Source organism: Hyaena hyaena, unplaced genomic scaffold (genome assembly GCF_003009895.1).
Source record: "Hyaena hyaena isolate Hyena2069 unplaced genomic scaffold, ASM300989v1 scaffold_101, whole genome shotgun sequence".
Classification (NCBI taxonomy): Eukaryota; Metazoa; Chordata; class Mammalia; order Carnivora; family Hyaenidae; genus Hyaena; species Hyaena hyaena.
This window is the reverse complement of record NW_024080733.1, coordinates 79141-151229: the sequence shown is the minus strand read 5'-3', so window position 1 is coordinate 151229 and position 72089 is coordinate 79141.

Below are 72089 nucleotides of genomic sequence, written 5' to 3'. Positions count from 1 at the left end.
GAGGCATCTGGAATTCCTGTATCACCATAAACAAATTGTTGGACATCACTGATTCTCCAGGGCATCCGTCTCTAGAGCCTGGTTCTCTGTGGAGAGAAGCTTGAGTGACAAGGATATGTGATCTTGAGCCCACCCCATGTGGTTCCCCCCTCCTCCCTCTCTTCCAGCAAGAACACCCCATGCAAACTCAGTTACCCCTCTGCCTGGCATGGGGGTAGATAACTTCACAGATGACTCATTTTATCTTGTCTTAATGGAAACAGAATCCCTTTTAATTCAGAGTCAGAGGGAGAAGTGTGTGTTGTGTGTTGTCTATACATAGCACCCCTATTCGTTGAAGACATTATCACCTCACGTTTCATGTTTATCCATGCCAAGTACAGCACCATTTGTTATTTCCATGCTCGAGGTGATAGCCGTCTATATACTTGAGCTTGACAGCCTCTTGAATTCACCCTTTTAATTCCTTGGACTCCCTGCCAGTTGTCAGGATCAGGATTATGTCACATACCTGGATTTCTAGTGGGAACTGTCCTGTAGCAAAAATCTCTCGACTCCCCAATTTAATTTGCTTCACACAACCCACTGACCCCACTATTCTCTTACTCTCATTTGATTTTCTTATTTATCCCAATCTTTCATTCCACTGGATTTCATTTCTGGCTCTGCTTGTGAGTTTAAAAGTGACCAGGGGATAAAGCGAGAGATCTGTAAAGCAGGTCAAAGAGGAATAGATTTAGGAAAGAGAAGGTAGAGAGGAACGTGATGGACATCTTCACCATCTGGAGCAGCACTGAGCAGAGAAGAGGTTGATCTGTTCCATGAAGTCCCCTCCTACTGGACCCTAACCATAGTTGAGAGATGTATTTGTCTAAGCTCTCATAAAGCAGAGCCCAATCAAAACCCATTTAAAGTATCACTGTCACTTTTGTGAGAACAAGTTTGTTGGCTCCCTTGCTATTTGCTTGTTCATACTGATCACTGATGAAACCTTAGCACCTAGAATACTACCTGCCTATAGGTAGGGAGTAAATAAATACTTGTGAATGGAGGGATAGAGAAATGGATGAATGAAGATGGCTTCTTTTTTTTTTTTTAATGTTTTATTTATTTCTAGGAGAGAGAGACAGCGTGAGCAGGGAAGGGTCAGAGAGAGAGGGAGTCACAGACTCTGAAATAGGCTCCAGGCTCCGAGCTGGCAGCCAGCACAGAGCCCGACGCGGGGTTCGAACCCACGAACCGCGAGATCATGACCTAAGCGAAAGTCGGACGCTTAACCGACTAAGCCACCCAGGCGCCCCAAAGATGGCTTCTTAAAGAGGAAAGCAAGCTAATGCACTTGGAATTGTGCACACCCACCCCTGATAGTGAAACAGTTCAAGATAACAACCCTTCTGATATATCATTAATGTCATGGCAACTCTGCTCCCACAAGAGTGTGCTGCCCACGTGATATGTGTTGAAGCAGAACATAAATTAGAAGGGTTGATCCCATGGACAGAACTAGGAAAATGTAGGGAGATGAGTTGAAATTTGACAGGAAGGAGAGTCTTGTAGCCCGAAAGGATCATTTTGTTTATATAAATAGAGAATCGTGTACGTTAATCTTTCTAATAATTAGATAGCGGGTCTCTAGGGTTTAGAGACCTCCCCCAACCATTTTTATTTCCAGAAAGTTGTCTGTCAAGCTTGCGCAGGTGGTTGAGGAGTGATTCAGCCAATTACCACCACATGTACCCCAGTAGGGTAGATACCAGGCTATTGCAGATTTCCCTTAAAATCACGCCTTCCCCAGGAATTTTGAGTAAAATCTCTGTCTTATATCTAATCTAAATAAAACTTGTGTGATGAAAAGTTGAGAAATGGCAGAGCCCAAGTAACTATTTTGATGTCAGAGGAAGGTGAGGTATGGCACCAATCCCTCCCTTGACTAGAACGATTTGGGGAGAGGGCCCCAGGCTATCCCTGGGGATAGCCCAGGTTTTCAGAAAGTAGCTTTGAAAGTTTTTGGAGACTGGAAGTGGCCAAGGACAAAATCTACCAAAGATGGGGAAAAGAGCAAATTCTCATTCACTAATTCTAATCTAACAGAAAGACATCTGATAAGTAGAAAGAGATTTTCAGTTCATTTAATCCATACTCTTTTTATCTTATTTTATTTTAACTATTTCATTTCATTTCATTTTTTATTTTATTTTGTGTATGTATTTATTTATTTGAGAACAAGAGAGAGCAAGCGAGCTACGGAGAAGGGCAGAGGGAGAGAATCCCAGGGAGCCTCATGTGGGGCTTGATCCCATGACCCTGGGATCATGATCTGAGCCAAAATCAAGAGTCCTATGCCCAACCAACTGAGCCACTCAGGTCCTTTCATACTCTGTAGTTTTAAATGAGCATATTCAAGCATCAGTAGCTTAAATTCATATCTCAGATTTACCTGACAATTATGTGGCACCTGGGTCATTTGATATGTTTGTTCAACCTTTTCACACATTTTTGTATATAAGGCTATCAAAATCATTTCTAGTTATCTACTAAGGGTTTGACTTAATTAATCTGACTTGGATAAATGTCATCAAATAGTCAAAGTAGTGATAATATCTTTCCAGTTTATTGAGATGTAACCGACATACAACCGTGTATTACTTTTAGGTGCACAGCCTAATGATTTGATACACATATGTATTTTGAAGTGATCACCTCCTAAGTTTCAATAACATCTGTCACCACACATTACAATTTTTTTCTTGTCATGAAACCTTTTAAGATCTACTATCTTAGCAACATTTAAACGTGCAGTAAGTACAGTATTGTTAAGTTACCATGCTGGGTGTTATATTCTCAGAACTCATTTATCTTATAATTGGAAGTCTGTACTTTTTGACCACCTTCACCCATTTCATCCATCTCCTACTCTCTGCCTCTGGCAAACATAGAAATATGTTTTATAAATTTACATATTATATAAATATATTTTATCTAATTAAAATATTATAAGTATATATAAATAATATCTATCTATATCACTTTTGTTATTTATTCTATCATCAGTGGACACTAAGGTTGCTTCTGTGTCTTGGCTATTGTACATAATAACTACAATAAACATGGATGCCTTTATCTTTTGGAGATAGTGATTTTAATTCCTTTGGGTAAAAACTCGGAAGTGGAATTACTGGATCATGTGGTAATTCTGTTTTTAAGTTTTTGAGGAATCTCCATACTGTTTCCCACAATGGCTGCACCAATTTCCATTCCCACAACAGTGCATTAGGGGTTCCTTTTGGCACATGCTCACCAACACTTGTTATTTCTTGTCTTTTTGTTGACATTCATTCTTCCTGGTAAGGTAGCGATATTCTTGATTAAAGTCTTAGACATAGGGACACCTGGGTGGCTCAGTCAGTTAAATGTCCGACTTAAGCTCAGATCATGATCTCATGGTTTGTGAGCTGCTTTAGGCTCTGTACTGACAGCTCAGAGCTTGGAGCCTCCTTGAGATTCTGTGTCTCCCTCTCTCTCTGCTCCTCCCCGACTCATGCTCTATATCTGTTTCTCAGAAATGAATAAATGTTAAAAAAAAATTAAAGTTTTACATATAAACACTTAGAACACCTAAACTACTCTTTATTTTGCTATTTTTTAAATTTTTCTTTTCTTTTCTTTTATTATTTTATTTTATTTTAGAGAGACAATGGGGAGAGAGAGAAAGAGAAAGAGTGAGAGGTAGGACAGAGGAAAAGAGAGAATTTTAAGCAGTGTAGATGGAGCCTGACAAGGGGACTGATCCCACGATCCTGAGATCATAACCTGAACCAAAATCAAGAGGTGGAGGCTGAAGCTATGGAGCCACCAGGTGCCCCACCCCAAATTACTCTTTTTGAAATTCATGATCCCCATAACTTTCAGATCCTCTGTATGTAAGAAGAAGACACACTCTTTAAATACAAAAACAAGAAAAGTTTAAGTATTAATGACAGTTCTTATATGGCAACACTTAACCCTGGAGGAATGTGGAGTAACTAATACATATTATAGGTTTACCATTGTCATGGCCCATGACTATTTTCTGAGGTCGTCAGTGTAATGCCCATTCCTTGGCACTGACTGAACCTCCCTAAGAGTGCAGAACATTATGCTTGAAGATGTGGGTGTTTTATGTCGCTTGATTCCCATGCCAACTCTATAAGGTAGCTGTTATGCCTATATTCCAGATGAGGTGCCCAAGACCCAGAGTATATGAATGACCTTCCCAACATCACACACAGATGGGTGCAAGGGTTAGAAGTCTATTTGATGCTACTCAATGTCCTCTATTGGGACATTACTATGGGATGTGTACTCTTCACCTGTGAATCATGAGACCCCTCCACCCCTAGATGCCTACCTAGGAGCCTCTAATGGGTCTGAACAATGCAACTTGGGAGATTTCCCATGTGTTTCTCTTAACCGCAGACCAGGAAATACCAGTTCCATTCAGAAAGGGCTTTGCAGGTCTTCACATTCAGCCTTGCTTGCCATCGTCTGTTTCTTTTCCTGCCCAGAAAGAAGCTAAGGTGCTGTGGACCAAGTGTTTTACTTTAAAAGTGCAAAGGGAGAGTCATGAAAAAGGAAAATGAAAAAGAGTGAGAACTCTGGTATTCTAAGATGAGATGCTGCCTATAGTGGGGGCAACTTGACACTCATCTTGCTCCTTTTTTTTTTTTAACGTACTATTCCTAGTTTATTATAAAGGATACAACTCAGGAATAGCCAGATGAAGAGATGCACAAGGCAAGAGAAGAGGGGGAGTTGCATGGAGCTTCCATACCCTCCTCAGCCTCACCACCTCTATGTGTTCACCCAACCCAGAAACTTTCTGAACCCCATTCTTCAGGGGTTTTATGGAGATTCCATTACATAGCCATGCTTGATTAAATCATTAGCCGTGATTCGATGGCCAATGGTTTGGGCCATTGAAGAGGGTCTGTACTCAGTCTCCAGAGGCTGGGGTGGTGTAGGAAGTTCCAGCCCTCTAGCCATGTCTTCCTGGCCACCAGCCCCCATCCTGACCTGTCTGGGCCATCCATCAGCTCATTGACACACACGGGAGGTTCCAGGGTCTTCCAAAGCATTTGGGTGAGGAATCAGAGACACACCTGGGTCACATTCCCTCTGTTTTGGTCTCTATCCCACTTCCTAACACTTTTGTTGCTCTGCACTTCTGTCTTCCTATCCAATGGCGTGTGATCCCTGCCTCTTCTCCCCTCATTGTCTCCCTGTCTCATTCACCTGGTCTCTCAGTTACCTTTCCTTCCAGATCCACTACCGCCACTGCCTCCTACCCCAGCAGATGTGTTGTGAGGAGGACTGGAATCAGCTCAGCCTCTGCCCATCCGCACAGTCTTTAACATTCCGCCCTCCTGCTTCAAACTCATCTTTGCATGTTAAGTATGGCTTGAACTTTTCCCCTTCTTTCAAAATTGTTGTTTCTTCCAAATGCTCATAAGCACTTCTAACCATTTTCAGTGTGTTTTCATTTGCCAGCTGTTTCTTCCTGGCTCTCATTGAAGGCTCCAGCCATCTGCTTGCCAAGTAGAAAAAGGCAACATAAAAATATGCCTTTCCTCCAGAAGGATGCATGCTTTGACCTCTACTTCTAACCTTGCCCTCAAATCTGGTCACCATGAGATGTAGAGCTTGTTTTTACATAGCCTCTTCAAAATGGCAGAACATAATAGCAATGGGTTCCCCAAGGGGGAATAATACAAACAGATTACAAAGAAGCCATCCTCTATCGCAGTGACCAGGAAAAGCAGGGGGAAAAAAAAGCCTAAACAGTTATTAGCTGCATGGCAAGAACCAAGAGTGAGAAGCTTTCCTCTCAACTCTGAGATTTGGCACTAATTCCCTCTGTCTCCTGGGTTCTCATTTGGGATATGGGGAAAGATGAGAACAGATGACTTCTAAGCTCTCAGAAGGCTCCAAAGGAACATACACACATCTCAAAAGGCTAGATTTAAATCTGAAATTCTCTGGGACTTAATCTTTCTTATTTTCACTTCTTCATCTGGAAGAGAGAGACTGCAATGCCTATGTCAAGTATGATATGAAATTCAGAGAGAAAATATTTATGTAATATCTGGCTGATAGTAGGAGAGATTCTGTTAGGTTCCTGGGCTCTGGAAAGAAAAGTTTCTCAACTCAGAAAGAATGTTCAGAGAAGATTTTTAATGTTATGAAATATTCAAGTGTACTTAACACAGAGTCTTCAGTTTTCATGGAATATAGGATCTCTTTCGGGTATTGAGCATCTCTTCCACTGACATTCAGAGATGTACTGTGTAGTGCATGTCTGGACTGAGGCTCAGACAGTGGTTGTACCGCACATTGCATCCTGGAGATGATAACAAACCACCATCTTCTGCTCTAGTTTGACCCCAGGGCAATTAGGAACTCTATTCTCCAGAAGATCTAGATCTGCCTTTCCCTGGCTGTGCCTTTCCTATAGGAGGATACCTTCAGGAATGCCAAGGAGACACCTCATCCTTCTAAATCAGACTTTGAGAACCTGAGCCAATGGAGTTTTCCTTTGTAATGGGCCAAGCCCTCTTCTAAGGCTGGTGCAGTGGGCAAATTATGGTGGACAGGAGCAGTCTCATCCAGGAGGTGTGGGGGTGCAGATGGAACCTTTTCATGAAGGCTATAATGTCCACAAATGTGAATCCACCACCCTGCATGGAACAGGAAAGGGCCAAGGTGAAAAAGAAGGACTTGGGTAAGGAACCTTGATTGGTCTCACTCCAAAACTCACAGATGTTGGGGAGGAGAGTCATGGTCCAAGCCACTGTCATCCCTAGAGGTACCATTTTCCAGCCAAAACCCATTTTCCCAGTTTCTCTCCAGCCTACTTTCTCCAGAGAAGCCAGAAGGATCTCTGGGTTCAAAGCAAATCAAACCACTCGCTGCCTTAAAATCCTCCAATAATTCCTCTGCAGTGAGAAGAGAAAGCACATTCTTTGTCACATGGATGGGCCCTATGAGCAAATCCTATGTATTTGTCACCTCAGTTCTGCTGGCTTTTGTCCTGTCCCTCTGATTCATCTCCCACCCACGATGGCAGAAAGCGGGGTCCTTCTCCAGTCTGCACCTGCAGGTTCACCCCTTCAGCCCCATCTCACTGTGGGGGGTTGGACACCAGTCGTCTTCTCAGATAAACCTCCTGCTCTCCTCCAAAATCTTCATCTGTTGCCTCTCCGGACCATTATCCCTGTTTTGAAAAAATTACTATATATATATATATATATATATATATATATATATATATAGTATCTCTTTTTATGTTTACGTGGTCATCTCTGTTTCCCTCATCCGAGCTGAACAGTGATTTTCGTGTCTCTAACACCACCTTGTCCCCATTGTCGTAGCCATGCCTGGTGCACAGAAGGTGTCACCTGAATGGCTGGTGGAATAATTCTGAAGGACCGTGGACTTGAGAGGGATGTAACTCAGGGAAGAGTTTCACTTCAGCAGGGCCTGGGCATTAGAGGGAGTGGATTAATGGTTCTGCCTCCTACTTGAGGCTATTCTTGCCTTCTTCACCAACTTGCACCTACTAACAGATCATTTCCATGCTATCTGGTGAGAAGAAGCCTGGGGTATAAAGGCAAAAAATCATGTCACTAGGTTTTGGGAAAGGCAGTCATGCCCAGCTTGTCAACCCTTGCACAGTCACATAAGAGTGGCCTTGGGCCAGGAATATTTCCTTGTAAAGAAGTAAAGCCTGTTCTGGGCATGTCACTTTGTCTGGGAATACCTTTTCCTGTTGTGGCTTGAGTTGTAAGCTTCGTTTGGTTCTGCTTACGCCTTGCATCATGTGACACCTGGCCAACATGCCACTATCTCTAGTAGTGAGGGAACAGGGTCCTTCTACTGCAGCACAAAGCAGGGATATGCAGGCACACTTTCTGTGTCACTGCAGCATGGCTCTGGGGGCCATGGGACCTGACGCAACGCAAGGGACCAGGTCATGTGCACTCTCGGTCTTTCTCCCGTCGCGTCATTTGAGCCGGCATGCACGAGGTCTGTCCTAAGCCACCTCCAATCCTGCACTGGTTTCTTCCTTGGGCGCCACTTTTCTGCCTTTTGCCCTTGGCCCCACTCTGCTGTGTTCTATTCCATGGCGCAGCCTGGCCACCCCGTGAAAAGGAAAACACTAGCAACTTCAGAAGCAGGACAAGTGGGATCTGATCTGAAAGTGCAGGTCAAGAGGGACAGCACACAGCCATGTGGAGGGAAACTGCAGAAAGGAACCCCACAGGCAGTACAGAGTTGCCTCTCGGGAAGCTTCTGGTGGCATGGGCAGAGAGGGGAGAGATGTGAAAACAGGTCCAAAGAACAAAGGACCATGGGTATTGCACTGTTTTCTGGGATACAAAGCTTTTCCCCCGCTCTCCCTTCCTCCACCTCCTCCTCTTCATTTTCTCCTTCTGCTGCTTCTCCTTTAATTCAAGACTGTTTTTTAAGAACACTTTTAGAGTATGAGACAATTAAGAGGAAGGTACAGAGATTTCCCATATATCCACTGTCTCCACACATGGAGGTCAATATCATTAACCAGAATGGTGCATTTTTACCAAGTATGAAGCTACAGTGACACATCACAATTATCCAAAATACAGTTTCTCTTATGGCTCATGATTGGTGTTACACATTCTATAAGTTTAGACAAAAGTGTAATGACACCTCTCCATCATTTAACATCATAGAGAGTAGTTTCTTGGCCGTAGAAATCCTGTCATCTGCCTAAGCATCTCCTTCCCTGCTCACCCCGACTCCTGGAAGACACTAATCCTTTTATATTTTTTAAATTTCTATTTTATTTTACTTCTTTTAGAGAGAGAGAGCAAGCCAGGGAAAGGGGCAGAGGAAGAGGGAGAGAATTTTAAGCAGGCCCCATGCTCAGCACAGAATGCAATGCATGGCCCTGGGTTCATGATCCGATCTTGAGCCGAAATAAAGAGTCAGGCACTCAAAAGACAGAGCCACAGAGATCCCTGATCTTTTTATTGACTCGAATTTGCCTTAGCTTGAGTGTCATATAACTGGAATCATACAGCATGTAGCTTTTCCACATTGACTTAGTAATATCCATGTAAGTTTCCTCCATGTCTTTTCATAGCATAATAGCTTACTTCTTTTTAGCACTGAATAATTTTATAGGATGGATGTACTACTGTTTATTTACCCACTCACTTACTAAAGGACATCTTGAGGGCTTCTGAGTTTGGGCAATTATGAATAAAACTGTTATCCACATCAAAGTGCAGATTTTTGTGTGGATGTAAGTTTTCAACTCTTTTGTGTAAATACCAAGGAGCTTGATCATTAGATCGTATAGTAAGAGTATGTTTTGTTTTGTTTTGTAAGAAACCCCAACACTGTCTTCCAAGATGGCTGCACCATCTTGAATTCCCACCAGCAATGGATGAGAGTTCCTGTTGCTCCACATCCTCGTCAGTCTTTGGTGTTAATGTTCCCATTTTGGCCATTTTAATAGATATGCAGTGGTGTCTCATTGTTGTTTTAATCTGAACTTCCCTGATGACATATGATGTGGAGCATCTTTTCATGTGCTTATTTGGCATCTGTGTGTCTTCTTTGGTGAGGTGTCTCTGAAAGAGTTTGGGCCACTTTTTAATGAGGTTGTTCATTTTGTTATTGTTGAGTTTTAAGAGTTCTTTATATATTTTGGCTAATAGTTTGTTATCAGTTTTGTCTTTTGCCATTTTCTCCCAGTCTATTCCTTGTCTTCTCATTCTCTTGGCACTGTGTTTTGCAGAGCAGAAGTTTTAATAAAACCCAGCTTATCAATTATTTCTTTCATACTTTGTATCTTTGGTGTTGTATCTGAAGAGGCACCACCACACCCAAGGTCATCTAGATTTTCTCCTGTGGTATCTTCTAGGAGCTTTATGGTTCTTCACTTTACATTTAGATCTATCATTCACTCAGAGTCAGTTTTTTGAAAGGTCTGTGTCTAAATGTATTGATTTGCATGTGGCTGTCCAATTGTTCCAGACCATTTGTTGAAAAACTTTCTTCACGCTATTGAACTACTTTTGCTCTTTTATCAAAGATCAGTTGAGTTTATTGTGTGAGTCAGTTTCTGGGCTCTCTGTTCTGTTCCATTGACTTATTTGTCTATTATTTCACCAATGCCGTATTGTCTTGATTATTGTGGTTTTCTAGTGGGACTTGAAGCTGAGTGTTGTCAGTTCTCCAGCTTTGTTCTTCTCCTTCAATATTGGGTTGGCTATGCTGGCTTTCTTTCTTTGAACTTAAGATTATTTATTTGAAAAATAAATATAAAACTTTCCATGCATATTGGTATAAACTCCTTTAAAGGTTCACATCAAATTTTTTGCAGTGTGATTATCCTTGGGGAGCTGAACTAGGCTGGGTGATTTTTCATTTGACACTTTTATAGTCTTTGCTTTTATTGTATTTTAAATAGCTTCGTTGGAAGTATAATTTACTTACAAAACAAAAAGACTGGATTCACCGAGTTCCCCCTGAAATCATTCATAAATAAAATGTAGGTCCTAGGTAATAGTCCCAAAGCCCACTTAAATCACCGTATAAATTTTTAGCAATATCTGGAAGTGGGATCCTGGGGGAAATTTGTCCTTAATGGTAGTCAGAAGTGGGCGGTGATATTTAGAGCATTCATATAAATAGGTCACCTTTATAAGCCCATGAAAATAAATCCTGAATATAATGACCAACTCTGTAAATATTTGTGCCTGATTAAAACTGGGTCTGCTTTGGATGAAGTTAACCAGTGGCCAGTTGTGGTTAATGATGGGTTCCATCATTCTATTGCATGGAGGGAAGATCTGGTATCCCTAATAAATACAAACTGTTTCATTTCTCCACTCTTGTAGAAATTTCTCAAAGTCTACTCTGACACTGAGGTGTTCCCTAAAGGCTGGGTGGAGTTATGGGGTTCTCCAGGGCTTGTAAGGAGGGGATTAGCCAACTGTCAGAATGAAAATGACACCTCATGGACCACGATTCCTCAGGGAACTGGTTGGTCATCCACACTGGTGGTCTCTCGGGCTGCTAAATGAGTAGATTAAGTTTCTGTATGTTTCACGTACACTGACCCAAAATCTATTGTTCTTTCTCACCATGTTGCTAGAGCATGCACACTCCAGCTAGATTGTCCGAGTCACTTCATCTCTCTTTCCCATCTGTAGAAACCAATGTTGCCATATCTGAATTTCAAAACATGAACGCTGACACTCTAACCTCTTTTCCAGAGGATTATATGGAAGTGTATAATGGAACATCGAGATGAAGCAAGAGTAGGAAAATTAGGTAGGTTTCCCTCTAGTGCAGACTTGGCAGGAGTTGCCAATGTAGCCCTAAAATGAGCAACTGTCCTTCTTCAGGGGACACAGAAAAGGAAGATCCTCCAATCTTATCTTGATGAAGAGAATGTTTGGATTGGCTTTCTAGATATCTGGGGCATGTCTACCTCCCAGTGCTAGGGTACCAGCATTAGGATAGATGGTCAAGGGGCATAGGGTAGTATTGGCTCAAACACGCAAAACAAGTCATGTCCTCCTTAAAGAACACCTATGTGTCTGTTTCAAGGGCCAATGATAAGCTCCATATGACAAAGAAGCCTGGGACACAGTGAGATTCAGTGAACACTGGTTTCCTTTCCCCTTAGTTGTTGTCGTCTTTGAACTATAAAAAGGAAACTGAATTCATGCTTGTAAAAATACAAATACAAAGACATTTCCACCTAGACTTTCTCCATGCCTATTATGGACTGATTTATTTATTTCATTGCAATGGAACTACTTTTATTCTAGCTTAGCTATGAACTACAAGAGTTGGAATAATTGCTTTGTCATCAGTAATTCATTTTCATTCCTGGGTACTTAAAGTTTGAGCTAAAGTAGAACAGTTACACACACTGAAACCATGCTTTATAAGGAGATTAATTCCACATATTCTAAAATTCACCAGGCGAAATAATGCACTACTTAATTCCTACGGCTCTTGAATGCCATTTCAGAGGAAAAGAGGAAAATAAATCAGAGAACATTACCCTTGATTTCAAAGACATCTAAAAGACTCTGAGCTGGCTGCCTCAGACACTGTAGAGAGAGACAAAGGTGACAGAAAGATAGGTTCCTGTCATAGACTCCTTAGACCTGAAGTTGCCCATATTTCTCTTCCAGAGACACACCTGCTTCCTGACTAAGGAAACGCTCCCACTTGAATGAGTCACCTCCAAAAGTTAGTCTGGGACGGGCAGTGTAGCTTTATTTCCAGCTAGAAAAGATTGTTTATTTTAATCGCTTCAAATAATTATTCCCCATCACTCTTGACTTCTCTTCCTCTTATCAAACCAAATCTCCGGGGCGCCTGGGTGGCTTAGTCGGTTAAGCGTCGGACTTTCGCTTGGGTCATGATCTCGTGGTTCGTGGGTTCGAGCCCCGCGTCGGGCTCTGTGCTGACTGCCAGCTCAGAGCCTGGACCCTGTTTCAGTCTGTGACTCCCTCTCTCTCTGACCCTCCCCTGCTCACGCTGTCTCTCTCTCTCCTAGAAATAAATGAAACATTAAAAAAAAAAAACAAATCTCCATAGGTGGATATTTAGACATGAATCTTTGCAGAAACTCTGTACTGACAATAAGTTCTATAATAACACCCTTTATGCTGGTAGCATTAATAATCTGACAGTAAAAGACAGGATCAAATTAATACCTGTAATGAGTCAGTTTACTGTGGGTGATTAATACAGGGATTGAAAATCAAATATTCAAAACATGACATTTGAAATAACATCATCTTATTCTTTGAGAAAAATTAGCTGTCATAACTTAATATGTTTATTATTAGGATAATCAGTTAATTATCGAGGTGAATGTAAGACCTCATACATTCACCTGCTGCATATATATATATTGCAATGTGCATTGGAAATCAGCATTGAGACGACCAGAAAGCTTAGGGCTTTAGGAACTTGGCACTCCTGTAAGGTGAGAGTGGTCTGAACTCTACAAGGATTTCCCAGGGTACCTCTCCTCTGTTTTAGAATTTTTAATTTGAATCTTCCATGATTCAGCTCCAGGTCTCTTGTGGGGAAGGCTAGGGGTTGAAGGCTGTCTCCTGAATTTTACTACTGACGCCATTTAGAATGACAGGTGCATGGTGACTAGGAACAGACTAACTTTTGGTTGGTTTTATGGTTGTTGCCGGATTCTCTACAGTCAATGCCCCCATCTACAGTCGCCCCCATCCCCCCACCCACCCCACCAGGGATTCCACACTGTGTGCAAATCCCAACTTCCAAAGTGAGCCCAGGTTTTAGGAGGAAAGCAGGACAAGGCACTTTCTGCCCCATTTAGAAGCATAATCTGATTTTCCAGTTTCACCCAGCTTTTCTGCTTCCTGAACAAGGAGGAAAGCTGTCCTATATTTGAAGCAACCAAGGATAGATTTAAGCAGAGCAATGTCTCATTTGTCTGCTGAATGAATTTTTTTCAATATCGCTTCCCGGCTTACAAATTTAAATGCACAAACAATGTGCTCTTCTAACCATTAAAAAAAAGTTCTTGTGAGTAGTACTGTATTCCTCATGCAACATAACTGTTTTCATTTCAAGATTTTGTTAAGATGCATTGACGCTCATCTGGGTACTATGGAAGTCAATCACAGAAGATGAACTTAAATGAGATAATGTATTTTTTAAAGCACTACGTAAACTTTGAAATATTATATCATGTAAAGTGCTATAAAGTGAACATCTAAGCATCGAATTTTATCCACAACGATAGCAAATCTTGGTAATTTGAGGGAAATTTGTTCTATTTTGTGAATGGGGAAATCCTGTGGATATTTAGACATGAATGGAGAAGGTGTTACAGTCTTCTCTTTTGTTTTCTCTTTTTCTTTTAATCTTACTTTTAATGTATTAACTGATACATTAATATATTTTTCTGACAAACATGGTATACACTCTTACTGTGTCCCTGGTATGGTAGCTCCAGGAAAATGCTAACATTTGGTCGGATTGCCTTTGGGGACATCTGAGCAGACATTAATGGGGATATTTTGTTTTAGGAAGCTGGAAATCACTGCTTTCCCCATTCCGTACAATGTCTCTACTCAAGAAGAATTTCTTCACGCTACACCTTGCAACCCATAACCCCCAGAGCTTTTGAACTCAGTGCTTCCACACCCATTATCCATATTTCCATCATTAGTGCATATCAATATTATGACATTCTCCAGTTACATTGATTTTTACTGACAGTGTGAAGATTAATTTACAACACAATTTTTGTTTTATTGCAGAACAAATGTGGAAGTTATCTTTGAACAATTGAAGCTAACCACATGTTCCACTTCAGGTAGCGTATTTACATAAAAAAAATAAAATGATGTTCTAACACTCTTCTTGTTAGTGAGATCAAGTGGGCAGTCACACAGATTTAGCCAAGGTAAAAACTGGGGAAACCAGAGATTGCAGCTCAAGCAAAATTATACCAGATAAAATCAAATCAGCGTCAAAGACAGTGCAGAGTAGAACAGAAAGTTCAGTAAATGCAGTCACGGAAGATGGAGTTTGGCTGAAAATCAACCCATGTTTTAAATCTGATGGGCCAGAATATACAATGTCTTGGAAGAGCTACAAGAAAAGCTAAGGAGGTGAGATGAGAGTTCTCAGAATCATACCAAGACAACGGGAAAGATCATTAAAGACACAGTGACAAGGAGAAGTCAAAAGCATAGAATCCCCACACTTAAGAATAAAGATGCTAGGGGCGCCTGGGTGGCTTAGTCGGTTAAGCGTCCGACTTTCGCTTGGGTCATGATCTCGCGGTTCGTGGGTTCGAGCCCGGCGTCGGGCTCTGTGCTGACTGCCAGCTCAGAGCCTGGAGCCTGTTTCAGTCTGTGACTCCCTCTCTCTCTGACCCTCCCCTGCTCATGCCGTCTCTCTCTCTCTCTCCTAGAAATAAATAAAACATTAAAAAAAAAAGAATAAAGATGCTAAATGATGCTATGTTTGAATAATGAAAATATTTATAATATACTATTTTGCATGTTTGTCAAGTTAAGTGAATCACTGAGTAAATTTTAAGCAGCTTCTTTACTTTTCAGTTCCCTGTACTTAACAAATGATAAAACAGATTATAAACATTACAACCAAAGCAAAATAGGCAAGATTCAATAACGATGCATAAAAACATGAGTTAAGTAGAAAGACAGAAGTATGGTGTATTATAGTAGGGATGCATTATCTGGATAACCTTTTCAAAGCAGCCTCATCTCATTGAATGCAGATCCATTTCTTTAGTTCGGGCATCCACATCTTTCTCCAGCGGGTCAGAAACCATCCCAAGTGTACTATAGGTCCAGCTGGCCTTGGCACTCTTTACTCTGCTGAGGGAAATGCAGCCAGTGCAGGCCTAAGATCAGGGATACAGAGCTTGGAGAGCTCTGTGTTCTTACAGACACTAAAAGATTGATTGGCAAGACTGTGGATAACTAACTCGTCTTAAACCCAAGCAAGTGGCTTGCATTGTTATTGTTGAGAACCTGATTTTATTTATATATGATGCTCTGGTTATCCAGTTAGGCATGGAGCCCTGGCCCTTCCCTGTGTTAAAAGATGCAGGCAGTCACAGGTCTACATTGAACAGTTTTGATACCTCTTTATTATTATTGTTATTATGTTTCCCATAGTTCTGAGAGTGATCATGACTACAAATGGCATCAGTGGCACTAGCCTAACTACTTCTTTTGTTGGCTCTTCCAAAGCGCTGACACCATTGTTGGTGTTGTATTCTCAGAATTGTAATGAGCCAACAGCCAGTGTTATGGTTCATAACTTGTTCACGAAGATGCCAAAATAAAACAAAACAAAACAAAACAAAGCAAAACAAAACACAAAAAGAAAAAAAAAAAAACAATTGAACAAAAACATGTGTGGCTATTAGACCTAAGAGTCTGCAGTTTAACAAGGAGGTCCTTAGTAATAAAAATAATATTTACAATGTAATATTTACAGCCTTGGATGCTCATATGGGTGGAGAATTTGACTTAAGAATGGGCAGCCATTTAGTGTTGAATTCTAAAGTAAGCACATGATGTACATCAGTGAGGATGTTCATTTCTATAATGCTACAAACATGGTAGCTATCATTTCTCCTTCTAGCACCCAGTCTTGAAAATGATTCCCTTTATGAAGGGATTAAATCCTATATCTCTATACCTGTGTCCTGTTGAAAAAGCAGAAAGCTAGCCTGGTCAGTGGCCCTGAAATCTATTGAGAAGCCCTTTGTGAGGCTAAGCTAGAAAAGTCACAGATGTCTGATATCAGTGAAGTTACCCATATAGCCAAAAATCAGTTTAAAAATATCTGTGAGGGGCGCCTGGGTGGCTTAGTCGGCTAGGCCTCCGACTTTCGCTTGGGTCATGATCTCGCGGTTTGTGGGTTCGAGCCCCGCGTCGGGCTCTGTGCTGACTGCCAGCTCGGAGCCTGGAGCCTGTTTCAGTCTGTGACTCCCTCTCTCTCTGGCCCTCCCCTGCTCACGCTGTCTCTCTCTCTCTCCTAGAAATAAATAAAACATTAAAAAAAAAAAAAAAAAAAAATATCTGTGAGACTTTGATGACAAAGATAAAGACCATCAGTTATCATCAACTTTAGTTGTCATCATCCTATGTAGCAAAAAATCTGAAAATATTCATGGTCTTGTTGCTTTTGGATGACATTCGTCTTTCCCTTAGAATCCCCTATGGAATCATGGCTACACTGATGTGGAGCAATGTCTTTCTTCTCTCAAGCTTAGATAGACCCTCCCTACCCACTCTGACCATCAGTCTGGGGTGCTCATTCAACTTGTAAGAATAGGTTAGCCAGGGCCAAAGTGATTGTCAAGTTTGACTCATTAGTTTACATACTGCACTCAGAGTAAAGTGACTTCCACTGATCGATGCCTCACATTCAAAAAAATGTCCAAGTAGTCAGACATACTAGCATAGGGAGTAAGACTCCAATTACCAATGATAAAAGCCAATTAAGCAATGAAAATATTGAAACTGTCGTCCAGGAACCTGATGGACACACATCTGAGGAGGAGCAGAGGGTCAAGATACCTTCCAAGATCAAGCTTGACTGTAAGCATCCAACCAGAAGGCCATAGTAGGAAGACGTCTAAAGTAATGGACATATGGCCTCTGTCCTCTAAGGGTCAACCACTGAGTGGGGAACACAGACTAAAGAAGAAAGACTTATAAATAAAATAAGATGTGGTTGACTTTATTCTATCCTAAAAGAAGGATACAGATTAGAATCAAAGGCAGAGGAAGGTAGTTTAGAATGACAGAGTCAGGAGTTGAGCTGGCTTGGAAAGAAGCAGGAAACTGAGGTTTCTCAGTGAGATATAGAATTAGGATGAAGGCACGGAAGAGGGAAGGTAAGTGTAATTAGAATTAGAATCTTCTGGGGTGCCTGGGTGGCTCAGTCGGCTAAGCGTCTGACTTCGGCTCAGGTCATGATTTCACGGTTAGGGGGTTTGAGCCCCGCATTGGGCTCTGTGCTGACAGCTACCTCAGAGCCTGTAGCCTGCTTCCGATTCTGTCTCCGTCTCTCTCTGACCCTCCCCTGCTCACACTGCCTCTCTCTCTCTCTCTCTCTCTCTCTCTCTCAGAAATAAATAAAACATTAAAAATTTTTAAAAAAGAATTAGAATCTTCTTATCTTCCTTTTATTTCCTGATTCTTTGACTAAGCTCTCAAGTAGTATTAGATGTTTATATTTTTCATAAATTTTAACTAGACTAGAGTTTTATTATATTTTTTTACTAGGGTTTTATTCTATGCCATTTTGGATATTGGTGTTAAATATATATGCCTACAGTAATTATTTCTTGAAAAAATTGAATTTAGTGTAGAAAATTAAATATTTGACAAGTTCAACACAAAAAGACTAAGAAATAATGAATCTTTCTCAGGGATGTATATGTCCTTGCCCTGAACACATTAATAGTTTTGACCTCTATCAGTTTAGGAACTTCTAGTATGATAATAATCTCCTTTGTAAATATATGATTAAAGTTACAAGTATTGTAATGTTGTATGATGCATTGTACATAAAGTCCCAATGGCTCAAAGGGTTTTATTTTAACATTAGCTTTTTAGGAGAGAGATTAAATGAAAATCCTCTTATTTCTCTATCTGAGAAAGGTTAAACCCACTTACCAAACTGCACATCCATTCACTTAGAAGATTGCTGTTAAGAACAAAGGAAGGGGAATTCAGCTGGGCTATTAGCGGTGGGTAAACAATGCTTTCAATATGACTCTAATCCCCTTCATATGCTAGTGATGTTTCTAGATGAAGCGTAAAGATCACAACCTTTTCACTGTTCTGTAATCCTCAGTCTATTCCACAATCCACTGACAGTGATCTGTTGAAATGCATTTCCAGCATTTGGCCAGTCATGTCATGAATAAACTGACGAGCCCTGACACTGACTATCTGGATTTTAAAGAGTGAAGAATTTATTCAACTCTGCGCATTGACGCCATCTTGGAGAGGTCAGAGCAACATGGCAAAAGCTTCCAGGCTCTTTGGTTTTTGGCAGAATCATTCCCTTGCAGCAGCATGCACTGAGGTCCTTGTTTTCTTGCTAGTTGTCAGCCGAGGTTGGTGCTTTACTCCTAGAGGACACACGTGGGTCCTTGCCATACAGGCCCCCCTCTCACAACATGTATGTGAGCTTCCTTTCAAGGTCAGTAGGAGAGCATCTTTCTGACGTTCTACATTGCTTCACAAGCTCACCTGATTAGACTAGGCCCAACCAGAACAATCTCCCTTCTGGAGAACTCAAAGTCAATTGATCCACATCCCAAACACAGGAATGATACTCCATCATTTGCTCTGTCCATAAGAACAGGTGATTGAATTGATATGTATACCACGAGGTGGGAATCTTGAAGATCATCTTGGAACACTGGCTACCACAGACTGATTATTCTAAATGTCTCTCTACAGTTCTACATTTCTTAGATTCTGGGAAGAGCTTCACAGTGCAAAAGATTGGGCAGTCTTATAGTCAGGTGGCTCTGTGCTTTTTTCTTCTATGCCTGGAAGTCTGGGACTGACCTTTGCCCAAGATACGGATAACCAAGGCTGACTGGTGAATTTTAATGTGCTGTTAAAGTTTGAAACCTCCCTGGAGGCACCTAAGTTTAGTGTCTCTACATTTTTCAGAAATGTATTGATTGGGGGTTTTACATCCATGTATACCAGGCTATCCAGCCTGGCTTTGCTGGAAGACCAGTGGGATATAGATGAGACCTCAACTAGAAACTTTTGCTTGGGGTTTTCTGAAAGCAAGTTCCTCATGCATATCTGGATGGCTCAGAATCTGAAGGGAAAGCTTGTAGTGCCAACAAGGATATCTGGACTCAAGAATTCCTAGAATTTTAAGTGTTGATGCTAGGAAAGTCCCAAGAAAATTAGAGGCACTGGTTACCTTGAGGGGCATCCTACACCTCTGTGAAGTAAGGGGAGTAAGGGGGACCCATATAACTCTTGGAGGCACACCTTGCCTGCTCCAGTGATTTTTCTCTCTATCTTTACTTAAATGTTACATGAGTTCTTCGTTTGAAGCCTGTGAGGACTTTCAATGATCCTAATTTATGTAATGGATGCAGAGTTAGAAGTTTTTAAATATAAATGCTCTAAGGAGTAGGCAATGGTAAGTAAGAATTGTGTTTTTGGAGATTTCATCCCATGCCCTTGTGAAGCCTGGTGAGCAAGAATATTCCTCCTCCTCATTCCAGCACACTGTTAATCTCACCGTTAAGGATGACATAGGGCTATGGCCAAAAAATGAAGTGTGAGAGGCACAAATGTCACTTGCCATGTATTACTTCCCCCAAATACTTAACTCTGAACATTGATCACGTGCCATGCACTTATCTCAAAAAACTGAGGCACTTGGGTGGCTCAGGTGGTTAAGCAACTGACTTTGGCTCAGGTCATGATCTCATGGTTCATGGGCTTGAGCCCTGCATTAAGCTGTGTGCTGACAATCAGAGCCTGGAGCCTGCTTCAGATTTTGTGTCTCCTTCTCTCTCCCCCCCTCCTCTGCTCAAGCTCTGTCTCTTTCAAAAATAAATAAACATTAAAAAAAATTTTAATTCTCATGACTTGAAGTAAGGAAACTATTCAAGAAAAGAATCCTTTTTGACCCTCCACCACCCAGGCCAGCTTTTCAACTGAACTCCTTACTTATGGTTTTATGAATATAATAATATCATATTGGTATTGTCATCACACAGTGTTCTTACATTTCTTCATGGTTTATCAACATTTTTCAAATATACTTTATAGTTTGATTTTCACAATAACCCTCTGAGGTAGATGGGGGGAGCCACCTCCTTTTTGTGGTGAGGAAATAGAGTTACAGATGCAATAAATGCATCTTCCCATTGAGGGACAAGATGGACTAGACCCCTGATCCAGACTCTGTTTGGTGGCCTTCTTAGAAAACCACTCAGGCTATGCATAAAAGTATGGCTCTGATATTAAGTCAAAGATCTTACCATGTGCTTCCAATTCATTGTCTAAGTGGAGCATGATTCATACTCCAACTTAGGCTGGGAGAAGAGGAAGGAAGTCAATATATAAGGGTTGCTTCACAGCATGTGTCAGGTCCAGTTCTTGTAAGTTGTGCAGAGAATCTTACTTTAATGTTGGAGATTTTATAGGACGATAGGAATATCCACATGTTATAGGCACGTTTACTAGGGTTAGGGGAGTAAGCACATTTTTCAGTTTGTACAGCATATAAAGCTACTTCTCTTTGTTCTCAAAGACATGCTCTTGATGGAGGTAGTTTTCTAAAACCATAATATTGGGCAGTTTGAAAGGACTTTAAGATCTGGCCGATTAAAATTCCAACTATATTCAGAATCTAGTTGACACACTTGTTGGGAATTAATTTTTTTCTTATGCTACTTCTCTTTAGTGGGGGAACTTTATTTGTTCAAATTTTGCCCTTTCATATTGTCTCCCTTTAACCCATAGATTGACTGAAATTCTGCAAATTCCCCATATGTCAATTCTAAATGTGAGTGAATATAATCATTTTCAAAACTTGGAAAATGCCTTCCATGTTCCTTCAAGTCTTGTCTTCGACAAGCTATCCAGTCTTTGACTTCCATTAAGAGTCCGTTTCTACACGATTCTCCATTGGGGTTCCTCTGGATCCAATCCTTTGTGTCAGTGTATCTCCTCCTATGTGATACACACCTGTGTGCAGTCTTCCTGACGCAACCTGGGAGAGGATGAGACAATCTCCTGTGTGAACTTTCTATTTTTGTACTTTGGGAACCCATTGAATTGGAGTCTCTCAAGTACATAGGAAGTCTTTACCCTATTGTGGTGTTGTTTTGAAATCAAAGTCGCCAATATTAGTTCATAGTTTTAGATAGATGGATAGATAAATAGATGTAGATATAATTATATACACTTACGTATATTCAGACAGATATAGGTATAGTGATGGACAGACATACATACACAGATGCTAGTTAGCTAGGTGGATAGATAACTTTGAAAGAAGCTGGGACATTTTTCACACCAATTTTCCATCTTGAGTTTTCCCTTAGTCCCAAGTCCATGAAAGAAGACCCACCTAGAAAGGAGATACTCTAAGCTTCACCTACCGATACAAAAGGGGAAAAGTAACTCAATAGGCTTTCTGCTGACTAATTAAGAAAAGAACTCAGAAATCATAAAGGTAATCAGAAAAAAATGGCTTCACAAAATTTATGTGTTTTACAATTTTTTTGTTAAATTCTGTTTTACTATAAACATATAACCCAAACTGAAGGTCACAGTAAAAAAGCAATTTGGATTTATAGCAAAACTATTGTGAATGAATTGTTCATACTATTTCACAGTTATCTTTGTGTGGTCAATCAGATAAAATATCTTTCCAATATTAACACCAAAGGAAATTATAGTTATTTTAGATTTGCCTGTATTTTAACTTACGGTCATCAGGAATTGATACACAAAATTATCTTTCTTCCATATTGATTGCTGGAAAGATTAGAAGCAAAACATGGTGTTCAAATGTATTAAATTTGTAAATGAAGATAGCAGGTCTTTTAGTCTTATTCATGGCTCTTTCCAATATCTTCATCCTTGTCTTTCTATTCTCATTTGACTCTCTCTTCAGTGAAGCTGAGTTTATGAGCCACATTGTAGTAATGGCTTTTGGTCCTCCAGCCATTTCTCCCTTTCGGGTTTGAGTACCCATGTTGGATCTTCCATTTCTTAACTCTTAACTGATTGAGAGACTTCACCCTTCTTCAGTCTCTGGAACTAGTCATCCCCAAGAACTCGGGATTTCACTGCGTCTGAGACCCTACACTTGTCTGGCTTGCTCTTCTGCTGTTTCCTCTATGCTGTCGGGGACTATATCCTTACTAACTACCCTGAGCACATGTTCCTAGCTCAAGCTGTGTTTCTGGAGACCCTAAAATAAGGCATAACTTAAAACATTACATATAAATTTATTATATAAGTTTATAATATATATTATATATAATATATGTATGTGAGTTTTTATGTTTTTAAAATATATAATATTAATGCATTATAGATTTTATATATTATAAAATATAAATAGTCCTTAAAGCAGATTGTAATTTTTAGTTTGATCTTCAATAATTGGAAATCCTCACAAGAATTAGCAGAAAGGGAGAAGAAAATCAGACTAGAAAGAGTATAAAAAGGATGGATGGAAGGTCATTTTTCTGAGTGTACTTTCTTGAGTCGTTGACTTTGGAAGCCCTGTTAATGTTTCATATTTTACACACACACACACACACACACACACACACACACACACACACACCACAGTCAACAAGGATGGGGAAAAGACTCCGAAACAAAAACAAATGTACTTAAACCATATTTAAAATGAATAACATTGCCACACTGTGGGGAGAAGCAAGATCTATTTCAAGTAACATTTGCACCTGGTATATTGGACTCTACATCCTCAAGCTTAAACAAACAAAAGAATAGGAATCACTTTTGACTACCTTTTTCTTTTTTTTTTTTTTCTTGCAGCGATAGGGGTTAGTTATTCTGAAGTGACTTTTGCATATTCTAGGACTGGGCAAATGTGTGAATTAGTTGTGGATAATGGGAGCCACGTTTCTCACTTTCAGAAATGGTAGCTATAAATGTCAGATGAATCCCTTCATGTGTTATTGAAGTTAATGGCACTATGATAGGAACTCATAGTTTTACATAGATGGATGGGTCAATAGATATAGATATAATTTTATATAAGGCTAAATATATCTAGACAGACAGAGACATAGTTATACATAGATATAGTTATACAGATGATAATTGTATTGAATATCTACATAACTACATCTACTTTTAATTAAATATAGATGAAGATATATATGTATTAGACATAACTATATTTATATAAACTATCTGTGTGTCTAAACATATTATCTACCTACCTATCTATCTATCTACCTATCATCATCTGTCTATCATCTTATTTCTATTCTCTGAGAACTAGAAGGATGATACCATAGTAGCAATTAGTAAACTTAGTGCCCATAACCTAACAAAATTTTTTTGAGAAATGGCTGGTGCCAGGGCTGGGGCAGGGAAAATACAAGATGGATATGCAACATTTCTCGGTGCCAGAAACTAATGGAAATGCTGAGGGAATAAAGAATCATGGCAACACACTTACACACACATGAGCTAGATTTATAGGTCTCCAACTGGATAACTGGATAATTTGGGGACAATTTGCACATGAAAATAAATTATATTAACTGGTTATTACCTATTATATAAAATAAGAATCTGAGTCCATACTTACATAAGTAAATGGTAAGGGTGGAGTGGGAGAGGCTTTCCTTACAGTGGAATTCCTACTAACATTTAAGAATGGTAGAATTAGGGAACTGGGTGGTGGCCATCCTAGTAATAACTGTTTTAGGCAAGACACAAGAGCAGGGGTGAAACTAATGGGGAAATTTTGATTTTTAACAGGGTATTTACATATTCACAAAGTAACTGCTTATAGATATTTATATATTAAAAACAAAAATAGTAGTTTTACAGTAGAGAAATATGGCTGATACAAGTTTGATCAAAGGGTTGACATCATCGATATGAGACAGATTAACCTCTGCCTTCTGATTTGAGGGCATTGGAAGATCACAGCACCACTTCTGGGGTATTTTTCACAAAAATGAATCAAGTGCATTCAATGGGGAAGAAATCTCCTCCAAATTCAAATTAAGGGCCATTTTAGAAAAGAATTTATCTATATCCATTAAAAGCTCAAGGCCACAAAAGATCAAGTAAAATTAAAGAAATATTCTAGAATAAAGAAATTGACAATATGAAACTCCAGTACCTCATAACCTGGAGTTTTCTTTCCTATAAAGAAAATTATTGGGACAATTATGAAAATTGAAATGATGTATATAAATTAACTAATAGTTTTATATCAATGTAAATTTCCTCATTTTTATAATTGTACTATGAAGATGTAAGAAAACATCCTTGTTGTGAGAAAATACACACTGAAGTATTTGTAGATTAAGGAACACCCTCTCTGTAATTAATTCTCACAGGGAATGTTTATGTATAATATGCATATTCATCTTTATCCTGGAAGAAATCAGGCTAAAACAAATATGGGAAAATATTACCATTTGAAGAACCCATGTGAAGAGCATACTGGAATTGTTTTTACTAGTTTTCTAACTTTTAAGTATAAAGTTAGGTAAAATGAGAAAAATTTGCATAGTAATCCATTCAATGTCACTTATACTGCAGTTTTCCAATTTGTTGTTTGATTTTTAATACTATTTTTTGCTATTCTTTTATTCAGTGAAATTTTTCTTTGTACATTTGGCTCAGCTGTTATGCTTTTAGAGTAATTTCCAAATCGCTTAGAAATTCTTCTCCTACCCAAGATGAGTAATTTCCTTTTATTTCATTTTTTGTAAAGATCAGTCTTTAAATTTTTTTTAAAAATGTTTATTCATTTTTGGGAGACAGAGAGAGAGAGAGAGAGCACGAGTACGGGAGGGGCAGAGACACACACATACGGAATCTAAAACAAGCTCCAGGCTCTGAGCTGTCAGCACAGAGCCCGATGTAGGGCTGGAACTCACAGACTCTGAGATCATGACTTGAGCTGAAGTTGGACACTCAACCAACTGAGCCACCCAAGCACCCTGTAAAGACCATTCTTCATTTAAATCAGACATCTCAGTTGTAAGATACACAATTATTTTATGCACCATTAAAAATAGTAAAACTACAATACAGCATTCATTGTAAAATGCATCACTATTCAGAGATACGAACCATAAAAGACTATTAATGCTGGAGAACAAACTGAGGGTTGCTGGAAGGGAGGTGGGGGATATGGGCTAAATTGGTGAGGAGGGCACTTATCATGATGAGCACTGGGTGTTGTATGTAAAGGATGAGTCACTGAATTCTACTTCTGAAACTGATAGTGCCAATTTTAGTTAACAAACTAAAATTAAAAAAAAAATAAAACAGAGAAACAGAAACAAAACAAAACAAAAACCTGAAACACTAAAATGTTGAAATATATACATACTAAAATTGATGAAATACAGTAGTTCCTTAATTTTTTGTTAACACTCAACTATGCAATCTATCTAAAATTACGTTGGCATAGAGTATTACAAATTAGTCTAAGGCTTTTTTGTCGTCTAATCATATATTTTTCTAGCACTTTCTATTGCCTTTCCTTTTGCTGAATCCACCCATGTCTCTCCTTAGAGAAATGTAAACTATTATTCTTGATAGCTAAGATTCAAATATTTATTTTTTGTGTTTGTATTATGATTTATGCTTCAATATATATTTTAACTTTACATTTTTGCGATCTGTTTTGTTTTTGTTTTGATTTGTTGTAATTGTTGTAGTAAGGTTATATGCTTCTAATTTGAACTGTTCTTTTTATATTTATATGTATATATGTATATAATATATTATTTAATTTGTTTTATTTTATTTAAGTAGGATTCATGCCCAGCATGGAGCCCATGGGGCCTGGGGCTTGAACTCATGACCTTGAGATTAATACCTGAGCTGAGATTTAAGAGTCAGATGCTTAACTGACTGAGCCACCCTGGTGCTCCTCTCTCTATATTTAAAAAAAAAAATTAATGTTTATTTATTTTTGAGAAAGAGACAGACAGTCAGACTGAACCCAAGTGGGGAGGGACAGAGAAGGAGACACAGAATCTGAAGCAGGCTCCAAGCTCTGAGCTGTCAGCACAGAGCCTGATGCAGGGCTCAAACTCACAGAGTGTGAGACCATGACTTGAGCCAAAGTTGGAGGCTTAACCACTGAGCCACCCAGGTGCCCCCCCCTCTATTTTTTTAACAAATGCAAAAAGGTCACGTTTGATGCGGACTTCTGATGAATGTATGCCCATCACGCATGGAGCCCAGGACGAGTTTACTTTGCTGTTCCATTCGTAACTTGGTACCATGTTCCTCTTAGAGCAAGGATTTGTTGTAGTGGTCAGAGATACACGTGGTCTCCGGTCAACTTGGATCCAATGACTAGCGTCATTGGATGGAATCTTGTGCCACTCAGGCAAATCTTTAGTACTGCATTCTCCAGACTTCAAAGCAGTTTCCCCTAGAGTCATGACTCTCCCATAGGCACGGTTGAACCAAGAGAAGCCTGGTGTATCAAAATGGCACCTCTCCATCATAGTCAGATCATGTCAAGGAGGGAATGGGGAAGTTAAGTCCTGGGGGTTCAGGTTAGTCTTCAGAGAAGCCCCTTGTTTTGTTTTTAATTTTTTAAAAAGTTTTTATTTGTTTTGAGAGGATGAATAGAGTAGGGGCAGAGAGAGAGAATCCCAAGGAGGCTGCACTTACCAGCGCAAAGCCTGATTCTGGGCTCAAACTTATCATGAACCATGAGATCATGACCTGAGCTGAAACCAAGAGTCGGATGCTCAACTGCCTGAGCCACCCAGGTGCCTTGCTCCTCATTTTTGAAGGAAGATTCCTCCCTAGTGGGGTTCTACAAATATCTAAAATGTCAGGAAATAATACCATCATTAATAACGGGAACAGAAAATGACATTGACACTAAATACTGCTAATAATAAAGATTGAGTCATTGTCACATCTCATGAGAAGGGTCCATGGCAGGATCACATATCAATTTCAATGTTCTTAATGAGTCAGGAGACAAGGTCATCTGGTGATGAATAAAAGGCAAGTGCTGGGTCTGAGGAGTGTAATGAAGTTTTGAAAAGGCTGTAAAAAGACAAAGTGAATTTTATCAGGATTGGGTAAATGAACTGCAGAATAACATTAAGGTCGCAATATTCAATTAAGAACGCAGTCAACATTCAATTAATGTTCAATTAAGTGCATATAGTGACACAAACCATATCCTTAACACTGCCTTGATTGGTACTCTTCAGCCCTGGTTTAGTCCAAGACAGACTTCTGTTTCCCTAGATATTTGAAATCCATTCTATAATAGGTAACTACTTCCTTGATCCATTAAAAATGAAAGGAAATTAACTTTGTCCATACAAAAACCATTTTAACCATAGTTACACAGCTCTTATTTTAAAAATATCTGGGGCACCTGGATGGCTCAGTGGGTTAAGCATCCGACTTCAGCTCAAGGCATAATCTCTCCGGTCATGAGTTCAAGTCCTACATTGGGCTTTCCACTGTCATCGTTCAGCCTACTTCAACTCTCTGCCCCCCGCCCTTCTCTGCTGGTGCTCTTTCTTTCTAAAAAATAAACATTTAAAAAATATGATATATTGGCATGGTTCAGTCAGTTAAGCGTCTGACTCTTGATTTTGGCTCAGGTCAGGATCTCACAGTTTGTGGTTTGAGCCCTGCCTCAGGCTCTGCTGACAGCACAGATCCTGCTTGGGATTTTCTCTTTCTCTAAAAAATAAACATTAAAAAAATAAAAGTCCCATAGATTGAGGCAAAATACTCATTTTTATTTCGTCTGTCGCTTCTGGATCTCGTCTCTCAGACCTTGTCATTTTTTTTTTTGACAGGTTTGAGTCCTTATACATCAGCCACTTCTGATAAGAAGCTTTTGTTTACTTGGGGCACAACTCCATCATTTCTGAGGGGTGGGCAGACACAGCGGTGGTTGAACGAAGGCTCTTCTTGTTGATGCTTCCTCCTTGGAAGAGTGTGGGGTTTATTCCCATAACGATCTGTACATGCTTATCATTCAGTTTCTCATCTCGCCTAGTTTGTTTAATGTTTATGGTAACCTTACTTAATATCAAATATTGAAACTAAGTTTTAAAAGAAGAATTTTAATTGCCAAGTAGTATCCTACTGTTCCCAATCTTCTTCACCTATTCATCAGTCAAGGGACATTTGGGCTCTTTCCACAATTGGACTATTATTGATAGTCTTGCTATAAACATTGGGGTTCATGTGCCCCTTCGAGCCAGCATTTGGTATCCTTTATAAATGCCTCGTAGTGCAATTAACCAATGTTACCCTCTTTGTTAACGAACTTGAATTTAAATAAACAAATACAAGGAAAAAAAAAAAATAATGTTAACACAGAGAGGGGAAAAGTGATTTTTGTAATAAATTTTCACAGTAAAGGAGAAAGTTGGCTCTAGGTATGTTGGGTGCCTACAGCTTTTTCTTCAATTCTCATGTGTATATTTTAAAATGAACTGAATCATAAAAAGAACTGATGTCCCAAGAGCAAATAAAAAAAATAATTTTCATCGGCCAGCACTTGAAAAAGTTTTCTTATATTTTATATACTTGCAATAGTGAACCAAGCCCGGAAAAGAGTAAGAATGTAACATATAGAGGAAGCACCATGCATAAACAACAGGGTATAAATCAGCCCCAACGCTCAAGGTCTGTATAGAAATTGTTTACAGTAATCCTGCTATAAACCCAACAGAAAAGAAGAAGTTTAAATTTATAGTACGTTTAAGTTAATGTTGTTATACAGGGTCATTTAACAAAGAGTTATAGCTTCAAGGTATAGTGTTAGTCTATACGATTTACTTATAATTTACTTGCAAGAAATATAAAGCCTCCGGTGTGTTTGTAAGATCAACGGGTTATATAGCACTAGGACACACAGTTCAGGAAGTTGTAAAAGAAACCTATTTGCTACCTGAAGACGAGATTTAGAACACAGGCTGCAGTTATAGACATTTTTACCTTTCGAATTTGCCTGAACATACCAGAAATAATTGAACCAAGAAGAGCACATTGAAGTATTTCCCTGCAAATAAAAACCAGAAAGCAGGGTGCATTGAACCTAAATAATAAAAGCTTTTCCTCTTTGTCTACGTATAATATTTTAAAGCAGACTTTACCTATTTCAGTCAATTCACTGCCTGAGAAGATGTGGGAATGTTACCCTGTTTTCCTCGCTGACTAAAATCAACATTCAATTTCTTTAATTCAACCTTCTGTGTCTGTCATGAGTGGATTGCAGATTAAACCTTCAATGATCATTCTGGCTTTTTCCCTCGCTATTTGATTTGCCTCCACCTACCCAGTCTAGAGGCTAACTCAACTCATGTTCTTAGCACCGTATGAGTCTTTCCTTGTCTGCATTCACCTAAGTCAGGTAATGCCCCTAAAAACAATGGTATTATTTTTAAAGCTACAGTAAAACCTTGGTTTATGAGCATAATTCATTCTGGAAACATCGTTGTCATCCAAAACACTCGTATATCAAAGCAAATTTCTAGAATCATTGGCTCAGTTCTGATCATGTGACATTCCGCGTCCTGTACAACACCTATGGCAAGACATCACTCATTTATCAAGTTAAAAGTTATTAGAAATGTTTGCCTGTCTTGTGGAACACTGGCAGAGCAAGTTACTCCCAATCCAAGGTTTTATTGTATTTAGACTGAAGAGAAAACCAAACATGTCAAGCATTTCAGAAGTTTTAAGATAATGTTTTGATATATGTATGACGTAGTTTTAGACCTAAATTTAAACACATATGGATCTCTCTCTCTCTGTCTCTCTACACACACACACACACACACACACACACATCTATATGTCCATTACTAGCTTTGTCAATTTCATATGTAAAACACTAGGCAGTCATTAAAGTCATTAAAAATATTTTCTTTCCGGCGTAAGTTCACTTAAATAATACAAGTATTTATCTCTGGTTACAGTTTTCAAAGTTACTTTATTTCAGAGGGATCAAATTCCCTGCTCTTTATATTGTAATATAAAAGCTACCATTTATAATGTTAAAATATGCAATTCTTTTTTAAAATTTTTAATGTTTTATTTATTTTTGAGAGAGAGAGAGAGAGAGAGGGAGAAAGAGAGAGAGAGAGAGAGAGAGTGTGAGCAGGGGAGGGTCAGAGAGAGGGAAACACAGAATCGGAAACAGGCTCCAGGCTCTGAGCTGTCAGCACAAAGCCAGACTAGGGGCCCGAACCCACGAACCATGAGATCATGACCTGAGCCAAAATCAGATGTTTAACCCACTGAGCCACCCAGGCACCCCTGTAGTTCTTCATTATGTATTCACAACATCAAAAATATACACATATAAATGGGTTACAATATAAATACTTAGGATCAAGTATTTATCAAAATTTTGTTAATTTCCATTATCTTTTTTTCTGGTTGTGTTATTTTATTGATCCAGAGAGTTTTTACTATTCTGGATATTCTCATTTCCCTTGAGGAGCACATTCTATGTGATTTAAGCCAGCCGGACCCACCTCTAGTCACGAGAGAAGGATCATGGATCAAGCCTACAGAATCCTCGCTGTGTGGATTTCTCTGGTCCAAGCATGTGACCCAAGTAAGAGGAATCAGAGGTTTTCAGAGAACATCCCCAGAGCCTCCCTTTCTGTGTGCTGACTGTACGTCTGGGACCCCAGCAGTCCACATTCTTGCCAGGGGGACTGAAGTGGTTACTCAGGGGCTAGACATGGAAAGGGAATGATGAGTTTTAGGTACTGTCTTGAGCTCTTACATTTGCTACAGCTAAAACCAGCTCTGGCCTCCATCCCAATAAATCACTGTGTTATCTTTCACTTAAGTGCCTCTGCATTGAATTTTCGTAATTTCAGGGGCGCCTGGGTGGCTCAGTCCGTTAAGCGTCTGGCCTTTGCTCAGGTCACGATCTTGCACTTTGTGAGCTTGAGCCCCACATCAGGCTCAGTGCTGACAGCTCAGAGCCTGGAGCCTGCTCCAGATTCTGTCTCCCTCTCTCCCTGCCCCTCTCCCACTCTCTCATGCTCTCTCTCTTTCTCAAAAATAAACAAACATTAAGAAAAAAGAATTTTCATAATTTCAAGTCTTCCAGTCCTACCTTGTTTCATGTGTGTCTCAGGCACATTTAGGCCCAGCCTGAGATTAAGGCTTTGATCCAGCCACAGTAATTATATAATAGTAAATGAGGATAAATATGCTCTTATTTCTGTCATGTTATTAGACAGTTTGTTCTTTAAGTTCATATATAGTTTGCTCCCTCATGTCCAATTTTGTTCAAGTTTCCTGTGTGTTGATTTTTAATCTCCTCTTAATAAAAACACGTATTTGAAAGCTCCATCCATCTCTCAAGTTACTGAAATATGTCATTTGTTTTGTTCTGTTAGAAAGGATGCATGCGTCTTACACTTCCTTTGTCCTTGCTTGCCTAAGTTTCTTTGTCCCCACACATAAATGGTGGCTTGTCTGAGGATAGGATATTTGCCTCACAATATAAAACCCTTTGAAGCCATGGGTATTAGGATTTGTGGGAGTCTGAAAGCAAACATTTTTCTTTTGCAGAAATCTTCAGGGCACTCATAATTTGTTTCTTAATTACCTAATAGTCCTACACCTGTTAAAGACATTGAATTTGTCATAAATAAGTCTCTAAGAAGAATGTCCAAACCTATCTGATTTCACCAGTGAATTAAATTAGGCAGAAATAGCAGCAAACATTGCCCTAGCCCTTCCAGAGACTATGAGATAAAGGTTCATTCCCTTCACACTTTCCTTTTAGAGCCCACCGTAAATATCATTGATATTAAAAACTCACAACCACTATATCTGACTCTGGCCATCATTAAGTATCTAGTAACAGACTAGCCATTCTGCCTTCAAAAATTATGAGCCTGGAAAGATGCTATGGAAGGACTCTCTTCAGATAGTGGGTAATGTGGTTCCAGCAAGCACGGCATCAAGGTGGCTTTCTGCCTGGAATCAATTTCCAGACTGAAGCATGGGAAGGAGGGGCCTCACCAGAGACAACAATCCTGCAGAGGTGAGGAGGGAGAGCACAGGGCTCCGGAGGCTGGGGCAATGCACCTGTGCTCAGCAGAGCAATGGCGAAAGGGCTGTGCAGAGATACCTAGAGATGTCTGACGTCTTAGGCCTTATACTCAGCAGCACATAAAAAGAAATGTTTAGGAGGATCTGGAAGGTGGACAGAAATGGGAGACTTCAGAAAAACAGAGGGGTGGGGATGAGCACTGCCAAACCCTGATATTCAACTGAGTAACCCCAAGATAGAAATATATAAATAGATGATAGGTAGGTAGATAGATGATAGATAGATAGATAGATAGATAGATAGATAGATAGATGATAGATAGATAGATGATAGATAGACAGATAGATAGATGATAGATACATACATACATACTAACATAGATACATAGATAGATAAATCTCCCTGCCAAAGCCTAAAAGCAAGTTTTAGGACATTCTGTGGAAATGAGCTGACTTCCATGAAAAAAATCAAGAGCTTTTAAAGGCAGAAAACAAAAATGTAGGTTCTGACAAGCATCATACCCGAAACCTGGGTGCCAATACATTATATAACCAGGAAAATAAGACCAAAAACAGGCTCAGAGGGGCGCCTGGGTGGCTTAGTCGGTTAAGCGTCCAACTTTCGCTTGGGTCATGATCTCGCGGTTCATGGGTTCGAGCCCCGCGTCGGGCTCTGTGCTGACTGTCAGCTCAGAGCCTGGAGCCTGTTTCAGTCTGTGACTCCCTCTCTCTCTGACCCTCTCCTGCTCACGCTGTCTCTCTCTCTCTCTCTCTCCTAGAAATAAATAAAACATTAAAAAAAAAACAACCAGGCTCAGAAATGAAGGCAATATTGAAATTGGCAGACAATTATTTCTAAAGAGATATCCTATTCATACCTGTTGAAGTAAATCCAAAGACAGCCTTAATGAGTCAGGACAGCATGGTATCAGCCCAAAAATAGAAAGTATAAGAATGAAATTGAAATTCTAGAACTGAAAAACAGAATATGTGGGGAAAAATCAGTCAGTAGGCATAACAGCATATTGGAAACTGCAGATAAAAAGATTTGAGAACCTAAGACAGGAAAAAAGAGAAAACAATGAATAAAATCTTGACCAGCTGATGGCAATACCATTATTGAACATCTGTGCAATTTGAGACCCAAAAGAGGAAACAGAGAGCCTTCGGTGGAAAAACATTAGAATAAGTAATTTCCAAGTTAGTGAAAAAAATATCACACAGGTCCACCAGGCTTAATAAATTTCAGTGTTGATAAAAGCCAGGAAAATCATGCTAGGGCATTTCACAGTCATTAAAAAAAAGATAGTTATACACAAAGAGCAGGAATTTAAATATCCACTAATGCTAATTGAAACAATGCAAGTCACAAAAATTGGAGAAACGTTATTAAAGAGAAGGAAGAAAAAAAGAATCCCAGGGTGCCTGGGTGGCTCAGTAGGTTGAGTGTCCGACTTCAGCTCAGGTCATGATCTCACGGTTCATGAGTTCAAGCCCCGGGTCAGGCTCTGTGATGACAGCTCAGAGCCTGGAGCCTGCTTCGGATTCTGTCTCCCTTTCTCTCTGCCCCTCCACGTCTCATACTCTGTCTGTCTCTCTCTCTCAAAAATAAATAAACATTACAAAATCTTTACATAAAAAAATCCAATGTAACCAGAATTTCTCTATATACAGAAAATATCTCTTTCAAAAATCATAATGAAATAAAGATATTTTTGGATATATCCAATTTGAGATGATGCTTAACTAGCACATTTTTACTATGGAAAACTCTAAATGCAGTTCTTTAGGTTGGAGAAAAACAGATAAAAATGTTGATCTAAGCAAAGGAATGGAGAACACTGGATATTGTAAACATCCCAGTACAAAATGTGTCTAAGTTCCATATTTCTTAAATTCTCTGCAGGAAAATTAACTGCTTGAAGACAAATGAATAACTGATTATGGAGTTTTTAATATATGTGGATGTAATATGTATACTGACATTATTAGCACACAACCCAGTAGTGGGTAAGCAGGTAGTGTGAAGAGTCATCATAATAATTCATGAAAAACTATCATAGATTATGAATAACTAGTGTTTAGGCAATAATATATTTAATTAAAAAATTTTTAAAGTTATTTATTTTTGAGAGAGATAGAGACAGTGCAATTGGGGGAGGGGCAAAGAGAGAGGGAGACAGAGAATCTCAAGCAGACTCCGCCCTGTCAGCAAGGAGCCTGACGTGTGGATCGAACTCATGAAACTGTGAGATCATGCCCTGAGCTGAAATCCAGAGCCAAACGCTTAACTGCCCACCCCCCGAGCAATAATATATTTTTAAAAGAGAGTGATACCTACAAATTCCATCGATGTTGAAAGAGAATGTTTTAAATATCCAATTCACCTGAAGAAGCCAGGAAGGAATCCAACAAACAAAAACAAACTAGACAACTTGAAGGCAAGATGGCCCATCTATGCCCGATTATACCTATAATTACATTATATGTGATAAACGAAACTTCCCTCAGCTTAAAATAGAGATAACGTCCAGACTCGATAAAAACTACCAAAGACACAGTTCTGTCATAAAGACAAAGGTGGTTTAAAATTTAAGACAAGAAGGGGCCCCTCGGGCTCAGTTCGTTAAGCGTCTGACTCTTGATTTCCATTCAGGTTAGTTGAGTTCGAGTCCTTTGTCAGGCTTTGCACTGACTCCCCAGAGCCTGTTTAGGATTCCTTCTCCCTCTCTCTCTCTACCCCCTTCCCTGCTCATTCTCTCAAAATAAATTACGTTAAAATACTATTAAAAATCTTTTTTTTAAATAATAAATAAGATAAAGTTCAAGTTGGGAAAATAAATGCTACATACACTAATCATAAGAAAACTATATAATATCAGAATATTTGGAGACAAGAAATCTTAATGCGGCATGTTTTTGCTTTACTGTTCTCAATGCAGGCTATACTAACAGCATGACTTAATGTCCCCGTTTGCTGGTGTCATTATCTTGTTTCAGAGCCTCTTTCTGTTGATTGTAGTATATTACCCTCCTTCTTCGCATGTCTGACATATTTTTCTTTGAAACCAGAACTTGTAATAAATTGAGACATAGAAGACATTAAAAAGGCCAAGTAACTTCTAGAGATGAAACAGAAACAATCCACCAAGAAATATAAACTGGATGAGAGTAACTGCAGTGTATTAGGGACTGAGAAGGAAAGGTCAGGGAATTTCAGACATACCAAACAAAACTCTTTAAAAAAATAAGGCACAGAGAGAAACACAACCGGAAAAAATGGCCAGGGCATCACTTGCCTGGGGAAAAATAGTAAGCAATTTAAAATATGTCAAATTGAAGTCCAAGAAAGAGGCCAAGGGCTATACAAATATATGATAAAGTAATAGCTATAAGTTTACAAATAAATGAAACTAGCAGCCTCTGAATCTCAATGAATCGTGAACAGAGTTAACATAAGGAGGACACCGTGAAGAAGATATATAATAATTACATAACTGCAAATCAATGATAAGGAGAAAACTGATAAGAACATCCGGAGAAAAAATAAACATATCATCTACATAAAATCACAGTTGAGAAATGTGATAAATTTCCCATCAATGACTAGGAAATCACGAAGATTGTGAGGAGCCATCTTTAAAGTCTTGGAAAAATTCTATTCTAAATGGAATTCCATTGCCAGCAAACATGTCTACAACAACAAAGGAAAAATGATTAACTTAGGTGGAAAAAAGTTGAGAAAACATATTGCTCAGTTACCAGAAGTAGAAGAAATGTCAGAAGAGAAAGATGGGCACTGGATGGATATTTGCATCTACGAAAATGAATGAAGAATGTTGGAAATGGTAAACAAGTGTGACCATGAAAATATCTAACTCTTTTAAAGATAACTGATTCTTTAAAGCCAATGAGACAGTGTTTTGACTGGTTTGTCACATACGTGGAAGTATGTGTAGATCTATTTATAGGACAACGATAGGTCACGATCCTCTCACATGATCCTAACATTATTTGATATTTGATTCTTACAAGTTAGTGACGTATACTGCAGACCATAGGATGCTCTCACACACACAATATGCACACAGCGTACCCCCACACACAGCTCCCCTCCTCCATGTGTCATACACCACATATACATACAACCCACCACACCCAGAATAAATACCCCATACACACACCACACACCTACATACACACACATATACCTCAAACACCACACCCATTACATATGCACTACACACCTACATATACACATATGCTATATACACTACACACATTACACACACCCTGCACACATGCTCACACTACACACATACTATACACGACACACCTACATATACACATATGCCTTATACACTACACACACCACACACATATGCTCATACTACACATGCACACCACACACCTACATATACGCATATGCCTTCTACATCACACACACTAAATATACACCACCCATACATACACACATATGCCATACACTGTACACACTGCACACACACACACATGCTCACACTATACACATACTATATACACACATCACACACCTACGTATACACAAGTGCCATATACAGTACACATACCTCACACACACTAACACATAATATAGATACACACACTACACAAAATAAGTAGGTACAGGGGTGCCTGCATGGCTCAGCTGGTTAAGCGTCCAACTTTTGATTTTGGCTCAGGTCATGATCTCACAGTTCACGAGTTCAAGCCCCACATCTGGCTCTAAGCAGACAGTGCAGAGCCTACTTGGGATTCTCTCTCTCTCCCTCTTTCTCTCTGCCCCCTCCCACTTGTGCTGTCTCTCTCTCTCCAAATAAATAAATAAAGGTTAAAAAAAACCTAAATGGGTACAATTTATAAGTCAAAGTTGAGATAAAATGAAATCATTTAATACATCTCAACCCAAAGGAAGGTGAAAAAAAGGTGACGTAGGAATAAACAGCTGGTGAGACACAAAAAAACAGGTAACATGATGGAAGATTTAAACTTAGTTATATTTACACAAATGCTTACACAAATATTAAAATTTGAAGAATGCAAAAGAGATACATTATGCAGAAGTTGATCAAAATAAAGCACACGTGGCTGCATTAATAGTGGATGAGGTAGACATCAAAACAAGGGATATTTCCTGAGATAAAGAATGACACTATAGAAGCACAAAAGTGTTAATTTGCCAAAAAATGATGATATGAATTATGCATATACTTAACAAAAGACTGTAAAAATGCATGAATCAAAATGAATAGAACTGATAGGGAATATAGACATATTTACAATTATAACTGTTTTCTTCAAATTTCCTCACATTAATAGAACTAAAAAGAGAAAAGAACTTTTGGATACCAAAGATTTGAATGACCCTGTCCTGATTAATATTTAGATAATGAGCTGTACAGGAATAATAGAATAAATGTCTTTTATTCTTTATAAAATTGTTTTTAGCATTTGTTCATTTTTTGAGAGAGAGACAGATAGACAGACCAGGGTTGGGGCAGAGGGAAAGAGAGAGACAGAAACCAAAACAAGCACCAGGCTCTGAGCTGTCAGCACAGACCCCGATGTGGGGCTCGAATTCACAAACTGTGAGATCATGACCTGAGCTGAAGTTGAATGCTTAACTGACTGAGCCACCCAGGAGCCCCTAGAATAAATATCTTCTCAAGTGCATATGGAATATATATGATGGCAGAAGACATTCTAGCCATAAAACAGCTGCCAATAAATATAAGACGACTGAAATAATATAATGTATGATCTTGAACCCCAAGGAAAATAAGCACAGAATGAAGAGAATCAGAGAGGGTTCTGGAAAACCCTCCATGTACTAGGAATTTGAATAGCACACCTCTGAATAACGTATGGGTGAAATAAGAAATCACAGAGGATTGTTTAACATTGTTAAATTTAAAAAGTAAGATAAAACTTATTAAAATCTATGAGATGCACTTAAAGTATGGCTTAGGGCAAAAATAATAGCATTAAATTTTGATATCGGAAAAAGGAAAGGTGTCCACTCCATTACTTAAGGATGTACATAAGGAAACAAGAAAATGGAAAGAAAATTAAACACACACACACACACTTGGAAAGATCAACATAATTTATATAGATTAATCGGGGGCGGGGAATGAGAATACAAATAAACGGAGTAAGAGAGGAGATAGGATTTTCGGTCTTGCTAAACCACACGGGTGATAAAATGCAAGTTCAAGTTGTCCTACAAGAGGTAACTCATACATCGGCCATCAGCATCACACAAGGACTATCTATAATGAGTTTCTAAAAGCTAAGAAGTAAGGTCAAAGAACCAAACGGAATGGTGAACTACACACCTGAACCACTGTTTTCCTAATTAGGATGACCAGTGGTTATAATGACTGGAAAATATGCCCAACTAGATTACCAATCAGAGAAGGAAAATGAAAACGGTCATCGGGCATCACTGTACTGTCCCCTCGGGACAGTCATTTTTAAAACATTTGTCAAAATGCAGGTGCATAGGAACTCTCATTCCCTGCCCGCATGAATATACATGGGTAATGTAGGTAATGCCACTTTGAAACAAGTTTAATATCATCCATTTGATCTGAAAGTGATGACCTTGAATTTCTTCTCTTAGGTACGTACCAAGAGCAAGACACACTCTTGTTCCCAGGAAAACGTGCAGGAAAATTCAGAGCAGCATTATAGTGCCACACAAAGTGGAAATAACACAAATTATCATATGTGAGAACATGAAAAAAATAAATTATAAATACAATATAGTAAATATTCAAGTGACAGCTGTAGAGAAAGGCATGAATGGATCCCAAAGGAAATTTTGGCCACACAAGAGAGGCAAACAATGACATTAACTCTGAGTCCATTTACACAAAATTTTAACCACAAGAATACTTTTTATATGTGTGCATATATGATAAAGAAACGTAAAAAGAATCTTTACCGTAAATATTAGGATAATGACTAATTTTAGGTGAGGGAGAGGACAGTGTTTGAGAGAAAGCCTAAGGGTGTTTCTTAGGAATGCTGGTAATATTGTATTTCTTTATCTGAGAACTGTAAACATTTTGATAAATCACTGAGTTGTACGTGATGATTTTTACGGTCAAAAGGAAAAATGTGTAAGCTGAATAAAAGAGTTCACAGTAAATTATTATTAAAGAATTATCTCTCAACATAAATGATAGGATACATTTTCATAAATATATGGAAAAATACATAGAACACATAAAAATCATAAATATTTATGTAGAGAAATATGAGTAATGGCATTAAGGAGTTGCAAGGCAGTAAATACAGTGCCAATTCACTACAAAATAGCTTTAATTTTATAAAGTCTGAATCAAAATAGTAATGCTCTTTTTTCCTTAAATTTGAAAATAAGAAGGCTTTAACATTTATCTGAAATAACACATGCATTGAACTATTCTCTCAAACGATGAGATTTCCACATTTTGGAATATTTTACAACTATTAAAATAATTATGTGGAAAAATAATAAGATTTTAATGAGAAGAATTACCTACAATTATATTATTTCTAATATTATATGCCAGTAGATTTATGTACATGTATTTTAAATTTGGGTGTATTTGGAATATTAGCAGTGTTAATTTTTATGTTACAGCATTATGTGTATTTTTTAAGTTTTATTTTAATTCTAGTTAGTTAACATGCAGTGTTATATTAGTTTCAGGTGTACAATATAGTAATTCAACGCTTCCATATAAGTGCTCATAACAAGTGCACTCTTTAATCCCCACCACCTGTTTCACCCATCTCCCCCACACCCTTCCCCCCCTTAACCGTCAGTCTGTTTATAGTTCAGAGTCTGCTTCGTGGTTTGACTCTCTCTGTCTTATTTTTCCCTTTGCTTGTTTGATTTCTTAAATTCCATGTATAAGTAAAATCAAATAGTATTTTTCTTTCTCTGACTGACTTATTTTGTTTAGCATTATAGTGTAGTTCGATCTATGTATTGCAAATAGCAAGATCTCATTCCTTTTTATGGTTGAATAATATACCATTGTGTGTGTGTGTGTGTGTGTGTGTGTGTGTGTGTACCACATCTTCTTTACCCATTAATCAATTGATGGCCACTTGGGCTCCTCCCGTATCTTGGCTATAATGCTGCTATAAACATAGGTACATATATCACTTTGATTTAGTATTCTTCTATTGTTTGGGTAAATACCCAGGAGTGTGATTGCTGGCACAAAAGGTAGTTCCATTTTTAAATTTTGAGGAAACTCCATACTGTTTTCAAGAGTGGCTGCACCAGTTTGCATTCCCAATAACAGTGCACAAGTGATACACATCCTCTCCAACACCTGTTTCTTGTGTTGTTGATTTTAGTCATTCTGACCAGTATGATGCGATATCCCATTGCAGCTGTTTTTTTTTCAATGTTTATTTTTGAGAGAGAGACCGAGTATGAGCGTGAGAGGGACAGAGAGAGAGAGGGATACACAGAATTGGAAGCAGGATCAAGGCTCTGAGCTGTCAGCGCAAAGCCCGATGAGGGGCTTGAATCCACGAAGCATGAGATCATGACCTGAGCCAAAAATTCAGACACTTAACTGACTGAGCCACCTAGGCGCCCCTCTCATTGTAGTTTTAATTTGTATTTCCATGGTGATTAATGATGTTGACCATCTGCTCAAGTGTCTGTTGGCCATCTGGATGTCTGTTCATGTCTCCTGCCCATGTTTTAACTGGCTGATTAGGTTTTCTTGAGTTTTGGGTTGTATAAGTTCTTTATATAATTTGGATACTAACACTTTATCAGATATGTCATCTGCAAATGTCTTCTCTCATTCTGTAGGCTGCCTTGTAGTTTTGTTGATTGCTTTTTACTTCACTGTGAATGAACTTTTTATTTTGATATAGGCCCAAGAGTTTATTTTTGCAATTTATTTATTTATTTATCTAAGTTTTTGTCTCTGTTGTCTCAGGAGACATATCCTTTTTTAAATTTATTTTATTTTTTTTAATGTTTTTTTTAATTTATTTCTAGGAGAGAGAGAGACAGCGTGAACAGGGGAGGGTCAGAGAGAGAGGGAGTCACAGACTGAAACAGGCTCCAGGCTCCGAGCTGGCAGTCAGCACAGAGCCCTACGCGGGGCTCGAACCCACGAACCGCGAGATCATGACCCAAGCGAAAGTCGGACGCTTAACCGACTAAGCCACCCAGGCGCCCCTATTTTTATTTTTTTGATAATTTTTTTACAAATAGTTTATTGTCAAGTTGGTTTCCATATAACACCCAGTGCTCATCCCCACAAGTGCCCTCCTCCATGCCCACCCCCCCTTCCCCCCCCACCCATCAGTCCTTAGTTTGTTCTCAGCAGCCCCTCTGGAAAACAGTGTGGAGGTTCCTCAAAAAATTAACAATAGAACTCCCCTATGACCCAGCAATATCACTGCTAGAAATTTACCCAAAGGATATAGGAGTGCTGATGCATAGGAGCACATGTACCCCAATGTTCAAAACAGCACTCTCCACAATAGCCAAAACATGGAAAGAGCCTAAGTGTCCATCAACGGACGAATGGATCAAGAAGATGTGGTTTATCTACACAATGGAATACTACATGGCAATGAGAAAGAATGAAATCTGGCCATGTATAGCAACATGGATGGAACTTGAGGGTGTTATGCTGAGTGAAATAAGTCAGGCAGAGAAGGACAAATACCATATGTTTGCACGTATAGGAGGATAAGGAGGAACTTAACGGAGGACCACGGGGGAGAAGAAGGGGGGAAATAGTGGGGGAGAGGGGCAGAGGCAAACCATGAGAGACTCAGGAGACATAGCTGAAAAGAAGTTGCTACATCCAATGTCAGAGAAGTTACTGACTGTTCTCTTCTAAGATTCTTATGGTTTCATGTCTCACATTCAGGTCTTTCATCCATTTTTAATTTCTTTTCATGTATAAGAAAGCAGTCCAGTTTCATTCTTCTGTATGTTATTGTCCAGTATTCCCAACACCATTTGTTGAAGAGACTTTTTCCCATTGGATATTATTTCCTGCTTTGTCAAAGACTAATTGATCATACAGTTGCATGTTAATTTCTGGGGTTTCTATTCTGTTCTATTGATCTATGTGTCTATTTTTGTGCCCAGTACCATACTGTTTTGATTACAGCTTCGTCATGTAACTTGGAAGTCTGGAATTGTGATGCCTCCAGCTTTGCTTTCCTTTTACAAGATTGCTTCGGCACAGGGTCTTCTGTGAATTCAGGGTCTTTCTACAATTCAAATTTGTACAATTTGTAGAATTCAAAATTTCTATAAATTTTAGAATTTTTTCTTCGAGTTCTGTGAACAATACTGGGAGTAACTTGATTGAGATTGCATATGTAGATTGCTTCCAGCAGTGCAGACATTTTAAAAATATTCGTTCTTCCAATTTAAGAGCATGTCTTTCCATTTCTTTGTTTCTTCCATTCCTTTCATCTGTTTTACTGTTTTCAGAGTATCGGATCCTTCACCTCTTTGGTTAGGCTTATTCCTAGATATCTTATTGTTTTTGGTAAGTAAGGCTAGAGATTTATCAATTTTATTGATTTTTTTAAAAAACCAGCTCCTGATTTCATTGACCTGTTCTATTTTCTTTTTAGTTTCTATATCACTTACGTCTGCTGTAGTTTTTTATTTCCTTCCTTCTGCTGTTTTTAAGTTTTGTTTCTTGTTCCTTTTGTAGCTCCTTTAGGTGCAGTTATAGGTTGTTTATTTGAGATTTTTCTTGCTTCTTGAGATAGTCCTGTATTGCTATCTACTTCCCTCTTAGATCCACATTTTCTGCATCCAAGATGTTTTGTAACCTTGTGTTTTCATTTTCATTTCCTTGCATGTATTTAAAATTTCTTTCTTTTATTTCCTCATTGACACATTATTGTTTTGTAGCATGTTATTTAACCCTCCTGTGTTTGAGCTCTTTTCAGAATTTTTCTTATGGCTGACTTCCAGTTTCATAGCATAGTGGTCAGAAAATATGTGTGGTATGATTTGAATTGTCTTGAATTTGTTGAGGCTTGTTTTGTGGGCTACTATAGGATCTCTTCTGGGGAATGTTCTATGTGTACTTGAAAAGAATGTGTACTCTGCTGGTTTCTCTGTCCCTCCCACATTTGCAACTCCCTGCCTCCTGTGGGAAGTCTCCCTCCACCTTTCCGACCTTCCTAAACTTTCAGATGCAGCTTCTTCTCTACTTTTAGTTGTGTGGACTTTGTTCTGCCAGCCCTCAGATTGTTCTCACTCTCTTGTGAGTTAACTTGGATGTGGACGGTATCTAGTTGGAATCATGGAAAGGGATGAGCCCAGGATCGGCCTACTCCATCATCTTCCCAAGCTCCTCAAGTGCTTTATGTCTTAATTTTTTTCAGTAAATAGAACGTATTATATAGTCAGAAAAAAATAAACAAAATAATACATGCAGCTCCCAACACAATATTTTTCACAAATATACCAATGTGTTAGTAGGACAATTTGTTAATATTCCTTAACTGTAAAGCTCTTTAAATTCAGCAAGAATCACTAATCCCACAGCTTAAAACTGAGTAAAGGGTAAGAATCAACAAGTTATAGGGGAGAAAATAGAATTATATTTCAATGTACAATGAAATGCACATTAAAAATAGGGATGTCTTTGGTATATAAAATGAATTTTAAATAAAAATAATACATTATGAAAAGATAGAGTGGCACAAGCTTCCATATGTTGGTGATGGAACTTAAATGGTTAAATATACATTATTTTATAAAATTTGAAAGTATTCATTAAGACTCTTAAAGACATTCTTTCAGATTGACCTGGTAATTCCACTTTTAGTATTTCATCCTAATAATCCATAATACTAACACAATTTTATATGCAGACATTTCTCACCATCGTAGTTAAATAACAAGACTAATTCCCACCTAAATGCAACTCAAGTGTTATTTTTGCTTAAATGCATTTCCCAGATACCTAGAAAATGAATTTCAATATGATCTTATTATGCAATGGTACAAAAAAGTTATTTTAAAAATCACTTAAAACAAGTTAAGATTTAAAAAATACCCAACAATTATACAGCACCATACACACAGAGGCAGGAAATAAAAATGTTATTATTTCTGATAGTGCCATACAAATAAACATATTTTTATATGATTTTTTCAATGTCCTATTAAGAATTTCCATTAAATTCAAAATGCAATACCTGGGTACAATTTAATGTTTAAAAATATAACAAATAGCCTGTAAGGGTTTCTTTTTAAAATGCATGATATTTATTCATCTTGAACGAGTACTAAGGCTGCATAATTAGAAACATAAAATGTTAGGCTTGTTTTGTCAATGTTTAATGAGATCATTGAAAGTAGACATTATTCTTGTAGGGAATAACTATACCTTAGTAGACAAGTCGTCTAAAGAGATATAGAGGAACTCGTCATTCATATAGCAATGTCCTGAGAATTATTAGACCATTACTAACTTCATTAAAACATAATGTGCCTTTGGTACTATACACCATTTCCTGGGAACCTCTAAGATTTCTGCTCTTGACTCTACATGCCAGACATTAAGTAAACATGTTTAGAAGGAAGATTCCCTCTCCCTTGAGTCTGGATGCATTTATAATGATATATTACCAGAAGTGAGGTGAAATTTCTAATATTTTTAATGAAAAAAATCTAGAAAAAAAGACCCAGCAAGGAATTAAAAATCACATTGCATTTATAATATCAACATTTTCAAGCAGTTCATCGTTGAAAATGAGGTATTATATGTAACTCTTTTGGCCACTGACTCATGAAGTTTGTGTAATTGTGCCCTCTTTAAAATAGTAAGATAAGAGACATCAAATAAAACTAAATGTGCTTTAGAAGATCCTTTGGATTTTAAGACATGTTATGATGTACATTCTTATAAAAGATCTACTATAGTAGTAGAAGATATTTGCCATATGAAATGCTAGAGTATTGACTATTGATTGCGTCTTCTGGGGAAAGGCCTGAAATGTAATCAGAATATACTCTTAAAATTGAAAATTTGGAGTATCTTTGAAAAAAATTACACCTGCTTCTAGTGTTGTGGAAGTAGTTTTTGGCTGCATAGCATTTAAATCTTTCAACAAGAAAAAAAGAAAAGAAAAGTCAAGTTTAGAGTTAATCTTTCTTGGGCTGCCTGGTTGGCTCAGTCAGTTGAGCACCCAACTCTTGATTTTGGGTCAGGTCATGATCTCACAGTTCAGGAGATTGAGACCCGTGTCGGGGTCCACACTGTCAGTGGGGAGCCCGCTTGGGATTCTCTCTCTCACTCTTGGTCTGCTCCCCCACACTCACACTCTCTCTCCCTCTCTCTCAAAATAAATAAATACACATTTAAAATAATAAAGTTATCATTCTCAGCTGATTCTATCAATTGCAAAGAAACATTCAGTGTTTTCTTAGAGTAGAACAGTTTTTATCCATAAGCAACATTGTACCTTATGGTGAAACTAAAATTAGTATTTACACCCATAACAGTGGAGGCTGCTACCTTTCTGTGTCTAACGAATAATGATAATAGGCTCTAATGGTCGGCAGAACTTAACTTTTCATCTGCCATCTCCTAAAAACGTGGGTTTGTTTCTAGGGTATGAAAAATCTTGGTCTATCCATGGTATGGCAGACTGAAAGAGACTTCATCTTATTTTATTTAAGTTGGATTTATTAAGGTATAATTTGGATACGTTTATCCTTAACATACTCCCCCCTTTACATGAATTCGACCTTTTTAATGCACAAAACTATGAATGTTGGTAAAAGCATATGTTGATGAAGTATTACAGTAATCAAGCTGTACATTTCACATTACTCTAAAATATTCCTGCCTTCTCTTTTGGAAACAATCCCCTCTCCCAATATGTTTTCTGGCTCTATTGTATTGTCTTTTCCAAATTGGAATACAAATGGAATTATTCGGTATGCAGCTTTTTGAGTTGGCCTTCTTTTGTTTTAATGGCTTAGGATCCATCCTTGTTTCCATATACATCAGTAGACAATTGTTTTTATTGCTGAATAGGATTCCATTGTACAGAAGATGGACCAGTTTCTTTGTCCAGTCATGTCAATGGGCATTTTTCTTAATGTTTAAACATTACAAATACATTTACTATTAATATCTGTGTACTTTTTGTGTAGATAAATGAGTTGTTAAATGTATAATTCCCAAATATTTGCATCATTTCCACTTACCTTTTCTTTTACTGTGTCTGTGTTATTTCATCGTGGTCAGAAAAGTATGCTTTGTATGGATAACAAAACTTTAAAACTTACAAAGCTTACAGTTAAAATTTTTTTAATGTTTATTTATTTTTGAGAAAGAGCAAGAGACAGAGTATGAGCAGGGGAGGGGCAGAGAGAGAGACACACATACAGAATCCGAAGCAGTTTCCAGGCTCTGAGCTGTCATCACGGAGCCCTACAGGGGGCTCAAACCCAGACTGTGAGATCATCACCTGAGCCAAAGTCGGACACTTAACCAACTGAGCCACTCAGGTGCCCCTAGTTTTCATTTTTTTAAGCTGAGATCTATATTGGTAAACATTCCACGAAAAGAATGTGACTCCTAAGGCTGTTGAGCAGAAGTGTTGATTCCTACTGTTATTCATGCTTTTTCTGTTCTTAAGAATTAGCTATCAGCCTGCTCCCCTGATTACTAAGAGAAGATTTTTGAAATCTCCAATGTTACTTGTGGACTTTATCTTTTTTGCCTTATGCATTTTGAAGCTCTGCTGTTCCATGACACTCATATGGGATTGGTGTGTCTTCCTGACTAATAAGTAAGTCCCTTTATCGTAAGGTGTATTTTTCCCTTGTTGTCCCAGGGACATTCCTTGTTCCAAAGTCCAACTACACCAGTGTTCCTTTGGTTAATGTTAGCATCCCATGTCTTTATCATAGTGTGTCTTCAAACTTCTAACATTTGTATCAATAATCCTAAGGACTCTTTATTGTAATTATACATAGTTCAGTCTTGAGTTTTAATTCAAAATAAAAAAAATTGTCTTTTGGGGTGCCTGGGTTGCTCAGTGGGTTAAACATCCGACTTCCGCTCAAGTCACGATCTCCCGGTTCGTGGGTTTGAGCCCCGCGTTGGGCTCTGTGCTGACAGCTAGCTCAGAGCCTGGAGCCTGTTTCGGATTCTGTGTCTCTCTTTCTCTGTCCCTCCTCTGCTCACGTTGTCTGTCTCTCTTTCTCTCAGAAATAAATTTAAAAAAACATTAAAAAATTGTCTTTTAACTGGTATATTTATATCATTTATACTAAAGGTAATTCTTATTGTGGTGGTATTTAAATCGACCAGCTTGCAAAGTTTTTTTTTTTTTAATTTTGTTTCATTTTTATCTATTTTGTTTTTGTCTGTTTTTTTCTGCCTGATTTTAGGTCAATTGAATATTTATTTTTATGATACCAGTTTTTTTCTCCATGAAGACTTAGTAGGTATACTTTTTTTCTAATGTTTTTCGTGTTGCCCTAGGGTTTACAGCATTAATCTTTTATTTATCACCATCCACCTGTAAGTCATTATACTGCATTCGGTTCAGGGCAGGAACTTCACAGTCTTGTGCTTCTAATTGCTCTCCCCAAACTGCTAGTGTTGCCACACATTAAAATGTATTTTGTAAATGACTCAGAACATCGTTATTTCTTTACTAAATTTTACTTCTCTTAATAATTAATAAAAAATGAGAAATATGCATTTTCAAGTTAGACTTGTATTTCCCTTTTCCTAACATATCCATTTCTTTGCGAAGGTTCAAGTTTATACCTGGCGTCATATCCTCTGACTGAAAAAATTCCTTTATATTTCTTTTGGTTCAGATCTCCAGAGAATGAATACTCTCAGTTATTTTAAAAATTATTCTAAGGGCGTCTGGGTGTCTCAGTCGGTTAAGTGTCCGACTTCAACTCAGGTCACAATCTCGCGGTTTCTGAGTTCGAGCCCCAGGTCAGGCTCTGTGCTGCCAGCTCAGAGCCTGGAACCTGCTTTGGATTCTGTGTCTCTTCCTCTCTCTGCCCTTCCTATGCTCATGCTCAGTCTCTCTCTGTCTCTCAATAATAAATAAACACCAAAAACTTACTTCAAAAAAATAAGCATAATTCTATTTCTACCTTATTTTGAAAGATACTTTCAGGATCCAATGAAAATATAATTCTGGGTTTTCAGATTTTTATTTCAGTGCCATAACACTTGGTGGTTGCTGATTAGAAGCATACTGTGATCTTGGGGTGCCTGGGTGGTTCAGTCGGTTAAGCATCCGACTTTGGCTCAGGTCATGATCTCATAGTTCGTGGGTTCGAGCCCCGTGTTGGGCTCTGTGCTGATGGCTCAGAGCCTGGAGCCTGTTTCGAATTTTGTGTCTCCCTCTCTCTCTGTCTCTCTTATTAATGTTTGACAGCCTGTTAGAGGAAGGCAAAGGGATGCTGGGACATCCTGATCCCTCCACAGGTTTCATCGGCGCTCGCATCTACTCCTTACAGGTGAGCCTTCTTCATTTCCTTTTTGCCCAATGCTTGGTGTTGGCTGATCTTTTGTAGAAGATTCCTGCTTCTTCCTTGCTAGTAGGGGATCTTGAGTTGTATTAGCGTAGATACTCGGCCACAGAGCATTTCCTATTCTTTCCTTAGGTGCAGAGTGATTTATCTTTACTGTCATCATCAGCAGTAGGTCTTTGCCTGGGTCCCAAGCATGACAGCATTGCTGCTTCTCCTCTAGATTCAGAATTTAATTGCTGTACAGGAGAGAAGGGATCAGGAGGGAGGGTGCCGGCTTCATGCCTTTCCTGCAAAGGTGGCTGATCCTTGAAGGTGTGCCATGCAGAAGGAGACATTGGTCCTCAGTTAGGTCCCTCATCTTCCTCGTGAGCATCCAACAGAGGTCCATGGAAAAGAGGCTGTGAACAACATGACTGTTCCTGGGTCTCAGCTTTGCAGAGTCTCTTTTTTGCCATGCTAACAAACTGTTTTTAGCAACTCACTCAAATTGATTTATTTTCCCCCATATATATGGCAGCTCCCCCCCCCTTACCCTGGTGCTTTGCTTCATGTTTTCCAATCTGCATACTACCTTCCACGTGGGGACCCATCTTTCTCAGATTTCAGGCTCTTTCATTGCCCTGTGACCCCAGCTCTCTGATGGCTTCAGAATATGCTATAATTTTGCAGCTTTCACAGCGTCGTGTCATTGCTCATATGGTCATGACTCTTTTTCCAGATTCCTAGGCAGAAGTAGAATCAGAATCAGAGGAGGCTTTTTTTTTTTTTTTTCCCCAGAATCTAGGTTGCTCCACCAGGATTGCAGGATATGTTCAGTAATCTCTCTGTGACTTATTAATTCCAACAGTATAAAGGGTGAAGATGTATTATAGATGTTTATCTGGAAGTCAAAATTTTGAAAAAGCAAAAGATATGGTGTAACTCACAGAAACGCCTAGAGTGTGCTACATGGCTAAAAAAAATAGAGAGAAATCCATGTGAAAAAATAATAAGGTAAGAAATACCATAAAGTCCTAAATAATTGCTATAGAGAGAAGAATGAATAAAATATGCCCTCAGGAGAAGAACAAACCATTTTCCCGGGAAAGGAACACAGAGATTTGAAGGGAAGTTACTGTCTCGAGTCCTCCTAAAAGAGGCAAATTGTGATATACATAGTAGACAACACCCAAAACAGCATCCCCTAAATAAATATACATTTCATGTGCATGCATGATTCTTATGCATTCCTCTGTGGGAGTTGAGGGCATAATGCCAAACCCCAATTCAGTAAAACTATCACATCAAGGAACAAACAAATGAACAAACACTTTCAAAAAATTCCAGGTAAGTATTTCTCTTTCTTGATTTTTGAATAACATGCAGAATATACACAGGTATTAAGGCTGCATGGACTAGATGGCATTCAAGCAACTGTCAGTGGATGTCAGTTGCAAAATGAGACGTTAGTCAATGCGAAGGAGGAGTATATAATCCATGGATGTCAAGAACTAGGACCCGGCAACTGAGGAAAAACTATGCATTTGCATAGGCTCTTGTGAAATAAAGCACTCTAAATAGTCCCGAACTTACAGGTAGGCTTGGAAGACCCTCAAACAATATGGCGTATCAATGCAATCCCCTATAAAATAGAAAACTCAGTCATAACTGACCTCATGGTAGCAGCAATGGAGAAAAATCGCTTCGTTGACTATGCTGAATATATTCCTAGAATATCACCATGTGTTGTAGAAACATGAGTTGTAATGATTCTCATGACTCAGAGCAACAAAATGAGGATTTTCTCATGTGGAAGGAACGTGAAATCATGCTGTTGTTTTTGAGTATTTTGGGATAGGATGCCGAGAAAAATCCTGGGGCAAGCATTGGAACTGAAGGTAGGGACCCCAGATGAAGGCCAGTAAAACCCCATAAGATTATGTACCTGATTGTTTTTTGTTCTTTCCCTCTTCTTGAGCTTTGTATCGAGATTGTCTCCGTGCAGCAAGAGCAATCTTTCTTGTTTCCCTTAGCACAGGTCTGCAGATCACGATTTTCTTATAGCTTGTGTGTCGAACTTCTTTCATCCTCACTACAGAAAGGTATCTTGTGATGGGCTTGGATTCTAGGTGGGCAACTGTATTTTTCTTTTTAAAAATTTTTAATGTTTATTTATTTTTGAGAGAGAGAGAGAGACAGCATGAATGGGGGAAGGGTAGAGAGAGAGTGAGACACAGAATCCAAAATATGCTCCCAGGCTCTGAGTTGTCAGCACAGAGCCAGATGCAGGGCTCGAACTCACAAACAGATATCCTGACCTGAGCCGAAGTTGGAGGCTTAACCGACTGAGCCACCCAGGTGCCCAGGAAAGTGTATTTTCTACTTTCATTGTCTTCCCTTTGTTTTCTTTCAAATGGAGATGTCAGTCTCATTTCTGCCCCTTTAGAGGTAATTTGTCTCTGCTCTCTCTGGTTGTCTTTGTCTTTTTCTTTGTCTCTGTCTCTTTGACTTTGTCTGTCTCTGTCACTCTATCTCTGTCTGTTTCTTTCTCCTCTTTATTTTTTACCAGTCCTCAGTGTGGATTTATTTTTATTGAACTTGGTTTGGATTGTTGTACTGGCCTTCTGGAAACTGTGAATTGGTATCTTCCTTTAGCTTCAGAAAATCCTCAACATAATTTTCCAGATTACACTTCCCCAATTCCATACCTCTCCCTTTTGGAGACTAAATACATACATTTTGTTTTTCCTCCCTAAAGCTTCTATATTTCTTACCATCCACAATGTTTTTAATTTCAGTTAATTAAATTTTTGGTTCCATGGGTTCTATTTAGGGCATTGTTTAGATTCTAGTTTCCTTCCAAAATTTTCAATATTGTCTTTCAGTTTTCTTACCATGAGCAAGCACAGCATATCGCTGTCATATTAGCCCTGGTTGGGCACTCTCTGGTTCTGTACTAAGACCATTATTAAAGCTCTCCAATGTCATTTGCTTGTGCTACCTCCATCCTGGTAAGTTTGAACAATTAGTCATTATTATCAACAAAGCTTTTTCTGCTTTCTTTGTGGACTGCTGCCACTTTAATTTCCTGTACAATATTTATATTGTTAGATTACTCAGGGGTGTCTGGGTGACTCAGTCAGTTGGGCGGCCAACTTTGGCTCAGGTCATGGTCTTACAGCTTGTGAGTTCAAACCCTGTGTCAGTCTGTGTGCAGACAGCTTGGAGCCTGGAGCCTGCTTCAGATTCTGTGTCTCCATCTCTCTCTGTACCTCCCCCTCTCACACTCTATCTCTCTCTTAAAAAATAACACTCGGGTTCAACTGTTATCACAGATTTATCTGTTGAGTACTTCAATTAAAGTGTGGGACCTTCCTTTTAGGGATAAAGAATAACATATAATTATTTTATATTGCTTGTTCCCTTTACTTCATGACCTGGTATCTTTAGAGAAATATTGTCACATACTTTTGTTGAAGATGTTACATGGATCTTTCATTTGTTTCTTTGTTTCTATACCATTTCATTTATTAGTTTGGGGGAAGAATTAAATGAATCTAGTCTTTTGCCAATATCAGCACCTTGCCCACAAGATTTAGTACTATGATTAATTAATACTTGTGTATAACTTCAGTATTGGGTCTTCCTATGGGTCTGTTTTTATTTTCTATTGCTTATACTGGTTCTACCAATGTGATCTTGTGTTCATATGTGTCTGACAAGGCATTGTCTTTACAATATTGTTTATAGAAATAATATGAAGTCTAAGGTTTTTTGTAAACAGAATATTTTCACCTGCTTCTGCCTAGTGCCTTGATACTAGAACTATGAAGCTGACTCAACAAATTTCATTTTGGGATTTTAAATAATTCAAAATTGAGTTCCTATGGCAATATATTTACTTCTGCTAACATTTCTTCTACGCTACAATTCTTTAAGATCACAATGCAAAGTGAGGAGTGTCCACCTGGATTCCCTCTACATGACCTATACTCCAGTTCTTTTTCTTTGAGCCCCATCAGGCTATCAGACTAACTCCTGTTCTCTGCCTTCCCCTTCAGCTTCAGCCATCAAGGCCACTGTAAAGGTGCTCTAGCTAAGGAGCCACTCCTCAATCCACTTCTTGAGCCACTCCTCTTCACTCAGTAGTTCTTCTCCATCCGGAGAAGGTGGAAAGGAAAATATCCCCAGTAGTGACTCTAACTACCTTTATGACTTTGAATATGCCCCTCACCTTTAAGAACAGAATAGATGATATATTTGATTACTTGGAAGTCATGCTTTCTTTTTAACCTGGAACATGTGAGAAAACATGGGCTTACCAGAGACACATAGGGCACCCAATTCACTCTTCTCTGAGTCTCAGCTTTGATCACTGTCCTCTTTCAAACCATTTTACTCTTCTGGGCAGGAGCAGGGACTAAATTGTGGATATCCAATATCTCATAAAATAGCTCATTTTGTAAAGGCTAATATATCTAAGAAATAGTGTAATAATGAATTGTGAGGGGAAGAAGCCATAAATGGGAAAAGGCAATACATCTAGACCATCTGTACCTCAAGAAAAAATCACACAATAGGTTCACTTTTCCCTAGCAGAATGAAATGCTTCCATTATCTACAAGTGGTGAAGTTATTATAGTTTACTTCTCTGTTCTATGAATTTTCTACATAGTACTAATTTTATGTTACAATAGAAAACTGGTTTCTTACCCATTATTTTATAATTTAAAAAAATTACTTGTCAGAATAAAACAAGGATCAAATATATCCCTCTTCCCAATATGCAATTTGAAATTTCTCTGCTTGCAAATTTCTTTAGGCCTTTCCAATTGTAATGTAAAAGAAATATTCATTAAAGAAAACATAATTATTTTTTTCCATTTGAGATAAAGTTTTTCAGGAAGTGGTCTCAAATGAACAGCTCCATTGGCTTGAAAAAAACCATTTCTAACACTGAACTGGCAAACACATCCACTTAAACTATAAGACTTGGTGATCTTTCACTTTAAAGATCTACAGCTTTGGGGTGTGTGGGTGGCTCAGTTGGTTAAGTGTCCAACTTCGGCTCAGGTCATGCTCTCACAGTTTGTGAGTTTGAACCCTGCATTGGGCTCTGTGCTGACACACCTGAACCTGGAGCCTTCTTTGGAGTCTGTATCTCCCTCTCTCTCTCTCTGCACTGTCCATGCTCATGCTCTGTCTTTATCTCTCAATTTTTTAAAAAAAGCAATGTTAAAGATCTACAGCTTTATGTTAACTGTGCCATAGTACTTAGGAGGTATTTACATCTGTTATTGCTATTCATTGATCAATCATCTGTCATGATTAATTTATTATTGACCTATCCAGCCATTAGTGCTTACAAAACTGTCAAGAATTGATGAAATTAAATGTTTGCACTATCTTAGGAGTCAAAACTCATTTGTTCATGATTTAGTAATTTTTGATAACATTAAAAGACTATGATAATGTCACCTGTAACATCATCATTGTCACCTGCCCAGAATTTTTAGTTCTTCATTATCTTTTCTAGCACAAGGTTGAATTTGATTGTTTTGGGAACTTTAGGTTCATGTAAACGTTCGAGGTACAGAATCTTCTTTATATTTCTTAGTAAACCAGTTACTATTTTTTTCTGTTGATTTCATACCTGTTTTATGCCCAAACGGAAGCAGTTTTTGAGTTGCTGTTTTAACATAGTGAACCCTAAGGAATTTCCTACTCTATATTCCAGAATTTGTCATGTTTGGAGAGATAACCAGATATTCATATCTCTCTTTGACACTTAGTAAGGAGTCATTGGGAGTATGTCCGCAGCCTGTTTGATCACGGGGATGAACACACAGTCAGTTCATCTACCTGTGTAGAGGGGTAGCTAGGTCTATAGTCTCTGATTAATTCTTCCCAAGCTAGGCAACTTGTGGAAAAGATGATAATCCTTATTGGGTCTTATTTCCAACAAACTACTAAGTATCTGGGGAAAAAATCATCTTATTTTCTTATTCTTCTTCTGCCTCATGACTGTATTTATATGGGAATTCATTAGCAAATTATTTTTAATAAAACAATCTTCCCTTGTGGTCCAGAGACTTCATTGTCTAACGACTTTAAAGGATCTCTCTGGGATGTACACTGATGGGATTTTAGAAGCTGTAATCTCAAACTGACCTTTCATATTCAGCCATTCCAGAACAAGGATATTATTAATTACCTAGAATGTGGATAAATGATTGCTTCATCATGACAGTTTTGGAGATTATAAGCCAGTCATTTTACAGAATGGTTCATGTTTTCCATTTCTCAGGTCGTGATTTCACTCGCTACTGAAATTTGGCAAGAATATCACATATGTGATGCTAAAACTTTTGCATTGCATCCTATTTTGGTGACATAGAACTTTTATTTGTCTAATAATTGCTAATATTAATTTAATTGAAGGCTAAAATAGATGGTTGAAATACTAAAGAAGTTGAAAGCCAAAAAGATAGGCCCAGCATTTGGGGCTATATTTCCTCCAGATATAATCTGGAAGTTCTGGTTTTGCCTATTGGCTTCTGCTTCTAAAAGAGGGGCTAAGAAAGTGACAATCTGAGCAAAAATATTAATCCACTCATGAGGCTAATGAGATGAAAGGTGCTCTTAAAAATAAAGAAAAGATGCCCTGTAATTATCATCCATCATTAACTTGGGCTACAAAAGAGGTAAGGATTATTTGAAATACACATCTCACAGGGTCTGAAGCCAACATCTAAGCAACTCACTCCCTAATTTAATTAATCTAGTTTTACTTATGACATGTTTATGTACTTAAAAATTCTTCTTCTCTATATAAATAAGTTGTCAAGTTTATGGGATAAAATGTTAACATGAATAAAATATTTGCATATCATTTAAAAATATCTCTTCTTCTGATGAATGTTCAATAATGGAAAGAAGTCAGTTCCCCACATTGAATTAAATTGACAAATTGATTCTACCTTCATACAGAAATAAGGTGTGAGAGAGAAGCCAAGACATGTCATTGCCCACGAACTTTGGCTTTCACTTCTCTTATGGAATCAGCTGGGCACAGGAGTTGGGTTATGTAACAAGTATGCCTGATTTTCTAAGAAACTGCCAGATTCTGTTCCAAACCAGCTGCACCATTTTGCAATCTCATTCACAATGTCTACAAATTGTTCCACATCAATGCCAAAGCTCAGTATGTTCAGTGGTTTGCTTTGTTTTATTTTTTTAACCCATTTAATATATGAGTAGTGGTATCTCACTGTGTTTTTCTTTTCTTTGCTGTGGTTTTAATTTGCATTCCCCTAATGCCAGGAAAGTACTTTCGAAAGCACTTCCTAAAGAATCCAATGGAAACATGCTTAAAGCACCAAGAGATGACAGGGGACATGAGTTGGGCAGTACCACTGACTATGTTTCATTGGAAGTCTAAGATTTTAAAAACATCTGTATCTAGAGTGGAGGAATAGTATAAAAACACTATAAAATAGTATAAAAATAGTATATAATTTAATGAAATAGGAACCACAACTTAAAATTGGAGGAAAAGAATGATAGTAAGATAAATGATATATAAACCTAGTAATTTATGATAGAGTAAAATAGAGCCAAAGAATGCTATTGAAAGATAATTAAAGAAATAGCAGAAATGAAAATAAATACATTATCGGGGGTGCTTTTAAAATCTTCCACTTGGACAAAAACATAAAGCTCCACATTCATCAAAATTAAAATATATGTATATAAAAAAAAAACATCATAAAGGAAACGGAACAATAAATATTAAAAACACAATATACACCAGACAAGACAGCAACCATTTCATAAAGCAGAGACTACTAAATGGAAATCTGTAAGGTCGATCTTATGAGTGTGTCTGTGTATCATATATATGACCTTTTTATCTTAATAGTAGCAAATGCACTTTTTTGTTTCAAAAGAACACTACAATGTTTCCATAGAACACGAGAATTTGTGATAGTTAATTTTCATGAAGAAAACTTCACTAAATCATATGGGATAGAAAAAAGTAAATATTCCATGCAGTAATACCATGGAGTACTAACAAACATCAGGTAAAATGTCACATTGTTTTGAAAATTTTATAACTCTTGGTTCTCAGCAGATATAAAATTCAAATCTTCAGATTTCCTTAAAACAGCAGTAGTAAAACACTGTAAATCAGAATCTATGGTTAAAAATGAAGCAGTTGCAGTTTAGACATTTATTGAAATACAACTGAAATAATGAAAATAAAGAAATAAAGGTCAAAGTCAAAATCATGGGGGGCAAAGGAGAAAAACTAAATGAAGAAAGAAGGAAATAAAAGAGGCAAAATCTAAAACTGCTGAGGAAGAGAATAGAAAAATCGCAGAATTACAAAAAAATCATAATGCTGATCTTTCATTTCTAAATATAGACAGACTTGCATACATAATGGAGAAAAAGGAAATCAAACATATGCAGATGCTGGTGTAAGTGAAAGTAATGATTTTAAACAGGAAACGTTTTTTAAAATATAAGTTGTTTGAGATATATGAGATTTTGGACAAGTCTTTGGAAATCAATCTGGAATCCTAGGTGATAGGGATATTTCCCTAGGAAATTATATTGTGCTAAGGTTATCTCTGCCTAGAAAACGCAGCCTCTACAGAAAAACAAAAACAAACAAAACAACAACAATTGAGAATCTTACCCAAGAGCTTCTACAGAAAAACAAAAACAAACAAAACAACAACAATTGAGAATCTTACCCAAGAGCTTCTACAAACAATCAGCTAGCCCAGAGTTTTTGTGCACAAGAATTCTATAAATCCTCTCCATGGCAGAGATTCTTTTTTTTTTTTTTTTAATGTTTTATTTATTTCTAGGGGAGAGAGACAGAGAGAGAGAGAGACAGCGTGAGCAGGGGAGGGTCATAAAGAGAGGGAGTCACAGACTGAAACAGGCTCCAGGCTCTGAGCTGGCAGTCAGCACAGAGCCCGACGCAGGGCTCGAACCCACAAACCATGAGATCATGACCCAAGCGAAAGTCAGATGCTTAACCAACTAAGCCACCCAGGCGCCCCACCATGGCAGAGATTCTAATGAAGCTTAAACTGTTCCAGAGGAGAAGAAAAAAAAACAAACAACTAAATTTCTTGCCATGAAAAAGGTGTGAATTTAACACTTCAGCCTGATGACAATAGCAAAATAAGAAAAATTCTTATCAACATAGTCCTGTAGAATCCCTGAATAAAATAGTCACAAGCAGAAGTCAACAGCATACTATGTAAAGGGGACACAGACATGAAGAAGGATATATTTTAGGAATTTAAAAGTGGCTCACTATTAGAAAACCATTAACATAATTCATCATATTAATTAATCTCTGAAAAAAAATTATAGGGTTTCTCCACAGAAGTTAAAAAGACTATCAAAACTTTAAGCACTTATTCATGTTTGAAACACTCAATAAAATGGAAATTGATGATCAATCTTTAGCATGGTAAAATATGTATATCTATCTAGCTCAGAAGCCAGCAATTTACTTAACAGACAAAATGCTGGAGGCTTTTCTACTTAGATTTAAAAAAAAAAAAACAACAGAAAAGAAAGGGAGAGAAAGGGAGAGAGAGAGAGAGAGAAAGAAAGAAAGAAAGAAAGAAGAAAAAGAAAGAGAAGCAACAATATCCAATATGATTTAACATTATTCTGGAGAATATAGCAATTATATTCAAAACTTTAAAAACATAATTAGCATTATAAAAATTAGAATAAAAGATGTATTTTCTATGGGCTAATGATATAATAGTATAACTGGAAAAAAACTAAAAAATAACAATCAAAATTACTTAAATAATTTTAAAATTTCAATAAAAGACCAATAGGCTTTATATGTCCAAAAAACCCCCAAATAAGTTGTAATAAAGAATGAGGTAATTCTTTGTATTATGGAAACCAAAAAGTAAAATAATCAGGGGGCAGAAAGCATAACAAGATGTTCACAAAACCTATAACTTTAAACGTCAATATATTTCCTAAAAGAAAGTAAAAAACTTAAATGGAGGATAATGTACTTTGTGAATTGGATGATCCAATCTCATAAAGGTATAAAACTCTGAAAGAAAAACATGTTATTTTCAGTGGTCTAAATTTTCACCTGAAAAGAAGAAATTAGGGGAGCCTGGGTGGCTCAGTCAGTTGAGCGTCCTACTTCGGCTCAGGTCATGATCTCCCGGTTTGTGGGTTTGAGCCCCATGTCAGGCTCTGTGCTGACAGCTAGCTCAGAGTCTGGAGCCTGTTTCAGATTCTGTGTCTCCCTCTCTCTCTGACCCCCCGCCCCCGCTCACTCTCTCTCTCTCTCTCTCTCAAAAATAAATAAAAATATCAAAAAAATTTTTAAAAAAAGAAGAAATTAGTTTCAAAGTCATTATAAGAAAAATTAACAAAATGTGTATGTTTTAAAAATTTTAATGTTTAATTTTGAGAGAGAGAGAAAAAGAGAGAGACAGTGAAAGAGGGGCAGAGAGAGAAGGAAACACAGAATCTGAAGCAGGCTCCAGGCTCCGAGCTGTTAGCACACAGCCTGATGTGGGGCTCAAACTCACGAATCATGTGATATCATGACCTGAGCTCAAGTGCATACATGCTTAACTGATTGAGCCACCCAGATGCCCCTAACAAAACTTATTTTTTAAAAGATTGATAAAAATCAAAACCCAGAAGTAATTCATTCATTAGTAGTGAAAATGAGACTATCATTACATATCTGAGACATTAAAAGATTAACCATTTTACACACACATTAATAACCTGGACCAAAATAGGCACATTTGCTGATAAACATAGCAGAATAAAATTGAATGACTACAGAAATGCTGAATTTCCATATTTATTAAAGAAATTAAATTAATAATCATCTCTCCATGATGAAAACACTGGGCCGAGGTGCTTCTAATAATGAACCACAGAAATTGCTAAGGTAGAAGTAATGCCAGTTTTAGCAAAGTCTTTCAGAAAACAGAAGAGGAAGAACTATATTTCTTCTTCCCTGACCCTGGCATTGCTCTGACAAGAAAGCCAGAGATATGACAGGAATAGAAAATTATAGACCAATATGTTTTATGAACACTGACATACAAAATCTTCTATAAAATATTTGCAATTCAAATCTAGTAATATAAAAGAAAAAGATAACACATCTTGAAAAGGTGGCCAGCAATGGAAGGAATTTTCAGCATTTGAAAATCAGTGTCCTTCAGTACAGTAACAGAATCAAGTATAAAAGTACTATGCGTATCTCAAAATATGGAGAAATTCGGCACTCATTGACAATAAAATTCCCCACAGCTTATGGATGGAATTAAATGTCCTTAATTTGTGGTGAGCCGAATAACGGTGTCCCGAAGATTTGGCCCCCTAATCCCCAGGACCTGTGACTGTTACTTTATTTGGCAAAAAAGAATTTGCAGAAGGCATTAAATTTAAGGACCTTGGTATAGAAACTCACCCTGGATTGTCTGGTGGGCATAATCTAATCAATACAAGCTCTTCAGAGTAGAATGTTTCCCCTGGATGTAGCCAGAAGAATTTCCTGTGTGCCGAGAATTCCACCTACCCTTTTGATCTTAAAGATGAAGAAAGAAGGGTACAAGTTAAGGAAGGTGGTGGCCTACCCTCTGGTGAAAGCCCCTATCCTCTGGGAATATTAGACCTATGACTGCAGCCAATGAAGGGTAAGGAACAAGATCACCCCTACCAATCCAGTCATGGGTCCGCCATGCTGGATACCTTGATAATGACACGGTGAGGCCCCTTTTGGACTTCCGACTTACATAGTTGGAATAACCAATTTTTAAAACTGCTAAGCTTATGGTAACTTGTTATTTGTTAATAGGAAACCAATACAAATACCTACAAGGAAATTATAGCTACTGTTAGACTTAAACGTGGCATAAGGAACATGTAGTCGCTAAGGTTAGGAACGATGTCAGAATGTCTGTGCTCACTATTTTGTTCCATATGTTAGAAGATGACTTACAGAATGCTATTAGGCAAGAAAAATAAATAGAAGTATCCATATGATTTTAATATTTAAGGTTATGGTTTATTATGGAAAAAATATCCGTATTTGAAATAAAAAATAAAATTGTCTCCACCCAGAAAGAACATGGTATTTGTGTAGAAAATTCTAAGAAATTTACCAAAAAAAATAGGAAAGAAACAGCAAATGTGTTTTTTATGCTAACATCCAATTATTGGAAAAATAAATTTTAAAAGGAATATCATTTAGAAAATGCAAGACAAGCCACTGGCTTGTATTTGCAATCCATAAATGTGATGCAGGACTTCTCTTTAAAATATATAAAGAACTTTTACAATCCAGTAGCAAGAACAAGAACCACCCAAATGAACTTTAATTATTTATTTAGTGGTTGGCTTTGGGGCTGAAAATTTTAATTGATATTGTATACAGTGAGATAGAAATTCCAAAAGATGGTGAAAAAGGAAATTGCAAATGAAAACAAGGATAAGGCTGGATCCTAAGACTTCTAAAAATGGTTAAAATTAAGGCTGGGGTCCTTGTGTCAGAGAAGAGAGAGAACAACTCGAACTTTGTTGCTGCAAATGTGAAATCACACCACCACTTTGAAAAACACCTGAGCATGAGGTGGGGGAGGGACAGAGAGAGGGAGAGAGACAAAATCTGAAGCAGGCTCCAGGCTCCGAGTTGTCAGCACAGACCCCGATAATGGCCTTGAACCCACGACCTGTGAGATAATGACCTGAGCCGAAGTCAGACACTTAACCAACTAAGCCACCCAGGCGTCCCCACAATTGTATAAAATTAAACAATTACCTAATGATCCAGTTATTCTACCTATTGACCCCAGACAAATGAGAACTCATACATTCAAAATCCAGCTTTATTGATAATAGCCATATACTTAAAACAACCAAGTATTCATCGATAGATGAATAGATAAACACGTTGTACTATCACCATACGAAGGAATACTTTTCCGCATTAAAACAGGAAACATGTATGCATCTCAGTGACCTTAAGCTGAGAAAAAGAAATAGGTGTGAAACAATGGTTGCCTCTCTTTGGTTCATGTAGTAGAACGCAGAGCTGGGGCTCCTTCCAAGTACTGTGGTGTATTATTATTTTGTCTCCCTCCCACCTCACCCCTACACGGTCATTCATCATAACTTGGATAGTGTATTTCCAGGTTGTGCTTCTTGGTCTTTCACAAATTCTGTTTTGCAATGTAAGGTGACATTCACAATTTTGGGGGATTCATGCATTAGGTCATGGACATCTTTGGGATACCATTTGTTTGATACCACTTGTATGACATTCAAGAATGAGCAACTTAGTGATAGAGGAGACTTGGTGCCTGGAGTTGTGGGTGGGGAGGTAGACTACAAAATGACTTGAGGCAATTTCCTGGTGCAATGGATATAGTCTATATCAGGTCATTACAGGAAGGATGATGATCATTACACAGGGAATTACATTTGTCAAAGTGTAGGCTGTGTGCTTAAAATTTTTGCAGTGAGGGGCACCTGAGTGGCTTGGTTGGTTGAGAATTGGCTGTAGATTTCGGCTCAGGTCATGATCTCATGGTTCCTGGGGCTGAGCCCCTTATCTGGCTCCACCCTGACAGTGCAGAGCCTGCTTGGGATTATCTCTCTCCCTCTCCCCCCTCCTCTCCACTCCCTTTCTCAAAATAAATTAAAACAATTATTTTTGCAGTGATAACTCAATAAATGTAGTTTAAAATGAAATTATAAGAAGTCAGTACCATTTATCTACACAAACAATAAATAGTTTAAAGATATAAAGAAGAAAACATCTTTTAATTATGATAATAAAAAAATGAAAGATACCCAGCAAGGCAACATAATAATAAATGTACAAAATATCTGTGGAGAACATTTTTAAATATCCTGAGTGGGGTGCCTGGGTGGCTCAGTCAATTGAGCGTCCAGCTTCAGCTCAGGTCATGATCTCACAGACTGTGAGTTCGAGCCCCACGTCGGGCTCTGGGCTGACATCTCAGAGCCTGGAGCCTGCTTCAGATTCTGTGTCTCTCTCTCTCTCTGCCTCTCCCCTGCTCATGCTCTGTCACTCTGTCTCTCAAAAATAAATAAATGTTTTAAAAAAAAGTTTTAAATATCCCTGAGAGACACAAAACTGGGCTTGGGCAAATCACAAAATATCTCTTATTTTTGGATAAAATGACCAGCTCTATGATGTCAGTTGTCTTTTTGTGAATGTATACATTTTATGTAACTGTATAAAATCTGTAAATTTTTTCTACAGTTAGATTAATTTATTGTAAAGATGATGCAGGTAAATAAAACTGCTAATTAGAATTCTGAAGAGGAAAGCAAACAAAACTGCAGAAACACCTTGAAGTTTACATAGTAGGTTTGTTGTAATTTTTATAAGATGGTAATTTGGCAGCTGTTTTTGTATGAATTGTAGGACACAGCAAATGAGTGAAATAGTTGATAGTTTTTGTAACCAGTCTTTTCACTAGGGTTGAAGGGAAAAAGAAACATAGAAAGGGAAAATATGAAGAAGAATCTAATAGTTTGAATTTGAGGCAACAGTTTGAAGGCGACTTCTGAATGTATTTCTCAGTCCCATCTACTAGAAGTGCTTAGAAGTAATGATGGCCAAGTAGTGCTGAGAACAACCGGGGATTATATTGGAAATATATCTCCAAATAAAAGAGACTGAGATTCCTTGGAGAAAAGCTTGATTATGGGTTTCAGGCAAAAATAATAATAATATAGCAAGCATGAAACATTTTGTCATTTCAGAAAACAAGAATATGGTAATATTTTTTTCTTCACAGAGTACTGCCCGCCAATAAATGTAGAAGAATTTCATGAATTGGAAAAATAATTATTTATCCAACTCCTATTTAATAATTGATTCAGGCAACTGTGATTAGTGAATAAACTCTGGAAGAAATGAACAGGAGAATTTCGGGAGACAAATATGGCCAATAGCAGTAACGAAAAGGGAATAGCACAACACAGTGTATGTGTGAAGGGAATTAGAGAATATTATCATGCAGATAAAACTGAGATGCAATAACAAGCTTGTAGGAAAATCATTTATCAAAACCAAAATGAAAGAAAATCTAAGTACATTATATCAATTAAATAAATTGGATCTTTATGAGAAACCTTTCCCAAAGAAAATTCCAAACCTAAATACTCTTTACTAGTAAATACTTAAGGAAGAATAATGCTAAGAGTTTACTAATTGTTCCAGAGAATAGGAAAAATGAAAGTAATTTCAGTTAATCTAAAGAGTGCAGGACTCTGATGGACAAACTGGACAAGAACATCGTGACAATATAAGAAAGACTAATCTCATGTATAAACATAGAAACAAAAATCTTCAAAAGTTAACACAATAAGTCCAAGATGTGTAAAATAATGACATCTAAAGGGAAAATTCTTTTTTTTTTTCAAGAAAAGTAAGCTTCACTTAACACCAGTCATTTTATTAATGTGATTTGACACATGAAAATAAAGGGAAAACTATTATAAGTATGTCCGTGGATATGCAATCCATTTATCTGATTAGTTTTCCTCTTGACCAAAAGTCCCTGGCATTGGGGAGACATAGAAATAGGGAAGCATTTCCCGGAATCTTAAAATGTACATCCAGGGGGACCTGGGTGGCTCAGTCAGTTAAGCAGCCGATTTTGGCTCAGGTCACGATCTCGCAGTTCGTGTGTTTGAGCCCCGTGTAGGACTCTGTGTTAATAGCTCAGAGGCCAGAGCCTGCTTTGGAGTCTGTGTCTCCCTCTCTCTCTGCCCCTCCCCTGCTCACGCTATGTCTCTCTCTGTGTCCCAATAATAAATAAAAGCTTTTAAAAAATTTTAAAAGCAGGATTATATGTTCTAGCCTTGAACTTAAGTCAGCTCCAAACTCAAATTAGCAGTCAAATGCAGAAATTGTCCTCAGGTAAAATTTGTAAAAGTTGAATTAAGGATGAAGGGAATAATCTCCCCTTTAGATGAAGGAAGACCAGTGGGAAATGGGGCAGATAGTTCCCCTCACTTTTACTTGCTATAGAATATTTTGAAGCTTACATCCTCCTCCAACCTTTCCATTGCAACCTGCATTCATGGTGAAGCTACAACCAAGGATATTGCACTCCACACTGCATTGCTTGAGTCTTTCCTTCCCTCTCTTCCTGTTTGGCCACTCTCTATACCAGCTTCATGTAAGGCTTAACCCTTATCTCTGATTCCACATCTGTAGAACTGAGACCATGACTGTATATTTTCAAATTCACAGGGTCTGGCAAGGAATTTCGATTTGGGTAGAATAATGTCACTCCCCTAGCCTTGCAGTTGATCTCTGGTGATTCCCCATCCTCGATAACACTTATTATTGTCAGCCCTTTTGATTTTAGCCATCTTGTGGTCTTACCATGGTAACTCATTTGTGTTTCCATGATAACTAATAATGTTGAACACCCTGTCATGGAGTTTTCGTGTAGTTATTGATCACTTAAGGAAACTCATTTGTGAAAAGCTCATTCAAGTGTTTAGCCCATGTTTTTAATGGCTTGTATTTATGTTGCCAATTTTTTAAAATTGAGATATAGTTGACACGCAATGTTACATTAGTTTCAGGTGTACATATAGTGATTTTACAATTCTAGGGTATGTTGTACTCACCTCAATATTTTCTTTTATATGTGTAAGGTATGAGTCTTGTATCCGATAGGTATGTTGCAATAATCATATCCCACTCTAATAACTTGCTTTTTACTATCTTAATGTCCTTTGACTGGAGAAATTTGTAACATTATTAAAATGTTTGTCTTTTCTTTATATTGAGAAGTACTTGTTGTATCCTGCTTAAGAAGTCTTTTTCCAACTTAAAGTCATGAGCATGGTATATGTTTTCCTCTAAAGGCCTCAGAGTTTTACCATTCTATATCTAGACCCCATTGGAAATGGATTTTTGTGTACAATGTGGCAGTGGGGTCAAGACTCATTTTTTTTTTCTTCTTGTGTATACAATGGAGCCACTGTCTGTTACAAAGACCAGTTTTTCACTACTTCCCTGCAAGTGTCATTGCTGTCAGAAGCTCAAGATCACCAACCAGGATAAATCAAATGAAAGTACATCTAAAGGCTTCATAATCAAACTACTGAAAAATTTATATATATATATATACACAATAAATATATATATATATATATATATATATATATATATACACAAAACCACATAACATATAGGGAAAAATGTTACAAATGACCAATTACTTCTTGTCAGAAACAATGGAGACTAGAAGCCGGGAAAACAATATCTCTACAATGGTAGAAGGGAAACAAAACAGCCAACTCAGAACTCCATAGCCAGTGAAAATATCTCTTAAGAAGGAAGGTTAAGGGGGCGCCTTGGTGACTCAGTTGGTCAAGTGTCCGACTTTGGCTCAGGTCATGATCCCTCCATTTGTGGGTTCGAGCCCTGTGTAGCACTCTGTGCTGATGGCTAGCTCAAAGCCTGGAGCCTGCTTTGGATTCTGTGTGTGTCTCTCTGACCCTCCCCTACTCAATGTCTCTCTCTCTCTCTTTCTCAGATATAAATAAAACATTTAAAAAAATAAAAACAAAAAGAAGGAAGTTTAAGTAAACATGTTTTCAGATAAGTGCATTTGTTACCAGTTGACCACAAGAGCTTCTAAGGAAGGTTATTTAGGGTGAGACAAAATAATATCGGATAATAACATATATCCTCAGAAAGGAAGAGAGCTTCAGAAATGGGGAAACATGAGAAGCTATTTTTGTCTTTTTTTTTTTTTAATTTATTTGTAGGAGAGAGAGAGAGAGAGAGACAGCGTGAGCAGGGGAGGGTCAGAGAGAGAGGGAGTGACAGACTCTGAAATAGGCTCCAGGCTCTGAGCTGGCAGTCAGCACAGAGCCCGACGCGGGGCTCGAACCCATGAGCTGCGAGATCATGACCTAAGCGAAAGTCGGACGCTTAACCGACTAAGCCACCCAGGCGCCCCGAAGCTATTTTTGTCTTAAGTCCTTCAAAGTAAATATAGCTACTGCAGATGGTAACTGTTTCATAAGAAATAGTCACCCCAAGGGGCGCCTGGGTGGCTCAGTTGGTTAAGCATCCAACTTTGGCTCAGGCCATGATTTCACAGTTTGTGGGTTCGAGCTCCACGCGTAGGGCTCTGTGCTGATAGCTCAGAGCCTGGAGCCTGCTTCTGGTTCTATGTCTCCCTCTCTCTCTGATCCACCCCCTATCACGCTGTCTCTCTCTCTCTCTCTCAGAAACAAAACATTAAAAAAAAAAAGAAATAAGTCATCCCAAATGGATTCTATATAATTTCAAGGTTCTGCATTTTATGGGAAATGGTACACAAGTAATGCTAAGTAAACCAGGAATATGAGAATGTAAACTGTAACCCCTGGAGTGACCACTGCAAACTAACCCAAAAGGTTATCGCTAAAATGTCAAGATAGAAATTAATGGGATTTTAAAGCACCTAAGAATACAGGTTATGAAATGTACCCAAGACCGCTGTGGCAAAATTATGCTGTGCAAAGTTAAAGACCTATGGATGCTAAGGGGTATACATGGGATTGTAAGGCTGAATGCATCGAAGCCATCAATTATCTGAAAAATTGAATTGTACATTTAATCCAACTTCAATCGAATACAGCAGAGTATTTCATGAGAACTAACAAGCTCATTGTAAAATGTACATGGAAATGAAGAGACCGAGAGGAGTTTGGACACACTTGATGAAAAAGAATAAAGCAGAAAGCCTTGCTCTATCGGCTATTGAGAGTGAAAATGAAGCTAATGTAATTAACACAGCACGATCATAGTGCAGAGAGAGACAGAGACAGAGGAAACACAACACGAAGTCCATAAACAGCTGCCTGAGCAGACACTCAATGTGTGTGGAGGTGGCCCTATGTAACCGGAAGTGAAGAATGGTCATTTCAGTTAGTGTTGGTTGGACAATAAGCTGATGGGCTTCTCAGATATTAAAAAAGACTCCTACCCATACACAACAGTTAGGTTCAGGGGATCACAAACTTAATTACTCAGGATAAAATTATGATTGTAGAAGGCCATATATTTTAAGATCATGAGGGCCTCAGGTTATTTATGTATGGTGAAGGTTCCTTAATAAGAAACATTTTATTTATTTTTTATTTTGTATGTGTTAATTTATTTTGAGAGAGAGACAGAGAGAGAGAGAGAGAGAAAGAAGGGGCAGAAAAAGAGGGAGGGAGAGAATCCTAAGTAGGTTCTGCACTGTCAGTGCAGAGCCCGACACAGGGCTAATGATTCATGAGATTGTGACCTGAGCTGAAATCAAGAGAGGTTGAATTGATGGAGCCACCTAGCCACCCTGATATGAACCATTTTAGCATCAAGAAAACTGTTGTTTAAAACCACAGTGAGAGGGGCGACTGGATGGCTCAGTCTGTTGAGCATCCGACTTCAGCTCAGGTCACAATCTCATGGTTCATGGGTTCGAGCCCCGTGTTGGGCTCTGTGCTGACAGCTCAGTACCTGGAGCCTGCTTCAGATTCTGTGTCTCCCTCTCTCTCTGCCTCTTTCCCACTCACATTCTGTGTCTCTCTGTTTCTCTCTCAAAAATAAACATTAAAAGAAACTACTTTAAAATGCTGGTCAAAACTATTTTCAAGTTAGGTAAGCTTTGTTTTCTTTTTAAGTTGATTCATTTATTTTGAGAGGGAAGAGAGCACAAGTTGGGTAGAGGCAGAGAGAGAGGGAGAGAATCCCAAGCAGCCTCCACACTGTCAATGCAGAGCCCAGTGGTGGGGCTCAAACTCACAAACCATTGAGATCATGATCCAAACCAAGACCAAGAGTTGGATGTTCCGATGGATGAATGGATAAAGGAGATGTAGTATGTATATATATATACATATATATATATAATGGAGTATTACTAGGCAATCAAAAAGAATGAAATCTTGCCATTTGCAACTACATGGATGGAACTAGAGGGTATTATGCTAAGTGAAATTAGTCAGTCAGAAAAAGACAAATACCATATGACTTCACTCCTATGAGGAATTTAAGATACAAAACAGATGAACATAAGAGAAAGGAAGCAAAATAATATAAAAACATGGAGGGAGACAAAACATAAGAGACTCTTAAATATGGAGAACAAACAGAGGTTTACTGGAGGGGGTGTGGGAGGGGGGATGGGCTAAATGGGGTAAGGAGCATTAAGGAATCTACTCTTGAAATCAAAGGTGCGCTATATGCTAACTAACTTGGATGTAATTTTTTAAAAATAATTGAATAAAATTTTGAAGAGTCTGGTGCTTAACTGACTGAGCCCCCTAGGGGTCCCCAGGCAAGCTTTCATATCAAGAATCACTTATTTATTAAACATTTTGTTATGGTTCTTAGCTTTTGACATTGGCTGTTTTTGATAGTTTGATAAAAATGATGTGAAGTTTACACCAGTTTGGGAGTGGCTTTATTCCAAGACCATAAATTTGCATTTTCAGATACTCACTAAATATCAACTTATTTTAAGTATGTTTTTGGAAGATATTTTATCTCTTGGACAAAACAACATCTAGTATAGAGATTTTAGAGTTTGGGAACAAGTTAGGGAGTTCGGGCTTCTTTTTCTTCCTTCTCTCTTCATAAACCACCGTGACTGCTATGCACGTAAATAAATAAAATGTGTCATTAATTGAGATGCATTTTTACCGGGGCATAGATTTCAGGCTGACTCAGCGGGCAATTAAAGAAGAGAGCGTGACCTGCGGTCTCTATGTCAGTGTGGTGTGACATAAGATTATGACCACATCTGACTGCTGACACTTAGCGCAACATGGTCTCCTCTGACTAAATCCTTCTGAGTCTCTCATATGATTTACATGAAAACAATAACACCGCTGTATCATGAAAAGCGAGTTTACCTGGTGACACATTGCCAGTAATTGTCTCAACGAAAATCGTTTCCTTTATACAATATCTTTACATCAGATACAAAAATGTATAGTTCGTTTTTCCCAGCTACGATGAGTGTATCAAATCTTATGTTTACAACACCGTGCTGCATGCTTAGCATTTCCTAACAGAATTCGTTACGTAGCTGGAATTTTGTTTTGACTTCAGGTGCTTTACTTTTCTGGATATGGAAACAAGATGTTTTTAAACGTGTGTTTGACAATTCTTTGTCACAAACATTTTTTGGCAGTTTCACCATATGTTAGAACCTGGAAAAAGGCATGCATGCCCATCTCCGCACACCCCACAGGAGTGGATGGATGACATGCTGGCCCCTGAAAATGGGGACAGGGGCTGGAGAGAGCAGGAGATGCCTGGGTGGAAGGCATGTCTGTGAGTGTCACTGAGGTGCAGATCCACCGTGTCTTCTAAACCTTATACACAGCCACACTTCATTTCCTCTCATCTTGTCTATCCAATGCTTTCATTATATTAGCAAGCACAATTTAAAGAAATTTCTTACTTTATATTATTATTCCTCTGAGGAAACTATTTTGTTAAAAGTAAAGGGCAGAGAGGCAAGACAAACAATAAAAATTACATTTTTTCTTTTGTTTCCTTCCTTCCTTCCTTCCTTCCTTCCTTCCTTCCTTCCTTCCTTCCTTCCTTCCTTCCTTCTTGCTTTCTCTATCTCTCCTTCAACATTGACTTATCTCCTTTCTAAAAACATTTTTGCAGATACCTCAATATTTGCATAAGCAGTGCCTCTATAGTAAGAACTCAAAGGAAAAAAAAACATATGACAGCACATTTGCTTTTATCGGTGGCTGTTTCCATGGATGTATAATATTTTAAAACGTAGAAATATCAAGTTGCTAATATTACTGGATTAGTGTAGTCAGTCCATCAAGCTCTAAATGAGAGGGTACCCGCTGGAACCTTGGTTTGACCACTGATTACATCCACTTCCTCACTGAGTGAAGCCACAATGGGTTGCTGCTACATCCAGAAGAGATAAAATCAAAAGCACTACACACTGTCATGTTGGTGAAGATATATAGCAATAGGAATTCCTATCTACCAGTGGTGGTAGTACAGATCACTGCAGTCACCTTGGAAAATTATATATATATATATAGAGAGAGAGAGAGAATATATATATTCTATAACCCAGATATATATCCAAAAGAAATTCATAGACACATCTGCCAAGACAAATACAAAATCATTTTGTAGCAGCATTATCAGTAACAGCACAAAGCAAATATTCACCAACAGTAGAATGAAGAAACAGGTGAGTATATATTCATGTGATTGAGGAAATAAAAAACAACAGAAATTAATGTATAACAGCCATACACCCCATGATATTGAGCAAGAGAAGTTGAGCAGGATATGAGCTTTATGATTACATTTAACAACATAGATATTTAATCCTATAGATAGTTAAATAATTATCAAATAAAGGGGTGCCAATCTCAGAGCCAAGCGCTATTGCTAATTCCTGTGTCGGCGCAAGCTGTAAATCACGTTGTAAATCAATGCTTAACAGATTTCCCTAGTGGGATGTTGGGACATAACATGCTCATGTCTACATAGCAGTCGGAGATTCTGAAAAACAGAACCAAATGAAACCAGACATCACATTGGGATTGGGAGACTTGAGAAGAGTTTAAGTGTGTGTGTGGGTGGGAGGGGGGGGGGAAGAGGTATGCAAAATATAGACAGACCACCACAGTAACATGCTGCCCGGCCCTGGCAGGAAAGGCCACAGGAAGCCTAACCCAGTGGCTATCATGGCAGAGGTGTGTGCAAAGGGCTGCCTGACAGGAGCTTTGACCCTTGACTGAGGGGTGAAGCCAACCAGAGTAACACTAGGTGGAGAAGACCCTGGGAGTCTCTACCTCTTCCTCCCTCTCTTATCTGCTGCTGAACTTCCTATTGGCCAAACTTAATGAGAAACCAGAATAGACAAGAGCCCCAATGGCGCAGTCCAAATAAGTCAGCTTTCTGGAGCAAAGGCCAGCGTGAAAAGAGTGACATGTGCCTGGGTTCAGGTGTATTGAAGATTTCTAGCAGGGACCATGCATGTTGGTTCCAGAATCCCTGTAAGTTCCTTTCAGCCACTGAA